At 36.5% G+C, this 72089-nt stretch overlaps 1 protein-coding gene and 1 long non-coding RNA gene across 2 annotated transcripts; one reads left to right on the top strand and one right to left on the bottom strand.

The window, feature by feature from the left end:
* Positions 1 to 2808: 2808 nt before the first annotated feature.
* LOC113293827 lies at positions 2809 to 5801 on the bottom strand. Its single transcript, XR_003332597.1, has 2 exons — positions 5357 to 5801; positions 2809 to 3493 (listed from the first exon to the last, which is right to left on the bottom strand). It is a non-coding gene; the product is annotated as an uncharacterized LOC113293827 (long non-coding RNA).
* A 31016-nt stretch (positions 5802 to 36817) lies between these two features.
* Positions 36818 to 37804, top strand: LOC113347247. Its single transcript, XM_026590859.1, has one exon. The coding sequence runs from the start codon at positions 36818 to 36820 to the stop codon at positions 37802 to 37804; it is 987 nt and encodes a 328-aa protein (XP_026446644.1).
* Positions 37805 to 72089: the final 34285 nt, after the last annotated feature.

The raw sequence follows: 72089 nt of genomic DNA on the forward strand, positions 1-72089 counted from the left end.
TTCTTTTGTCCAAACTTATTACAAAAATGAGAATTCTCATGTGTGTTCGTTTTGGGGAGAAAAAGAGGATGACCGACCGGGATGGACTATGAATCGGAGAGTGAAGACAAAAAATGAGAGAGCGATTTAACAAGGACCCCAAAAATATTACAGACAACGACTTTTAGACTATTATTTATATTCCAAACGGGACGTGGCTTCACTATCTTCTTGATTCACCACCATTGAACAGTGATCGAGCACCAAACCAGTCAATCATCAGCTTTTAATAAGCTGATCATAATCATCATCCTTGACTAATATTTCCATGTTTTATCGTTTTCAATATCCCTTCTTTCAACAATCGTCTCCATTAACTTGTGTGTACGTGGTTTTTTTTCTTTCATACCATGTGGAGTGCATGATAAAACCAGAGACTGCGGCTAGACTAGGATAGGTTTCAAGTCTCAATAATGTGCGCCCTACGGCTACTGATCAATAAAGGTCCGAGATTTCAACTTTTCTGAGTGAATATATTCTGTAAGAACAATATTGTCAGAACACAAGGAGAAGGAGAATATTTCATAGAACACAATCCATGAGCATTTCAGCACAAAGCTGGCTCTTATCAGTTAGACCTTTCATTTCATATACACCTCTATAACCAAAGGCCAGGAGGCCCAGGACTATAACCGAAGGATATCAGCAGATGCAACCTAATGTAATTGTGTCTTCTTTATTTGAAAACCCATATCAAGAAATATTCCTTGGAACAATATCATGTAAAGTGAATCTAGTACTCAGGTGTCTCCTTACGTTCGTGTACTCGGGAGAAAAGTAGATTTCTGAGACTTTTTGAGTGCGTACATGGATTACACATGAGAGCACAATCAAAAGTTGATTTCAAATTTACCTTTTAGTTTCTATAATTTTGGCTAACACCTTGAAAATATGATATCTTAAGGTGGCGCCACATTGAGAAGAGTTCAATAAAATTCATTATTGGAACAAAAACCGCAGGCCTACACAGAGAAACAAGTAGATGGAAGTGGAAATAATGAAGGAATGGGCCATAATATCTTAGAAAATTGGTAGTGTGTCTTCTCACGTCCATGAAGAGTAGTAACAGATCATAGATTCCAATCCCTTCTTCTTTGGCTTTTCTGTAAAGTTCTCTCAATGTGATCAGTGAGTGAGTGGGCATGAAGTACCTAATCCTTTTAAGCATAAAAGAGAGATTAGGGAATAACACCACTTTAAGTCTCTACAATCTTTACTTGAGTTTTATGTAAGCTAGCTACAAGTTGTTTCAGTGATCATCTGGATGTGAGATATTCCTAAGATTTTACAACTTCTTTTCTTATGACATGACATTAAAAAGAAAACCCTATGTTGTATCTGATAAAAATAACCATGAAACCTCCAGAATGATACCTAGTGCAACAACACAGATCCAAGTTAGTAGATATCAGTCGACGAATATTATTACACCCTGCATTTCTCATATTCGGATGTTGTGCGAATTTTGGCACATCAACTGGTGTTATTAGTACGCCATGCATTACAGGTTTATGATACAGCAAACCTGTAACTTTTTTGATAGAAATGAAAAACAAGTGTAAAGTTGTGGTCTCCAATCTCCATCTATAGTCGCACGCACAAAATTTTCGAAAAAAGATTGTTCCCTTTGAAACCTGCAAACCCACTTTCTTTTTCTTTATCTTTTCATTTGAAGATTTAAGGACATATTGATGATTTTGATCGACTAATTGGACTTGAAAACTTTCTTTCACATCAGTGGAATCGTGGGGAGAAGCACTAATAAATCAGAATGATGATTAGGTTTTTCTTACCTCACCTCTCATAATTAAGAAGCAAATTTTGATTATACAACTATCAAAGACATCTTAACTCCATCTTTATGGTTTCATTCATGATCTGACACCCTAGATCCCAGTCCATATTGGAGGTGTGAGTAATGCCAAGAAGAGGACCCATTTTGATTGCATCCAAACTCCAATCATTAACATAAATGCATATTAAACAACACAAGTTCTTGCGGAATTTCTAACTTTTGGGTTTTGCCAACCCAGCTATTTTCAGACTCATTTGAAAAGAAAAGAAGATAACAACAGTTTGAATTGTCCTAGAACACCCACCACAAAAGACAACCCTAGAGAACAGAATTGGACCTAACTAATTATCCGTCTACAGCTTTCAGTTTCGAGTGTGAAATCAAAAGCAGAAGCCAAGGTGATCCAGCAATAATTATGGGAGCCCCTAATTAAAGGGCCAGACCCTGCACTTCTCGAGGGCACCAACTTGGCGTGGCCCAGAGTCATTCACTAGATATACAAGAAAAAAAATAGTTTATGTCTGCCACCATGACCATGAAATTTAGGTAATCCATCACTTCGTTGGTTCTTATACATTGTGAGTTGGTTAGGGTTAATGTAACCGAAAAGGAGATGGTCATGCCAGCACAAGTTTTAGGACAATCCAAAATGTCAAAGGTGTCTAGACACAATAAAATACAATAAGTTATAGATAAGATCATATCCACTGGGTTCAATCAGAGAGGTAGAGATAATACTCTCCATGCCTTATTCTCTCTAATATCTGTTATTATTGGAATGCATAATCGAGTCCCTGGACCCTGATAGGTTTTGATTCCAAAATAGTAAGTCAGTTGGAGTGTTGCAGAAACTTTTATGCTGGATGAAACAAGTCCTATATAGTGATGCAAAGAACGCGGGACAAAAAACCAACCACATAAGAAATTCATATTTTGCCATGATCAGTTGGTACTTAAAACAACAGTTTAAACTGAAATGAACCAAGTTGAATTCTGCCATGTTCCATATAATAAATTGTCTATATAATTCTCAGCTCAATAACTACGTTTTCTGTCTCAATCTTGGAAAAAGTATTACATTTAATAACCCATCCAAGTGTAGTATACCCATTTTTGGGTAAAATTCTACAACTAAGAAACAAGAAAGAATATGCCTATAACAGATTGAGATTAAGCTCGAAATGTAAGATGTTTACATGACAATAGTGTTTGGTATGCAGGTTTTCATGGGTTTCAGATGTTGCCTATAAAGTTGGGAGGGGAGACAGGAAAAAAAACCATACCATCTTTTCTGGAAGGACGCCGAGTGTCACTGCTACCCGAGAACGGATGGTGATGCATCTAGCCAGCTAACAAACATATATGGTTCAAGGGAAAATAGTGATTCCCGGTTGACCAACACAAATAGGATTGGACAACTTTGAAAATCTCCTTCAAAACCTGGCTGATCTTTACATGGACAATGGTAACAGCAACCGTCTCTCCCTTTTCCTCGCTAATTTTCTCTGCCTAGAAATTTTCAGACATACTGGAAGCAGGATTCCAAGACATATGATGAAAACTGAGATCTTGAAGTTTCTGAAGTAAAATGCTACGTATGTTGATACTAGAAGTACTGTAAAAAGTAAAGCCCACAAGAGGGCTACTGCAACATCAGCCCTGCAAGTATCAATAGAAGTTTTGAGTTTTATATAATACAAGTACTAATCAGATGAACAGATGTATGGTGTGATACAAAGGAAGTTGTAGAAAGAACAGAACATTTACAAAACTATAGAGGTTTAGAAAGAGAGAAAACAAGTCAGACAAAGAATAGGTAAATTCAGTTTCTATAAGGTACAACGCAATCAACCTGGAACGCAACTCCAGAGAGACAACTAGGTGCATTTTCAGGCTGCTTTCATGTAGCATTTACCAAGATGTACTTTGAATAAGCCACTAAACGAGATCTATAATGTAATATTGTCACTTAGCCTCACATAATGCAAAGAAACTTTCCCAAGTATCCCAAGGTCAAAGGACCACCTTGTGTGCTGCACCGTTGAGCCAGATATTAAAGGTCCCCTGACCAACAAAGAATGCTGGAAAACACCATAAGAAAGCCACTGGCCTTTACATCTTTTTTATGAGATTCACTTCCTAATCCTTCAACCAAGAAAGATATTTTATGAATCTCAGAGAAACTTTACTATCAAATGAGCTACTTTATGTACATTTTTCAGATGCTACTTAGGCACAATTTCACGTGTAAGAGACCTAAAATGTGCAATACCTACTGTCAAGTGTTGGAAGCCCAGCCTATTTACCTGCAAAAGGTGCATAATATAAAATAATTAAAAAAAAGTCTCCATGTACAGATGTACTCATGAGGGAATACCCTAGAGATTCTCATACGCCTTCGTTTAGGATCCTTATTGCCATTCAGGCCAGAACAAGCTTCTATAACTTGTAAATGAAAAGGTTCAATACACAGGTGATCACAGCAGTATACGTGCTTGTAAAGCATGAATGTATTTTAAAGCTGGGTAAATCTAAGCCTGAGATTACTGAACCACATTTATCCATCGAGCTTTTCTTTTGGCGGTAACAGATACTTGGATTCTTAAAGCCATACATGCTTTGATGATCAGATGAAATTTAAAAAGGACAGATCACTAAGACAACATAGCGTATCATCTTTGATTTCGTTTGACATTTAATCCCGGACAGTCTGAACTGTTAACAACATGACAATATACCCTAATGTTGGATTTAAAGAACAGTAAGAGACAATTATATATACATCTCTGATAGCAGCTGGAGTTGGACATCTGGTAACATTGATAATTATACCTACAGCTCTGGTAACTGTCTAACAAATTAACCCCATGACGTATATGTACAAAAGCCAGCTCCTTTGGCAACAACAACAGAGTACTTACAAACCAAATACTTAGTCTTCTCACACGTCATTGAGGTATGCTACCATTATTTCATTACGAACTCAGATACTTCTTATTAACCTATCCCCTTGTTTGTTAATAAACGTCTTCATAACAAACTTTGTAAGGTCACATCTGAATGTGAACATTAAATTGTCTACCATTACAGTGAACAGAATACAGATCGGTGTAAATCACAGATTCCTCTAAGCCAAAATTCACATTGCACACTGCAACTTCAGTTTTCTAAACATCTAAAAGAATTGCCAGACCACGTGTACACCAATACTCGAAGAAGCATACATAATCAAGATCAGATTGGGAGGAATCTACTTATGATCTTCCCAGACCTACAACACATAATCAAACACTTGAAGATAATCTAGAAATCCCACAGTTGTAGTCGTTGTTTTAGTCGTCTAACTAGTAACTACTGTTATAACTTAATTTCTAAATTTCTAACATCAACTAGGGTTTTATCTTCGTCATAATTCAACTATCAGAAAACAAACGCAACAAAGAATTCAACTTGTAATCAACAGAATAATATCAAAAGGGAAATCCCCTCATAATACAATAATTAAAAGAAAGAGATTTGTACCTGGTGATAATTTGGGGTTTGGGAGAGAAGAAAGTAAGCTTTGCCCATTTATGTTGAGATCGAAGCTGATAATCTCTGAGTTGCTCAACAAGTTTAGAACGCGTTATCATTTCTCAGATCGGAGATTTTACTCCGACCTTTATCTCAATCGAAATTCAAACAAAATATTCCAAAGCACAGCTGCGCAGAATTCAGATTGATTGATTGATTACTATGAAAAAAAAGAATCAGAATTTTTCTGCAATTTGATCGGTCTAAATTATAATTCTGCAATAAATAATCAGATTTTTTAACACGAGGTTAGATTTCTGAAAACAGATGAATCGAACCCCAATTTGTCTGAAAAGTACATCCTGTCGCGCAAATTACAGCAGTAGTGACACCGAGTTGAAACTGTTGGGTTGATTCTATTCTCTCTCTAGTCTATACTGGCATAGACCTTCTTCTAACTTACGCCCTGCTCGCGTGTGTGAATATGTTGTAGTTACTACGGGCACCCGCGTAGGAGATGGGAGCTTCTACGGACTTTTCTCGCAAGCGAAATTCTGCACCAACATTTGATATGTTGGGAAAGATAAAGAAATAGAAAACTACAAGGCTGCTAAGAGCTAAGAGCGTCCACAATGGAACCACCATGTTAAAACCAAAAACTAAAAAATAATTGGGTTTGGAAGTGTTTCAACCAGGGACGACGGGCCTAGCAAGGGGCTGATCCGGGCTATAACCTGTCCCTACATTAGGCAAACAAAAAATTTGTTATGTAGATTTTTCCAAAATTAGTGGTTAGCCCTCCTTAATTATATTTTGGCTAACGTATTTTCTTTGCCTAATCAGCTTTAGCTTATGTTATGAGAGAATTAAGACAAATACCTTCTTTAAAACATATTTTTTTCTTCCATTTGCCTTTCCTAAATTATGAATCTCTTTATCCAATCGCCTTTGTTATAGAGTTTATTTATTTTCGTCTTTCATTTGTCTATCTATCTAGAAATTTATGGATAAATCTCAATTATTACCTGGTTCGTTATGGAAAAAGTTGCGGCCTTCGGTCGCATTGGCAATCGTGAATGTTCCAGCCCTACCCAGAGAAGATTTCTGGGTTCGTCCCTGGTTTCAACACAACGGTGTGGAGCAAAATTATAGTCAGGCGCAGTTTTAATGTCCGCCAGAAATGAAGAATACATTTTATTTCCGTCCCATAGACAGACAGACGTACACTTAAACGCCTGATTGGGGCGTAAATAAAATCTGCGTCTGATATCCGACGGATATAGAAGTTACGTCGCACATGGAGCGTACCACCTGGTGACCGCCTGTATGAAGAGCGAAGTTTAAAAGTCCGCCCCATGAGGCATAGCTTCAACATACGCCTGAATCAGGCGTAACTTAAATGTTCGCCCCTCTAAATTTTAGAGCGTGTCAGTCCTACGTGTGTGTGGCTTTGTCAGTTGTAAAGAAAAAAAAAAGAGTCAGTGTTAGGAAATAATAAGAGTGTGGGTTTTTCCCTTCTCTAGATTCTTCTTAGTGTTTTTATCTCTTCACTTGTAAACCTTATTCTCAGCTCTTTTCCACTGTGATGAAGGTATGAACAATTCAAGCACTGTAATTTTACCCGACACATCGATTTTATTAGAATTATTTCTGACGGGTGGGGCGTTGATAATATATGCGCCCCATACAGGCGTTCAACAACTCATGCGCCCCATGTGGGGCGAAGATGCAAACTGCGCCCCATCGGGCGGACCTTCAAATTACGTTTGATTCAAGCGTACATTTCTTTTACGCCTGACTGCGGCACGGAGTTAGAAGTTACGCCCCGTTTCAAACGTAGATATTATTTATGCCTGTCAACAGACGCATTTTTAATATCCGCCCCACTATATTTGGTTTTACTCCAGCTTCCAGACCAAATATACTCCGAAACTCAGAAAAATCCGACTAAATTTAGTTTTACTCCAGCCCGCTATGATGGAATTTTCGACCAAATATGCGTTTACTCCACTTTATGGGGGTACCATTTTGCTTGGGAATGCGTACCAACCCAAAGGAAATTGTGTTTTTTGTCTTATATGTATATTGGTACACCCCCAAGCAAAATGGTAACCCAATTAGCGGCCTTGGAAAGCTAGAGTGAAAAAAGAGGCCCATCCTATTCAACGAGTAAAATAAATAATAGCCTCTATTTTTTAAGGCCAGACACAAAGGTATCCCTGTAACAATGAGAATGAGATTATTTATAGATATTCTTAATAAAAATGTATGTTTATAACAGTCATGTGATGATCATTGTGTTTGAGTCACTAAAATATGTCAAGAAAACTCAAGAGAGTAAAACCTGAACAATGAGACTTAGAATAATTTTGGATGTGCATATGTTGCCCCGTTAAGACCTTGACAAGGAAAATTCAGTGGGACGAAACCTTGACGAAGCAAAAAAGTGTCAACGCAATAAGTCCTATAAATTACCTTTTACAAAGATGCTTCCCCTGATGGATACTTCAGCGAATCTTGGCTTACACGTTTTTAAGTCGATGGATTCTAATCTTGTGAACCAATTTCTTGAGTATTGAAGTTGGTAATGCTTTGGTGAAGAGGTCTGCTAGGTTATTACTTGAACGTACTTATTGAACATCAATCTCACCATTCTTTTTTAGATGTGTTAAGAAAAAATTCGGAGAGATGTGCTTCGTCCGACTACCTTTAGTGAAGCCTTACTTTAGTTGTTCAATGCAAACGGTGTTTTCTTCGTACAGTACTATTGGTGGCTCTTTGATTGACCAAAGCCCACATGATTCTTGAATATGATGCATTAATGAACCTAACCAAAGACATCCACGACTTGCTTCATGGATTACTAGTTACTCATAATGGTTCATAGAGGCAGCTGCAATTGTTTGCTTTACTGACCGCCAAGATAGAGTTGTATCTCCATAAAAGAAAATTCCAAGTTTGTGATCATCCTTTGTATGAATCAAAAAGATAACCTACATTTCTATATCTATTTAGCTTTGATTCAGAGCCACAAGGATGAAATAAACCTAAATCAACAGTACCACTAAGATGCAGAAATAACTGTTTGACTCCATTCCAGTGCCTTTAAGTTGGAGCAGAACTGTATCTGACCAACATATTGACTGAAAATGTTATATCCGGCCTTGTAAAGTTTGCAAGATACATAAGAGCACCAATTACACTTAAATATGGTATTTGGACCAAAGAGTTTTTTAGCATCTTCTTTAGGGCGAAATGGGTCTTCATATCACGACCCTTGGTGAACTCAACGGATGTGCTTTGTCCACATAAAAGCGTTTTAAGGATTTTTCCATATAAGTAGATTGAGGGAAAAATATCTTGTTAGAGCACTACTCGGTCGAACTCGCAGGTTTTGTTATCTCAATCGTATTTTCAATGCTAATTGCACAAACTATATTTTGTTTTTTAGTTTACTAAAGTCAAGTCTCGGACTAGGATTAAAGTATGGTAGTTGAGTTATAAATCATTGAATACCCTTGAAGTTTGAAGGTTGAACGACAACAGAGATATCAACAAGGATCTCATCAACAATGGTGTGTGAAAACTAATTTCATTTGTAAATCTTGTTTAATTCCACCTTTCTAATCTATCAAAACAAGTACTCACTATATGGAACATATGACGGTAAATATACATTTATGTATACTATCGAGGATATTTGAGCCCAAGTATTTAGTGATAATGGCCCTAGAAAGGTCCTCATGTTGCATCGATGAGAATATGAATTCAGGGAGCCAAGAATCACTCAATTCTGAATTACAACGAAGCAGTTATGAGTGATTTATTAAAGCAACACTTATTATATGTTGCTAAGGCAGTTCGTGAATAGGAAACAATCCACGAATCTTTAGTCAAATTTTTGAAGTGTCCTCTTCTAGGAAAGATGGCTATTCTTCTACATAAAATTGACTGCCATATTAAAGTGTGTGTGATGTTTTAAACTCCTTCCTTATTAAAAGACAATCACAAAAAGTCGGATTATGATGAGTAATTATTTATTTAATTATTTGCGCTAGAATTGTAACTTAGGAAAGGCTTTGAAAATAAGGAGAGTCTTGAAAAGGGAAAATAACTCATGAACTTTCTTAGGATTCAAACAACCATCCACCATAGATAGAGGGAACATGTCATCTACACAAACCATCCCTTGGAAAATTTATGTGCTTCATAGGGATGTTTTCTGATACTTCCGTTCTTTAAGAACAAGAGCGAGAAAATAAGACTTTGTTTGAGGATCGCAAAGCACAAGTTAGTAATAATCTTCTAAGGTGGTTACGCAATTCAATAATTCTTGTATATTGTAGGGTCCTTCTCTTACGATATAAAGTTATTCAAGGATTGTTAATCATAAACCCTAGATTTGATAGATTTCAATCTAAGATCATATACCAACATTAGTTGGTCGAAATCTGGATAAACTTCATATATTACAAGATATCTCTAGATATATTCTAATTGTTCTTGTTGTAGAATAAATTAGGTATCCTTACAAGTTTAGTAGAGTATATAAACCCTAATCTACAAGTTTGTTTTGATATCTACTTTTTACATAGTGGTTGTTCGATACAAGTACAAGATTTCCAAAACCTTGATTCATATTTAAAGGGAAATCGAATAGGTGTTTTGTGAAAAAGATATATAAAAAAATCCTTCACCGAGGTTGAAGCAATTCTTAGGCTGTAAAGGACGTCAGCTAAGGAAATCAATTGCGTAGAACCTTGCGAGGTTCAAGAGACATAAAGAACACGACTGCAGCTAAATTACTTGGAGGGTTAATTTAGTCTCAACTACATTCCAATCCGAAGTGTGATAGTAGGCTAGTGTCTGTAGCGGCCTAATACAGATTGGTGTTCAAAGTTGGACGGGGTCCTTGGATTTTTCTGCGAGTGCAATTTCCTCGTTAAAATTTTTTCTCTGTGCGTTGCTGAAAATGCGGGGGTCTAACAACCATACACAACATTTCGTTTGGAAATCTGAGAGGACTTACTCCAATACACTTTCTAGATAATCAACTAGACAGTCAGACTCAATCTAGAATAAAGTATATCAAAGAGTTTAATATCTCTAACTCTTAATTCAATCAACAATCAGTAAATAGAAATCTGCGAGCTCGATTGAATATAAGAGGAATTACTTGAACGGTACCAAAGACCAATATTGAAGTGTCAATCAATGTAAATAAACAACCAAAGGTTAGATATTCTAATTGATTGATATTAACGCAGTCCTGTGATATTTCAATTATATAACAAAATATAATGCGGAAAAGAAATAACACAGACACCATAATTTTGTTAACGAGGAAACCGAAAATGCAGAAAAACCCCGGGACCTAGTTCATATTGAAAACCACACTGTATTAAGCTGCTACGGACACTAGCCTACTACCAATTAACTTTGTACTGGACTGTAGTTGAACCCCAATCAATCTCACACTGATTCAAGGTACAGTTGCGCTCCTTACGTCTCTGATCCCAGCAGGATACTACGCACTTGATTCCCTTAGCTGATCTCACCCACAACTAAGAGTTTCTACAACCCAAAGTCGAAGACTTGATAAAAAATCTGTCCCACCCAGAAAAGTCTATAGGATTGAATAAATCTGTCTCCCAAATAAATACCCAAGAGTTTTTTGCTTCTTCTTTTGATAAATCAAGGTGAACAGGAACCAATTGTTAGAGCATAGCTCGGTCGACCTCGCATGTGTTTCTATATCAAGCATGTTTGTCAATGTTAGTGATCAAAACTATGAGTCTTGATTTCTAGTCTATTATAGCTAAGTCTCGGACTAGGATAGAAAAGTGTAGTTGAGCTTAAGGACTTCATGGCGATTCATCATACAATGACGAAGATCTACTCAAGGAACCGTGGAACTTCATCAACAAAAAAGTATGTGGAGACTTGAACTTATATATCACTCAAAAGTCTATCTATTCTATCTCCTACTTCTTATGATACAAAAAGTCGTATGTTATATAGACTGGGTCATACACATTTGACATTTCGAGCTGAGTATTCACTACTTATCTTTTTCTCGAATTCGTGTGTTGGTAAAGCGTTTCATTTTGATCAAGTTTATCTTCACCTAGTGACGAAAGTCATGAAAAGTTTCAATTACTTTGAGAATTGCTCTGACGTGAAATGGTCTGTGAATAACGGCTATATAACGTCCTCTAAGAATGTCTCAATGATTGGAATGAGAGTTTAGATTACATAACCATGTATTCCTTAATCCGAAGTTTTAGAACTTTGTTGATTGAGAGAAACCAGAGGAATTGGCTTTACCAAGTCCGCGAACTGACGGAAGTTCTCTTACCGAGAATTTCTGCTGGGATTTTCCAAAAACTCGTTTGCATGTTTAGTCCGCGAACCTAGTTCGCGAACTGGCGGAAGTCTCTCTGCCGAGATTTTCTGCTAAGTTTGGAAAACTCTGCTGGTTGCCTTAAGTCCGCGAACTTGTTTGTGAGCTTAAGTGGTTATGATCTAAAGATGTGCTCTGAACAAGAAACTTAAATTACTAAGGAATGCTTTATGCAAACCGTGGCTATAAAGTTCATGAGCCGATTCATCGAATCGAATCATCTTTGTTTCAATTGTGTGTTGTGTAGTTACATAAGATCTCATAGCAATTGAACAACTCTCTAAATAGTTCATTTGAGTTAATTGAACTAGTTATGGTGAAGAACACTAGGTTAATATGAAATGCTCATATGGTTAACCTTTTGGGTTACTATGTTGAACCAACATACACGTACACGTTTGGGCATGGTTTTCACAAACCCAGTAAACGTCTACCCAAGTGTGTGTGTGACAAGCTAAGTTTTCGATCTAACGGTTGAGAAATATTAGCTTGAATCTAAATCAGGTTTTCATCTAACGGTGAATATGGATTGCTTTGTAACTAAGGCAAAACCCTGATTTGAAGGCTATATATAGGAGACATCTAACATTGGGTAAAACTAATCCCCACACGTCTGTGTGATACTAGTGCGCTCGCTAGAGTCGATTCTCCTTTAACCTTTGGTTTTCTTCTCTAAAACCAGGTTAACGACTTAAAGACTTCATTGGGATTGTGAAGCCAGGCTGATACTACTTTTATCGTAGTTGTGTGATCTGATCTTGCATCTTCTATCATACGAGTACAATCTTTGAATGGGTTGAGATCGTGAGAGTTCTCCGATAGACAAGATAAAGAAGTCACAAACATCTTCGTCTCACTATTTGTGATTCCTCGACAAACCGCTTGTGTAATCAAGAAGGATGGTTGAGAGGTGATTGATTAATCTAGGTTGTTCTTCGGGAATATAAGACCAGATTATCAATTGGTTCATGTTCACCTTGATTTTATATCTTAAGACGGAACAAAACCTAGGGTTTTTCTGTGGGAGACAAAAGTATCTTTTGATAGACTTTTCTGTGTGAGACAGATTTGTTTATTATCAAGTCTGCGATTTTGGGTTGCAACAACTCTTAGTTGTGGGTGAGATCAGCTAAGGGAATCAAGTGCGCAGTATCCTGCTGGGATCAGAGGCGTAGGAGTACAACTGTACCTTGAATTAGTGGGAGACTGATTGGGGTTCAACTATAGTCCAGTCCGAAGTTAGCTTGTAGTAGGCTAGTGTCTGTAGCGGCTTAATACAATGTGTATTCAATCTGGACTAGGTCCCGGGGTTTTTCTGCATTTGCGGTTTCCTCGTTAGCAAAATTTCTTGTGTCTGTGTTATTTCATTTTCCGCATTATATTTTTTATCTTTATAATTGAAATAATACAGGTTGTGCGTTTGTGATCATTAATTGGAAATCCTTTGGTTGTTGATTAATATTGATTGATCCTTGGATATTGGTCTTTGGTACCGTCCAAGTATTCCTTGTGTTTTATTAGGACTCGTTGATTTCTATTAGCTTGAGTAATATCAAAAACAAGAGAGAAATATTAACTCCTTGAGATACTTTTATCTAGATTGAGTCTGATTGTCTAGTTGATTCTCTAGCAAAGTATTTCGGAGTTAGTCCATACAGATTGCTAAGCGAAATATTGATTGGTGTTATTAGACCCCCGTTTTTCAATTGGTATCAGAGCAGGCAAACACGTTAAAGACCTTATAAGTCTGTGTTTGTAGCGATCTGATTATGGACGAGTCTATCTCTAATAACGTACCAGTTCAGAAATTACCATATGATTCTAAAAGCTTGGATTCACCTGAGAGAACTGTCACATCTAAGTCAATATCCAAACATTCTCTTGATGTAAAAACTGTTGATTGAGAAACTCTCCTAGAAGAACAGTTGGATAAACTTTCTGATGAAGGTGATTCAAATATTGATAGAGATGTTGATGAGGAAGTCTCGGAGTATGTTAAGTTTTTGGATTCGTGGAATTTGAAGAAGATTACAAATTCTCATGTCACACCTCTTCTGACTCCTTTCTGTCGAGAAAACAAGAAATTGAGAAGATGTTACGTAGGTGTTTATTTTTCGAATCCTTCTACTGAATCGATCCTCAAGGATTCCGAGGAAAACCTACGTATGAAGTCACTTGAATATGATAATGTTTATCAAAAATACTTTTTATTGTAAGAGAAACTTGCAGAATCTGAAGCAAGGTTTAACTCCCAGCAAACAAGTTTTGACGACAGAGAAAGCGCCTATCTCACTCGAGAAAAACGCCTTGAGGCTGATTTAGCTGCTGCTCTTGATAAAATCAAGATGTTGGAAGATGACTTGAAAAAGTTCAATACTAGTTCAAGCAAATTAACCACTATGCTAAGAGCAAGTAAAAATCATCGTGATACACGAGGATTGGGCTATAATGGAATAAATGCTCCAAGTACTAGCAAAGAGGTAAAATTTGTCAAGGCTAGTGATTCTTCCCCACAAAAGGTTTTCACTGATGGCAAAAGTGAAATACCTTCTCCGGCAGTTAAGGTTCAAAATAGCAAAGTTTATCAACCTCCAAAGTTAGCACACACGGATCGAGGTAAGAACATTCCTTATGTTTGCCACTATTGCAGAAATAAAGGTCACCTGGAAAGGAGATGTCGTTTCCGTATACGGAATGAGAAACTTCATGATGTTCTTGTTTGGGCATCACAAGAAGTTGTGAAACCAAGATCATACGTTAAGACTGATCCTCTTAACGTTACAGGTTGTAATTGTCCAACCTTTAGGCAAAGGAATCAGTGCTATTATAGACCTAGATTTGCCTATAAACGTCGTATGAATCCTTTTCATAATCGTAATGGTTATCAAAAGGATAACTTCGTAAAGACGAAGACAGGATCCGATGCTCCCAATTGGATAAAGACTAACTTGTAAAAGAATAGTCAATCCAATTCTCTTCCAAGAATTCTAGAAGAGAGTGATGGGAAGAAGGTTCCAACTATTCCTAGGCGCACTCAGAAGTGGATACCGAAGAAAGACAATGATGTTTTGAGTGTGAAAAGGAATGATCTTCCAGAAAACTCCATGACTATGGAAAAGACAGTATCCATGTTGTTGGAACTTAACAAGTTTTTTGGAAAAATGGAATTGGATGTGAGAGATTCTAAAAGTGATCTCTTTCATGATAATCCAAAGGTCACTTGTGGTGAGCAAGACTTTGTTCACCCCAACGCAACTTTATTGTGTTGGAAGTGCATCCTCACCAAGGAATGACCTGCTTTGTATACGGTGAGGGAAGCACAAGAATTGGGGCACACAGATTATGTTCGGTAAGGCGGTAGAATTCGATTGGATTCATCTAAAAAGGTATGTCTATAAACTTGAGCAAGATTTGTACTTTTATTTGCTTAGAATACTTATAATAATCTTGCTTATCGTTCATTTCTACCTAACTTGATCTGTGTTTAAGGTTCTTAAATGTTAAGGTTTGAAATAATAGTTCGGGATGTTTGGACTACATGGTACACATACCAAGTATGCATAACAACATTTAAAATCAAAATCCAGGGGTTTAAGTTCGCAAACCTATATGCATACTTGACGTCGATATTCGATAAATTTGTTTTGGTCGTAACTTCTTCGTCCGAACTCGGATTTACCTCATTCTTTTTGAATTCTCTTCCTTATTGAATTTCCTTAAAAATGGAGATGAGAATTGTTGAATTTGGATGAGTTAATATTGGTCTTTGTCCTGTCTCTTGTTTTTTAGTGTTTGCTCCGTTTCGTTGCACTTGTTCTATTCTCTTGGACTTGGGCACTGGGATTCTTGGAGAAATCCTATTATAAGCTATTTTGTGGATGTTACAAGAGTGATGTTGGTGAATCACAAAGAAGGAAGTTCGAGAATGGGTAGTAGTTCACATTGCTATATATTTTTGAGTGTTCACAATCATCTCATGTGAACTATGGTGCATAGTCGTCAATGATTTTGTATGTTCTTCCTTGTTAAGGAAATCTTTTTGTACGCTTTTGGTAACCACTCTTGGTATAAATCCGTGCGAAAAAGATTGATTCTACCTTCTAAGGGCAAAGACTGTTATTACAGTATTAATCTGTTTGATTTTGAAGTATTGCAATATTTTTATGGGATATGTATTGTTTGCATCCGTGAACTTGAAGGCATCCATATTGTGTCAAAAGTAAAGTCGTTCATAAATTGATATTCATATTGATGAAAGGACGAATGGACTTTTGACAAATACAAATGTTATGCCTATGCAGTCATTTATTTGATGGAAAATAGGATGAAATCTTTGTTTGACAAGGATAAAGTCTATTATGTCGTTATGCAAATGGTGATGGAAATAGAATAGGTCCTTGTATGTTATCCACGGTATTGATCTTCATTGATCCATTTTGTTATGTTTTACCGTGAAGTCTCCATTGTGTATCTTATGTTGAGCACCTTACAACTATGTCGATTAATATTGGCCTTGTTGGTTGTTCCATGAGATGCTATATGTTGAGCATTCTTGAACTAAATTAATCATCTTGGTTGGTTATTTAGTTATTTGCTCCGAAAGTCTTCTTTTGTCGAGCAAAATCTCTTGACAATTAAATTGATTACTTCGGTGATTAGTATGGTTGTGTATTCCAATTAGATTAATTATAGGTTCTATTGTAATTAATCTAGTTGAGTTTTTCACATATTCCACAAGTTCTTGTGTTGAGTATATGAACGGCTATACTTATCATGTTCTATTGGTTGATGTAGTCGTATATTCCGTAAGGTTTTCCTTATGTTGAGTATTTGAACGATTAAGGTAGTCATCTCCGTGTGGTTATCTTAGTCGTAGCTCCGTGAGTTTTCTTATGTTGATCACAATCAATTAAATTGATCACTTTTGTGGTTTGATTTAGTTGCGTATTCCGATTAAATTAATCATGGGTTTACTTGTGATTAATTTGGTTGAGTTTTGGATATAGAAAATCATTTCCATGGTTTTTGGTGTCCAATTAAAAATTCCTCTTTTCTTTCGAAATTAAGGTCGCTCTTGTTGTTCTTTCGGGATTGACATCAAATGGGGGAGAGTTCTTTTGAACTTGTGCTTAATGGTAATATCTTGCGGGGTGTGCGGCTGTGGAATTTTATAAGGGTATCTTGTATCTTAAAAATCCTTGATGAATGCATTTAGCTTCGGCTTTATGATTGCATCTAAATTAAGTTGATATGTATTTTTTCTTTTAGTCTATGAAATGTCTCTTGTGAAAATTTCATTGTGATCCCGTTCTTTTACCTTTGCCAATTTTATTGACAAAAATGGGGAGAAATAATGTAGTTCACACTACAAATACATATGGTATTTGGATCATTGTGTAAGGGGGAGTGGTTTCCATGATCGAGATGGAGTATTGACTAAGGGGGAGTGATAGATATCACCATAGTATTGTTGTTAAAGTCGTGATGCAATTGGACTTTGATGTTACATAATGATATTATGACACCGTATAATAATGATCGAGAATCTCGATTTCTCTCATTGTTATAGCTACGGATCTTCAACAACGGTGGTACTGAACTTACAACCTTTGGGATCATTGGAGTACATGGAAGGACGAAGCTTTCAAGGAACGTTGAAGATTAGACTACGGAATAGGAGCCACTAAAGTTTATCTTTTTTGTATTCCTTATGTATTAATAGTTTTGTCAGTAAAATTGACAAAGGGGGAGATTGTTAGAGTATAGCTCGGTCGACCTCGCATGCGTTGCTATATCAAACATGTTTGTCAATGTTAGTGATCAAAACTATGAGTCTTGATTTCTAGTCTATTATAGCTAAGTCTCGGACTAGGATAGAAAACTGTAGTTGAGCTCAAGGACTTCATGGCGATTCATCATACAACGACGAAGATCTACTCAAGGAACCGTGGAACTTCATCAACAAAAAGGTATGTGGAGACTTGAACTTATCTATCACTCAAAAGTCTATCTATTCTATCTCCTACTTCTTATGAGATAAAAAGTTGAATGCTATATAGACTGGATCATACACATTTAACATTTCGAGCTGAGTATTTACTACTTATATTTTTCTCGAAATCGTGTGTTGGTAAAGCATTATGCTTTGATCAAGTTTATCTTCACCTAGTGACGAAAGTCATGAAAAGTTTCAATTACTTTGAGAATTCCTCTAACGTGAAACGTTCTGTGAATAACGGCTATATAACGCCCTCTAAGAATGTCTCAATGATTGGAATGAGAGTTTAGATCACATAACCATGTATTCCTTAATCTGAAGTTTTCGAACTTTGTTGATTGAGAGAAACCGGAGGAATTGGCTTTTCCAAGTTCGCGAACCCAGTCCGCGAACTGACGGAAGTTCTCTTGCCGATAATTTCTTCTAGGATTTTCCAAAAACTCGTTTGCGTGTTTAGTCCGCGAACTGGCGGAAGTCTCTTTCCCGAGATTTTCTGCTGAGTTTGAAAAACTCTGTCGGTTGCCTAAAGTCCGCGAACTTGTTTGTGAGCTTAAGTGGTTATGATCTAAAGATGTGCTCCTAACATGAAACTTAAATTACTAAGGAATGATTTATGCAAACCGTGGCTATAAAGTTCATGAGCCGATTCACCGAATCGAATCATCTTTGTTTCAATTGTGTCTTGTGTAGTTACATAAGATCTCATATCAATTGAACAACTCTCTAAAGTTCATTTGAGTCAATTGAACTAGTTATGGTGAAGAAGAACTAGGTTAATATGAAATTCTCATATGGTTAACCTTTTGGGTTACTATGTTGAACCAACATACACGTACACGTTTGGGCATGGTTTTCACAAACCCAGTAAACGTCTACCCAAGTGTGTGTGACAAGCTAAGTTTTCGATCTAATGGTTGAGAAATATTAGCTTGAATCTAAATCAGGTTTTCATCTAACGGTGAACATGGATTGCTTTGTAACTAAGGCAAAACCCTGATTTGAAGGCTATATATAGGAGACATCTAGCATTGGGAAAAACTAATCCCCAAACGTATGTGTGATACTAGTGCGCTCGCTAGAGTCGATTCTCCTTTAACCTTTGGTTTTCTTCTCTAAAACCAGGTTAACGACTTAAAGACTTCATTGGGATTGTGAAGCCAGACCGATACTACTTTTATCGTAGTTGTGTGATCTGATCTTGCATCTCATATCGTACGAGTACAATTTTTGATTAGCTTGAGATCGTGAGAGTTCTCCGATAAGCAAGATAAAGAAGTCCCAAACATCTTCGTCTCACTGTTTGTGATTCCTCGACAAAACGCTTGTGTAGTCAAGAAGGATTGTTGAGAAGTGATTGATTAATCTAGGTTGTTCTTCGGGAATATAAGACCGGATTATCAATTGGTTCCTGTTCACCTTGATTTTATATCTTAAGACGGAACAAAACCTACGGTTTTTCTGTGGGAGACAGATTTATCCTTTGATAGACTTTTCTGTGTGAGACAGATTTGTTTATTATCAAGTCTGCGATTTTGGGTTGCAGCAAGTCTTAGTTGTGGGTGAGATCAGCTAAGGGAATCAAGTGCCCAGTATCATGCTGAGATCAGAGGCGTAGGAGTACAACTGTACCTTGAATTAGTGGGAGACTAATTGAGGTTCAACTATAGCCCAGTCCGAAGTTAGCTTGTAGTAGGATAGTGTTTGTAGCGGCTTAATACAATGTGTATTCAATCTGGACTAGGTCCCGGGGTTTTTCTGCAGTTGCGGTTTCCTCGTTAACAAAATTTCTGGTGTCTGTGTTACTTCATTTTCCGCATTATACTGTTTATCTTTATAATTGAAATAATACAGGTTGTGCGTTTGTGATCATTAATTGGAAATCCGACCTTTGGTTGTTGATTAATATTGCTTGATCCTTGGACATTGGTCTTTGGTACCGTCCAAGTATTCCTTGTGTTTGATAAGGACTCCATGATTTCTATTAGCTTGAGTAATATCAAAAAAAAGAGAGAGATATTAACTCCTTGAGATACTTTTATCTAGATTGAGTCTGACTGTCTAGTTGATTCTCTAGCAAAGTATTTCGGAGTTAGTCCATACAGATTGCTAAGTGAAATATTGGGTGGTGTTGTTAGACCCCCGCTTTTTCACCAATTGATAAACCAAACTTATATTCCCGAAGAACAACCTAGTATTATCAGTCACCTCACAATAAACTTAATCGACTAGCGAAATAAGTTATTGTGGAATCACAAACGATGAGACGAAGGTGTTTGTTATTACTTTTCTATCTTGGCTATCAGAAATATAAATCTCAAACCAATTTTACAATTGCACTCAATCACGATAGAAACAACAAGATCAGATCACGCAACTACAAAGAGAATAGTTGGGTCTGGCTTCACAATCCCAATGAAGTCTTCAAGTCGTTAACCTACAGGGTCTCGAGAAGAAACCTAAGGTTAAAGGAGAATCGACTCTAATTATGCAACTAGTAACACACAGGAGGTGTGGGGATTAGGTTTCCCAGTTGCTAGAGTTCTCCTTTATATAGTTTTTAAATCAGGGTTTGCAATCCAAGTTACCTTGGTAACAAAGCATCCAATAATCACCGTTAGATGAAAAACCTGATTCGACCAAGCTAATATTTTTCAACCGTTAGATCGAACTTAGCTTGTTACACACAAATGAAATGTACCCTCATTTGGGTTTATGTAACCATACCTAAACGTGTACACCATGTTGGTTCACAAATAGTTAACCGAGGTTAGACATATGATTACACTCATATCAACCTTATTCATCTTAACCAAAACTAGTTCAAATGACTCAAATGAAACTAGTTAAAGAGTTGTTCAATTGCTATATTCTCATAGATTTATACAAGAACAAAACTGAAGCAAAATCGTTTTGATTCACTCGAATCAATACATGAACATTATAGCCACGGTTTGCAAATATTGCATTCCTTATTGATAAATGTTTTAGGTTCATGTACAACCGATCTTAGAAAGTAACCACTTAAGTATGCATACGGGTATGCGTACTTAAGTAACCGGATTTGAGTTTGTTTTAGTTTTCAAACTTAGCAGAAATTCACGGACGTGAACTTTCCGCCAGTATGCGTACGGGTACGCGTACTTTAGGTACCGGATGAGTTTGGTTTTGGTTTTCAAACTCAGCAGAAATTCACGGACGTGAACTTCCGCTAGTATGAGTACGGGTACGCATAGTTACCCAGTCTCCTACAACCTTTTTGTATACACACAAGTATTCATACTTTAGGCTCCCGATTTTGGACTTATACACTAATGTGCGAACACACTATGCTTATATCCAAAGATGGTTAAAAGATTCTAAACTCTTTATTTCAATCATTGAAACATTCTTCTATAATGACAATAGTCGTTTTCACACACTATTAACGTCAAAGCAATTTTTAAGATATTAAAATAATCATTATCGAAACATTCCAAGTCTTACACCAAATGATTGTATCACACAAACCATGTAAGATATTACTCGACACTTTTCTCATGATATATCAAAGATGAACTTGGTCGAAGCGAAAGCTTACCAACACATATTTCGAGAAATATGTAAGCGAGATATACTCAACTCGAAATCTCTAATGTGTATAGAGAAAACTATATCGTAACACGACTTATGTCTCAATATAGGAGATAGAGTATAAATAGGCTTTCCAAGTGATAGATGAGTTTAAGTCTCACATAACTTTTATTGATGAAGTTCCACAAGCTCTCCTTAGTAGTTCTTCATCTTAAAGTGATAAGCGCCGTGAAGTCTAAGCTCAACTACACAAACTATGTCCTACTCCGAGACATCTATAAATAGGCTAGAAATCAATACTTATAGTTTTGATCACTAACATTGAAAAACATGCTTGAGATAGCAACCCATGCGAGTTCGACCGAGCAGTGCTCTAACAATCTCCCCCTTTGTCAATTTTAGTGACAAAACTAGCAACATATGGATTACAAAATAAATAAAAATTGTAGCTTCTCATCCAAATGCTTTGATCTCCTTGGCATCTTCAATGCGACTCGAAATCTTCGTCACTTCCAAGTACTCCATGATCTTAAAGGTTGTAAGTTCACCATCATAGTTATTGAAGATCTGTAGCGATAACTGATCGAATTTTAATATAGGGGTGAATAAGTTTATCGTTCACTCGGACTTTGTTGAAATTGATTTAGGCTTAAATATAAAAAATAAGAAAATATATACAAAATATGTCACGAGATGAAGAGTTTACAGGGACTCAGGATTTCACTGACTTTCATATTCAAGTGGTTCAAAAATTAATCCTGCGCAATTATAGCTCAAAATAAAAGAAACACTAACTTTATTCTTTGCCAAAGTAGATTTCATAAAACATTAGTTGTATATTGTAAGCATGAAGCATCAAAATTACCTAGAACTAAGCATGTGTCATCAAACAAAGTCAAAAATAATTAATAGAAATCATAAATCATTAAAAATCGGTGCAAAAAGTAATTAAGGAATTAATTTAATTTACCACATGATGAAATTCAGCTTCGTCTGTCGTCCCAGTGTTGGGGTTTAGCTCATCACGTCGAAAACACACTTAAAATATTTATTCATGGCTCAAAAAGTGTTTACAAGAAGATGAAATGGGAGAAAAAAAATGATAAAACCGGGTTTGTAACACTTATATTTGGTACAAACTCAATTGTTACATGGAACGATAAAAGAAAACTGTCGCTATCACTGTTCAAGAACGACTGTCTTTATGTGTCTTATGTTCTTCATGTGTGATGGGGTACTGATAGTGTCCCTTTTCAAACAGGAGATTAACTACTTTCTCGCCAAAATCTGCTTTTCAAACGAAGAAGGTGGAGTGCCCCTTTTCCTGTGATGGGGTACTGATAGTAGGTGGTTGTGGATAGTAAATTAAGAGGGTGCCCCTTAGCAACTGGGTGCCCTTTATCCAAACCGAGAGTCCGGATAGCAAAACTCCTCCCCAGGTAATTATTCGAGCCGAATTCTCCAAAAATGTTTATTTCCCAAAAATACCTACAAACAAATAAAACACCATAATAAGTACAAAATCAAGTACCAACGATACAAAAAATTGAGGACAACTTAGACACAAAAATGTTTCTATCAAATACCCCCTAACTTATTATTTGCTAGTCCTCGAGCAAATCTAATCTAGAAAAATAAAAATCCTAACTCATTAGGTGGCCCTAGTTACCGAGTTATAATCCCGGGAGGGTTTACCAGAGGTGTAACCACAAAACCTTTTACTCCAAACCCTAGCTATCTAAGCAGAACCTTGGAAGGCACTAAAGAATCTCCCTGGTTGGTATACTCTCATTGACTACAGGAGGAAGTACCCTGATGCAAAATTCCAATTACTGTACACGAGTTTGCACTCAAGCATACTAAAATTCATATATAAGTGACAAAGCTCTACTCAAATAGTTTCTGGACATCATAACCGGAGTCAACCAATCGCATGGAAAGATTAAGAAGATGGATGTAGAGAAAAACGTAGATGGTTTTGATGTTAACTAAGGTGAACAGTGTTTCCCATATCTGTCTGAAGGCCACTACTAGAATGAGATACATGTCTGACTAATATCAACGCAGCTGGCATATACAAGGGGACCAGCGGGTGATAATCCTAACTCTAGGTCAACACAACTGGCATATACAAGGGCACCAGTGGTCGACTTTATTGAATTTATTCCGGTTGGTCTGATGGTCTGGTCTCAAAATTTTTTTTTTCTATTTTTTTGTATCTCAATCACTCTATTTCACCTTAGCAATGGTAACAACTTGAATCGAGTGCCCCACCAAATCACTTAGAAACATATTTAAAATAAAAGAAAATAAAAACAGAAGTGAAAATGATTCAACGAGATATGGCGAAACTACCATGTTTTTTTTTTCTAACACCTGAGCTCTGTGCTTTTATGAATAAACTCTATAGATGTTTCCATTTAATCAGATTGGTTCCTCAACTTCTACAACCAAGATGCTTCCATCCACTTAGATTGGTTAGTGTCATCCTTAATAAACATAAATTTCTAGGCTTTGGAGTTTATTTATTTCAACTAAAAAGTTTCTCCCATACCCCCAAACTTAAGTCTAACATTGTCCTCAATGTTCTAAAGATAAAATTAAAAGAATGAACAAGGAGAAATTGTTACCACTTGAAGCAAAAGAGTTAAGGAAAGATATTACCGTGTTGCATGAGCATGGGTTACCTCCCAAGAAGTGCTAAGTTTAAAGTCTTCAGCCAAACATCGGAAGGAATCAGTCACCTCATAGAATCATAAAGAAGTAACCTGAACAACTGCGGGTCATCTGAATCAAAAAGTATTACCCAAAGGAAAAAGAAATTACAACAGACCATGAAGATACCGAACATACCCTTATCTAATTTTTTAATTAAGAAAACTATATCTAGTTGTGGTTCATATTCAGGTTCTATAAAAGGGTCTAGATAAAATGTTTTCAAGGGATGAATTTCCTCAAAGGTAAGATCCTGAAGATCAGGTTGAAGAGTATGTAAATACTTAACTAAGAACTTAAAAGCACATAACAACAACCTGAATAACTGAGGATCCTCTAAGTCAATCAGATTTGACTCACACAGTTGACCACAGTAGCGGTCATTCTTAAGCAAATGTGTCGACCCTAATCTCTTAAAGTAATTAGGCTTAGTCTCAAAACTTAATAATTGACACATCTGAAACTTATGCATTCCCACAATTGGTTGAAAAATATTTGGTGGGAAAACAAAGTCAATTTGGGTACTATCGCCTGGGTAAACCACATCAACCAGAGGATGGGTTTCTAACAACTGAACTTCTTCCTGGACATTATTAGGTTCGGGATATCTAGTATGAAGGTAATCTGGTACAAAGGTTGAGGCACATATATCAAGTCCCAAGTGAGGGACCTTTCGAAGAGTTAAAGCACATGGAGAATGATAATCACCCCCAAACTTAGAGTTTTCAGTGTCTCCAGAAAGACTAGTCACAATTCTGGGTCATCAGATTCCTGGAAATGGTCAATTGATTCTTCTAAGTCAGGTTCATCCTCACTCATCTCTACGAGTTCACTTTCTTTGTCTAAGACTATTGTTTCTAAATCGCTAGACTCAAAATAAACTCGTTCCTCTAAACCTTCGCTGGCTTCGTGAAAAGGAAATACTACATCGTCTAAAACGGGGATATTTCAAGTCAAATCCCCGTCCTTTTGAATAGGTGAATAATTATTACAATTATTTGGATTTGTAATATAATTAACATTATCATTATAAAACTCATTGGGAGTAACAGATTCCTCATCATTATTCCTATATATTTCAGATTCTTCATCAATAAAATCATCATCATAATCATCATTATAATAACATGAAAATGATCGAACCTCATCTAAACAAGTAGTGTTACCAATTCTAACCTCATTATCTTGATTATGTGAATAATTATCCTTATTTTCAAGGGTACTATTGGAAACACTATATCAAGCATTTTGCGCCTCTAATAAACGCTTCTCAATTGAGTCACAAGACTTCATGATGGTATCATGTATAGAAGGACCACTATTGGTTGTGATTCTTTCGTCCATAACTAAGTCATTTGTCTCAGTTGACTCATATGTCGACTCAAGTAACTTACGACGTGTTGACTCAATTATCCTACGTGCCTCATCTAGAGGAGAGGAATTATAATAATTTTTCTCGTATGACCGGCGGGCATGTGGATAGTAATTGGGCTCACCATAACCTTCAAAAGTTTGGCGTTCCCAACCACTATTCACATTATGGTCGTAAAAAGATTGATGTCCATATTGTTCAGTTGGATATTCGTTGTACTGGCTATTGTGATAATACCAGTTCGACATTAAAAATAAACCCACTGACAGGGGATTCGTGGGTGGATAGAGTCTTACCTCCTGTACCAGACGGGTGATGAACCTTTGAAGTCGACTCAGGACACCGACTTCGATGTCAGTGTACGAACCCGAGGGGCCGAGACGGTATCGTAACCGTCGTCCTTTCCTGCAGAAGTTATATTTAAATTAACCCTTCCTTTGGGTGTCTTATCGTTTTCTACTCTTGGGGAACTTGATGAAGATACTTTGTGTTTTTTCAAGCGCCTGAAGAATTGTATTGTTAATAACGATGTTAGTAGTGGTTTTGGTAATTTTATTTTTCATAGATTAGGCATTGCTATTCAAAGAGGTGTTGGAGCCCAACTTGTTACTAGGTTACCAACTAAAGGCTTTGTATAAGTTTTTACTTTTTCAAAATGAAGTAATTTATTTTTTTTAAAAGTCCAAAAATAAAAATAAAAAATTACAAAAACAAAATCCTATTTACAGTTTCTAAAAATAAAATAAAAGAAAAAAATAAAAATAAATTAACTATATACAAAATCTTCTTCTTTACTCCTTTTAGATTCCTTCTTTGTTTCCTTTTTTAGCTTCGCTTTTCCTTTCAGCACTTTCTCTCTTTTTCTTTATCTCAGCTCCAAATCTGAAAGCAAACAAGAAATACCAAAACGCATAAAAAAGAACAAAAATAACAAAAATAAAAATAAAGCCTAAAAACAAATCTATACACAAGTTCGCGTCGGCGTCGCCAAAAATTGATCGAGTTTTAATATAGTGGTAAATAAGGTTGTCATTCACTCGGACTTTGTTGAAATTGATTCTAGGCTTAAATATAAAAAATAAGAAAATATATACAAAATATGTCACGGGATGAAGAGTTTACTGGGATTCAGGATTTCACTGACTTTCGTATTCAAGTGGTTCAAAAATTAATCCTAGGCAATTATAGCTCAAAATAAAAGAAACACTAACTCTATTCTTTTCCAAAGTAGATTTCATAAAACATTAGTTGTATGTTGTAATCATGAAGCATCAAAATTACCTAGAACTAAGCATGCGTCATCAAACAAAGTCACAAATAATTAATAGAAATCATAAATCATTAAAAATCGGTGCAAAAAGTAATTAAGGAATTAATTTAATTTACCATATGATGAAATTCAACTTCGTCCGTCGTCCTAGTGTTGGGGTTTAGCTCATCACGTCGAAAACACACTTAAAATATTTATTCATGGCTCAAAAAGTGTTTACAAGATGATGAAATGGGAGGAAAAAAAAAGATAAAACCGGGTTTGTAACACTTATATTTGTTACAAACTCAATTTTTACAGGGAACGATAAAATAAAATTGTCGCTACCACTGTTCAAGAACGACTGTCTTTATGTGTCTTATGTTCTTCATATGTTCTTCACCAGCAGCAGAAATATTATTCCTGCAACTCCGATTTCCGACTCTCTAATGTTCTAAACTGCTCTGAATTCTCCCCTAACACTCCATAACCCCTTGTTTGATCCACAAACACCTATTTATATCCTCCAGGACCAAATCTCTCCACTTTAATTCCATATATTCTCGTAGTCAAGAACAATAACTCGAGAATATTTTCCATGCATTTTTACGTGTCTGCGGCTGTAAAGCACGAGATTCGTTTCCCTTTTTATCTTCTTCAGACGTCAAATGGCGGTTCAAAATCTCCATACACGTATAACACACATCTCAGACTGAGTTAAACTCATGCAATCATCCACAGAACGTGCCGGGTTTATCTCATTCTCTGTGTAACCAAGAATCAACAAATATCTTCCCTTCTTCACGTCGATAAATCTCTTACCAAATCTGTTTTGGTGCAATAACTCGATATCTATCCAAATCAATGAGAATCAGACAGTGTCTCTTCAAACTTTTGAACCAAAAATCACGCAGGAGATTAACTACTTTCCCGCCAAAATCTGCTTTTCAAACGAAGAAGGTGGAGTGCCCCTTTTCCTGTAATGGGGTGCTGATAGTTGGTGGTTGTGGATAGTAAATTAAGTGGGTGCCCCTTAGCAACTGGGTACCCCTTATCCAAACCGAGAGTCCGGATAGCAAAACTCCTCCCCGAGTAATTATTCGAGCCGAATTCTCTAAAAATGTTTATTTCCCAAAAATACCTACGAACAAATAAAACACCATAATAAGTACAAAATCAAGTACCAACGATACGAAAAATTGAGGCCAACTTAGACACAAAAATGTGTCTATCAATAACAATGAGAAAACACATGTTGATATGTATCACTCCCCCTTAGTCAATACTTCATCTCGACATGAAAACCACTCCCCCTTACATAATGATCCGTAAACCATATGTATTTGTAGCATCACACTACACATTAATTCTCCCCCTTTTTGTCAATATAAATTGGCAAAGGTACGAAAACTAGTGGGATCCTCGTGAAATTTTCATAGAGATACTTCATGACCAAAAGAGAATGCCATATCAACTTATTTAGATGACATCATAAAGCCGAAGCTAAATGCATTCATCAAGGAGTTTATAAAGATACAAGATAACCCCAATAATATTCCACAGCCGCACTCCCCAAAAAGATTTGGCAATTAAGCACAATTTCAAAAAGAACTCTCCCCCACAAAATGTCATTCCCGAAAGAACAACAAAAGCGACCTTACTTTCACAAGAAAATAAGGATTTCTTTGGACATAATCAAATCACATGAAAACATGAATTTGTATCCAAAGTATTCAATTGAATTAACCACAAAAGAATCCATGATTAATCCAATCGAAATGCACAATTAAATTAACCACAAGAAAACTCATAATTAATTCAATTGGAATTACACAACTAAATTAACCACAAAAGTGATCAATTCAATTGGTCATGCTCGTCATAAGAGAACTTACGGAGCAACAACTAAACTGACCACAAGAGAATGATCAATTCAATTGGTCATGCTCAAACATAAGAAAAATTATGGAGCAACACAGTATATGCACAAAAATATGGATCGGAGATCGACCAATAATGTGGAATAGACAAGGATTCATTTTATTTTCCATCACTATTTGCACAATGACATACAATAGACTTAATCCTTGTAAACAAAAGTTTTATCCTTTCTTCCATCGAAACAATGACATAAAAGGCTTTAACTTTTGTAATGTCAAAAATTCATTTTATCTTCTATCAATACTTTCATACCGACATGATAGAGATAACTTTTGAACAAGTATGGGACAGTCACAGGTTCACGGACGTAAACAACATATCCCATAACAACTTGCAATATATAAAATCATAAAGATTAAAATTACAAAAATCATCTTCCAAATAACTTAGAATTTAAATAAATAAATCTAAAAACATTGAAGATGAAAATCGTTGGACATAGCTATGTGTACTCACAATAATGGCTATTCCAAACCCTAGTTATTCTTCTAAAAAACATAAAAAAGAAGATTTACTAGACAAAAATAACAAATCTAAAAATAAAAAACACTTCTCAGGCAGAGATCGGAGTTCAGGTACGGAGGCTTCACTGGTACCTAGACCTTCAAGTTTTTGACTGACAGAGTTGACAACATCTTCAGACACGGCATTGAGGCGATCCTTAAGTCGTGTCCTCATGAGAGCAATTTCAGAGTTGACATTTATCAACTAGGTTCTTAACACATTAAGATCTTTGAGAGTGTTAACAGGTACTCCCTCCGTTTCAAAAAGACAGTCCGCTTTGACTTTGTCAAAATATTAAGGAGATCATAATACTTTACTTGATTACCCTTAATTATTTACCTATTTTATGTTAATAAAAATGCAAGTGTTCAAACTGCATAAAATTGTTAAGAGGATTGTAAATAGGAAATAAAAAAGGAAAATTAAAAGATATCGAATTTATGGAGTATAAAGTCTTTAGGGAATTTAATTCTTGGAGCCAAATATATTGTCTTTTAAAAGGAATGAAGGATATATTTGTTTCCTTAATTGTACAAATTTCTTTAATATTTTAAATTAGGTCCCATTAATATGCATTTATAAATATAAAAAATTAAAGGTTATAATAGAGAGTTCATTGAAAAAATATGCCTATAAACAGAAGTTGGACACAATTTTGAAACTGACGGAAATGGAATAGAGGACGGTCTTTTTGAAACCGAGGGAATAACTTTTTTGCATCATTAGACTGATCAATAAAGTTTCGAACAAATTCATTAGAAATCTCTTCATCATCCTCAAAATCTGAGAAGTTATCAGGAGATTGAGAGGATGTGTCATCAACTTCCACTAGAGAATTTTCCTCCTTCTCTTCGAGACAAAAACCCTTATCAAGAAATCCTCTTGGAAAATTACAAGTTCCCGACGGAGAAGACATTCTTGACAAAAACGTAGCCTGAGTATGCATACTTTTTAAACAGGGTTTGGTATTTAAAAGGTTTCACAGGAACCAGGAGATTAGGGTTTCTAAAGTCGGTATGTAGTATGTAACAAGGATACCCGTACGAACACAAACTTGGCCTGTTATCCATAAACAACTCAAGAAGAGGAAGGCTTAATTAAAAAAAACTTTTCAATAAAGAATGTTTGCCTATGTGAGAAGTTTCACAGATCTTAGCTCAATAAATTTTGTATACTCATGTGAGAGAAAATTTAGAGCATAAGAGTAGCAATTTTTGATACACAAAATTTCAAGAAGAAATTAAGAAATTAAAAGCTTGACAAGACAAACACAAATACTTATGCAAAAATGTTTGTGATTGATAATCCATCTAAGAGCGATAAGAAAATAGCTAGAGAGTCACAAAACACTTTGCCATCAAGTATACCTGACTATGTCTCACTCAACCAGGATTCTTCGTGAGTGAGATTTCAACCTTGTGATTAATTAGCACACGTATGAGCCTTGATCTCATCAAATGACCGTTGTATACGGTTAAATCTCTTTCTCCTGATCTCTGAGGAAAAATCGTTATGATGTGAAAAGTTATCATAAAATTTTCTATCATCAAAATATGACGCATAGTGCTGATTCTTACCTGAAGAATTTTGCCCAGAGGGAATAGACAGCTTGTTGATAATTTCTTTACATCCTTCAATTATCCTTTTTAAGTTGTCTTCCATACCTCCATTTTTGCTTCCTTCTTCTGATACCTTTTTCACATCATGTACAACATTATATCCCCTTTTGAAAGAAGAAAAACCATGAGTCCTTCTTGATCGAACAACATTGGAAAGTCTGTTAAATTCTTGAACATTTGAAGAACACTTCAAACTGACTTTCCTGGTAGAATACACAGGGTAAGTACTAAAGCCATTTGGTTTAGACATACGAATGTCATTTACACCTTTGAGAATTAAATCTAAGGTATGTTGAAGACGACTGAAAGAATTTTCATTCAACCTAGATTTCTTCTTTTGTCCACCGTGACCTTTTGAATCATAAAAGAGACATACTTTCTGATCACTTGAGTGATTAGAAGGAACAGACTCAACACTATTGTTGGGAGACTTCTTCCTTCCAAGAGATTTGGATATTCCTTGATTAGAGGAAGATACGACCACATTATTTCCAACAGGACGAGAAATCTGTTTTGCTTCTGAGACAGAAACTTTTACAGTTTTATCAGAGGCAGTTGGTATTGTGGACTCTTTGGAGCATTCTTGAACATAGAGTTTGCTCAAGAGATGTTCAATTTCCAAAGCATCCTTTTTGAGGTTTTTCTCAATGAGTGAGGTGTTTTCCTCTCGAAGGGCCTTTAGAAGAGAGTCATGCTTATTAGCCATACCAATAAGGACATTGACTTTTATGTTTCAACATTATCAGCATGGATCCTAAAAAGTTTTAGAATCGTTGAACTCTCTTTGGCTGCATTCCTTTCAACTTCTGAGTCAGACTCGTCAGTAAGGTAGTTGATGAGTGCCAAATATTGCATATTTCTACATCTTTTTATTGAACTCATCTTTTCCGCTTTAAAATCATATATTAACCCAAATTCTATATTTTCATTGTTTTCAAGAATAAATACTTTTACTAATTAATTTTATGTTTTTAGGTACTAAATAAAGCTTGGGTGAATTGAGATGCCAAAAGAGCAAGAATTTGGTGGCCAGAGGCGTAAAGGCAATGAGAAACGTAGAAGAATATCACGCAAGAAGCCGCTTGCAAGAGATACGCTAGCAGTGGGCTTGATATATCAGCTTTGAAGAAGACATGGGCTTGGTAGAGAACCCAATAACCAAACCCGTTCCCAAACCCGTTTCCATACCCGAAATATCAACCCCAACAACTGTTCAAGATCCAACGGCATCTACACACGGTGCATCGACATCTGAAGCATCCGCTCAACACCCTAGTCCACTCTATTTCCTCCCCTACTCGAACAGAAACCAAACCTATCTCCATTTCCTCTTCCATTTCACATAACCAGCACCACCGACCCTCCTTCATCAAATTCATCTCCCCGACAATCTCTGCTCACAGCCACCAACATAGTTAAACTCTTGATCTCTATCTCTCTCAATCTTATCTTTTTCTTTATCAAGAACAGTAACCCTAGGAGCTAGGATTGAGAGAGATAAGACTAGGGTTTTGTTCAACAACTGGAAATTCAGTCCTGCAGAGTTGAATTGAAGATAAGAACTGTCAGAAAACGCGTTTTGGTGATTTGGGTCCCTCTTAATTGTCGAATTAAAGAAGGATAAGGAGAATTTTGTGTATAAATAGGGGTTAATGCTTTGTAATTGAACATCCAGTTTTAGCTGAATCAACTCTTTAGTTAATATCATTGTTTTTTAATCATCTTCATCATGTTCTAATTTCATTTGCTGGGGTTTAGATGAAACCCTGAATTATATGCTAGGTTAGTCAATTTCCTGTTTTTGGTCTTGTTGTGCTTCATTGCTTTAGGAATGATAGTTAGCTAATAAATCAAATTAGCCTGTGATTAGTTGTACTGTAAGAAGACAGCTAATACTAGCGGTGAGTTAGTGAAATTAGTTGATAAATTATCCATTTGAGACCTTCAAGGAAGGGACAAGAACATAACTTGAGTTTGTATTGCCTTAGTATAGGATTAGGAGGTGGATTCAATCACCCTAGTACTCCTCAGTCAATTGTTTACAATCTTTCCACTGCATCTTTACTTTATAATCTGTTTACTATTTGTTCACCACTCAAATCTTGTCGTATCGACACACAAAAAACACCCCCTCTGTGTTATTGTTACTTGAATCAGTTGTAATAAGACTTTAGGATCAACTTTACACCCACCTTGTCCCTGAGGATCGACTCGTACTTCCCCTGTTTACAGACTCGACGTTGTATACTTGCAGTTAGTACAATTGTAGGTACTGTTTAAGACCTACCAAGTTTTTGGCGCCGCTGCTGGGGACTCGGTAGCGGTGTACTTGTTTCTTTGGTTAACTTTACTGATTTCTTATAACCCTGTGTATATTTGTGGTCAGATTTTCTGTTGTTGTTAGTAGAATATAGCTAATTAAACCCATCTGTATACACTGCATCTTGCATTCTGTAACTTTCAGGTTGTTAATCTGTAGGTTGTTAAACTGCATTCCTGCCATCTTTAGTGTAACTTGCATCTAGGACTCTTAGCTGCATCTTTGTTATTTTAGTTAGTTTACTTTGCATCATTGATTTCCAGTTGTTATAGTATAACTTAGTAGTTAGTTCATCCGTTATATACTCGGAATTTTGTTCTTAGTATTGGTTGTAGCTTTTGAACTTTAAGGGTGTACTAATAATAGTGTTGTTTTTATTTTATTTTTGTGATAGCTAGCTGTAGTTAAATATGTTGGAAAAAATTGGGTTTCACAAAGGATGAATGAATCAGAGAAGAAAGTGTTGCACTCCAAAACTTTCAAGGCTTGTATAAATTTCTTTTAGACAAATATTTCTACCCTCCCAATAACAATTGGCGATTACAACAGGTATGCGAAATATTGCCTTCAGGATACAATGAAAGCCCTGCAACGAAAACTGAATTCAAGGTTTGTACCCCTTGATTCAATCAAGAACACACAAAGAGATTTCTGATTTCTGATGATGCTTTTTGAAACAGAGAAAATAGATTGATTTTTCTTATATGTTAAACGAAACTGGGAGAAGCTATTTATAAAGGGTTTTGCACCTGTTGGGAATAGGTTTTTATTCGCCAACAGGTTTCTATTCACGAAACGTCAGGTTCCTTCATCAACAGACATCAATGGTGTCTTTTGGATTCGAAATTTTCGAACAGGCTTTTATCGGCCAAAATATATATGTACTAGTTGAAAATATTCCAACAAAATATATATGTACTAGTTGTTCTCTAAGTTAACAAGTTTTTTTTTTATTTAAATTCATACATTTTTAAGTGCCCATTATTTTAATCTTTTGCCTTTTAAGTTTTAGGAATCGTTCATGTAATCATTTTGTAAGTATGCATAGTAAGCAATAGCCACTAGGTTCGTAAGATTTTGTTTTAGTATAGATTTCATTTTTCTGCAGTGTTTTGATTTTCGCATCTCATTTAGGAATTTGGTCTTGTAGTTTTTTTTTTTGACTGTGCATTTCATTTTTTTTTTGTAGCCTGTGTATATTGATCTTGCAAAATTTGGATTTAGGGTGTACTTTATATTTAGTCCGAAATATGTAGCTTAGTTATAGCACTAGTGCAATCTGTACATTTCAGTCTTTGTTAATCTGTAGCTTTTGTTTTGTAACACATCTCTTCATGTTGATAAGTTAAGTTATTTGCTTCTTTTGTTTCTAGCGTAACATAGATATAGACTGTAAACCATTTCCCTTAGATAGTTTTTCTTTTTGTTGCTGTCCACTTTTCTTATTTCATCAAGTAGATTGCATATTAGTTGAAAGTGTCTTTGTCCTGTAGCTTGTGTTTTTTTTATTTCTTATAGTTTAGTAGTGCATGAACTTGTTAAGTGTAGTAATATGCATTTGCATTTCATTTTGTTTACTGTCAGTGGAATTAGATTTCGGTTTCTGTCCTTTACCAATTATTTTTATACTTGTTGTTGCTAGTTTTTAGTGTAGGGGTTTAATAGGTGGTGTTTTAATGGTAAACTGTAGCCTTGCTAAATCTTTTTCGATCTCACCGTTTTAGTTAGGAAATTTTAGACTTCCACATTCTGTAGCATTCACATTTCTGTAAATTTTTTTTTCCTAGCTAGTTACATTTTATTAATTTTTAGGCATTAAAATTGTGTCTGTAGTTAAATTTTTCTTTAAGTAAGTCGTAGTACAGACTCTATAGAGTCTCATTTAGATTGCATTCATATAGTCCTGTTTGTAAAGTAACAGTAGTTCACTTAAAAATATATATAAAAAAATAAAAAATAAAAAAATTATCATTTCATTTTCTATACAAGTTTAACTGATTTGTCTCTTTGCTTTGGTTGCATATCTCTGGTTACTGAAATTCTCTTCTGAGATCAACAGGTACCTGCGACATCTCTCTGCGAAACAAGGAAAGGAACGAAACAAATTTGTGTCGTGCGTAAACCCGGTTCTGTACCAGCAGTATCGTTTTCAAAACTTGTCTATTGTCATGACTATGTGAATGATATAACATATTTGCTTGCTAAAACTGGTTGCTTCACATAGCCCTGTCAAAATCCCTGCAACACATTTTTTATGCATGATCCTATGATACTTGAGCAGCGGATACACTAGCTGAAATTGTTATTTCTACGAGCATATCTCAGTCGCTGAAAATCTTTGTATCTGTCTGCACGTATGTGTGAAAATGTTACCGCTTCCATAAGCATTGCCTCCCTGATTTGCACATTGCTGCTTGCCTGATTTGTACAGACATATCAGATCTGTGTGCGTAGTTCCAGGTATTAGCTTTTGATTCTCTTGAACTTTGTTTCCCTGAATTGTGATTCTCTTGGTTGTCCAAGTGCTATAACATGATTGACTGATATATGCTAGGCTATGATTGTCGCTTTCCGTGACCAAACAAACCGACTAGTAAGAATTAGCCAAGAGGACGTAGTCGACATACCCATTGCAGCAGTAGACAGACCAGCCCAACCTGAGACAATGGGTGATGAAGTAAACCAACTCCGTAGTCTCAAGGACTATACGTACCCAAGAAGGGCAAGCCAGCCCTCTTGTATTGTCTTTCCAGCTGCTGCTGGCCAGTTTGAACTTAAGGAAAGTACCATTCACATGCTCCCCGTGTTTAGAGGGGTTAATGCTGAAAACCCCTACCACCATGTTAGAGAGTTTGAAGAAATTTGTGGGACTCTGCGTTTTGACCAAATGTCGGAGGAGTCCCTGAAATTGAGACTATTTCCTTTCTCTTTAAAGGAAAAGGCCAAGTCTTGGCTGTATGCCCTGCAGCCACAGTCCATTAGAACATGGGATGATCTTAGGAAAGAATTTTTCAAAAAGTTCTTCCCTAACCATAAGACTGCGACCATTCGTCAAAGTCTGAATAGTTTTGTGCAAGTAGATGGAGAGACTCTAGCCAAATATTTAGAAAGGTTCAATGAATTATTGCTCCAATGTCCTCATAATGGTTTTGAAAAATGGATAATTGTGCAAATTTTGTATGAAGGTCTAGATGTTGGTACACGAACCACAGTTGAGTCAATGTGCAATGGTGCATTTGTTGACAAAAGTGTTGATGAGTCTTGGACTTTCTTAATTGAAGTCGCTGAAAAGACTCAGCAGTGGGAGTCCATTCGTGAACCTAGAAAGACTGCCCCAATATCAAATGCCCATAGAGTTGAATCTGACTTTGAGGGAAATGCAAAGATTGCATCTTTGGCTAGAAGAGTAGAAGTGTTAGAGCTGCAGAAGAATGTGAAACCTACTGCCCCTACTCTTCGTGACCAAATTGAAATGGCCACTTGTGCTGCATGCCATAGTTTATACCACCTAATGGATAGTTGTCCAGACCTACAAGCATTTCATGAGTCTAGACTTGAACAAGCCAATGCTTTGTACCATAAGCAAGAGAACAATCCTTATTCTCAGACCTACAACCCAGGGTGGAGAAATCACCCAAACTTTTCATGGTCTAAAGGGCCAGTACAAGGGGGTACAATAGTAATAACCAAGGATATTCATATCCTAGAAACCCCAAGTACAGTCACACACACAGTACCCTGTAGAGAAAAGGCCAAACTTTGATGATGGTATAAACCAAATGAATCAAAATCTTTTGCAATATCAGAAGTTAAATGACCAAAGGCTTGCGAGTTTAGAACTCAAACTGGGCCAAATTTGTGATGCACTTAATGAGAGGGAAAAGGGTAAACTCCCTAGTCAGCCTCAACAAAATCCTAAAAGTGCATTTCAGGCGAGTACGTCTACTTGCAATGAGTCCTCACATGATCAGTTGAATGCAGTCACCACTCTCCGTAGTGGTAAAGTTATTAAAACTAATGTAGGCATGCCACACACAAATGGGTCTGAGTCAGACTCACCTTTGTACACTACTGCACAAAAAACACCTGCTGTAGAAAATGAATCTGAGCATGTTGAAAAATCTAAAAATTCTACTAATGTAAATGTTTCTTTGCCATGTCAAGTGCCTGTTGCTCCATTCCCGCAAAGGTTGGTGCAGCAAAAAGGGGGTAACCAGTACAACGAGATATTGGATATGTTTAAACGAGTTAACATAAACATTCCATTTCTTGAAGCAATCAGGCAGATACCCACCTATGCTAAGTTTTTGAAAGATCTTTGCACACAAAAGAGAAAGCTCCATGTGCACAAACGTGCATTTCTCACTGAGCAGGTAAGTTTCATAATTCAAAACAAGATCCCAATTAAGTTTAGGGACCCAGGTTGTCCAACAATCACGTGCACCATAGGAGACCATGTGGTCGAAAAAGCTTTACTAGACTTAGGAGCAAGTGTCAATCTATTGCCATACTCTGTGTATGTGCATTTAGGACTTGGGGAGATGAAACCCACTCCTGTTACGCTACAATTAGCGGACAGATCTGTGAGAATCCTTCGTGGTATTGTCGAAGATGTGTTGATCAAGGTTAATAAATTTTTCTTTCCTATGGACTTCATTGTGTTAGATTCTCAACCTGTGCAAAACCCAGATAGTCACATTCCTGTCATTTTAGGACGTCCTTACCTGGCGACGTCCAATGCCATCATAAATTGTCGTAATTGTTAGAGCATGGTTCGGTTGCATCCACCAAGCATTGGTATGTCAAGTTTGGTTGTCATATTTTAGTGAATCAAAACTCATGTTAAGAGTCACTTGATTATGTACTAGAGTTAAACTTCGTATAGGTTAGCTTGAAAGTATTAGGATATGAGACATTATAAGTATTGCGAAGACTTGAATATGTGAAGAAGCAAGGGGCTACAATGACAACAATCATCCTTCCACTTGAGGTTAGTGATATTTGACTTGAACTGTTTCATTCCCTAAAGTATCTTTCAAGTCGTGCATATTGAAAACATAAATGCGAAGCATATTTGAACTCTAAATAGACATAGTATTAAGGAATACAATACGAGGTTTATTGCTTAACCATTAAACTTTGTAGATAAGACATCGCCATAATCATTTGAATGCTATTGTGATTATGTATGGGTATGAGGTGAGGATTTCATCCTAGGGAACAATGTTTACATGTGTTCTAAGGAAGTAAGTTCATAAAATTGTTTTGTGAACCGAAAAGGAAATTTCCAGGTGTTATTGGTTTTGTTATTCATTGTTGATAAGCACGTATGTGCTACATTTTATACCCATATTTATATGAGATAGGACTCAATATTCTTACTAATAACACTATTTTAGTGCTTTTGTAGAAAGTACAAGTGAATTCGATCATCCAGAGAATAAACGCCTAAATTGCAGCTTAAATGGCGTTTGCCACGGAAATCACCAAAGTGGCTCACGGATGGAGCTTGCTTCCGAGTTAATATGTCACGAACACCTGCTTGATTACCTCATTTCCGGGCCAATAAATTATCAAGTGCATTTGTACAGTAAAGCACCAATATTGCAGGTCTCGGCGCCAAATACACTGAGAGTTGATAATGAACAGCCATGTCAACTATTTGTCTTGTCAAAGCATTGAACCATTCCAAGGCCACGTCTTTGTTTTGCTCCAGCACATAAGTGTGAGGTGTCATTGCTATATCACTTCATTTAATTGAGAAAAGAGTACCGAGCAACATTTTCCAGGATCTGAGCTGAAACTTCAATGGGGTGTTTAGTATATTACCGAGCAGTTACAGTATAACCATTCTTCATGGTGCGAGATTTAAATATTACAGAGGAGTGAAAATGCTAGAAAAACTTTGAGAAGAAGGTGTTGTAGATGGAGAAACTATGTTGTGACCTGCTGGTGCCGACGATGGTTGCATGGAGAGCTTGAACAGAGATGAACTGGTGTTTACTTCCATGATTCATATGGGTTACTTAGGAGACGATTCTATGGATGAATAAACGAGCAGTGGTGATGTGAATGGATGACTGCTGGTGTCAGGGAGGAAGATGAGCAGTTGGAGTTCAGTGTATGTGATTGGAGAATGGCAGTGATAGTCGTGATGGCTAGGTGGCGTCGTATTGGTGTTTGCTTCATGATATGTACAAGGAAATTGAGGCGAGATGTTGGGTTGGTTTTACAGCTACAAGGAGGCAAAAAAATGGGTTGAACGGCTGTGCATGAGGTGTACTTGGCAGTCGTGTAAGCTCAGTTGAGGTGCTATGACGATGAAGTAACTGGTAGAAACGGTGGTGGCTCTTCTCAGATTGCTTCTCGACTAAGATGTTACAATGCTTTGTTGTTGAAGGTTGGTGAACTGCAGTTGCCGGTGATGACTTGGAGTTGGGTGTGGTGGCTATGAATCCTCTAATGGCTGAGATAACTATGTTTGGCGAAACTGGAATCTAAATGGGACTCTGGTTCATACCGCGAAGAGGTTGGCTGAACTGGTGCCGAGTGGGGTTGTACGTAGCTGATGAACTGAAGCCGAGATGGTCAGGGATTAGACTGGTTTTGCTCGGTGGTGGTTTTTCTCAGGGATTGTACTCTTTGAAGCTCAAAACTAGTATTGTGATGTTGTTGCTGGTGAAACGATTGCAATAGCTGATGTTTGTGTCTGGAAAGGTTATCTCGGTTGATGTTTGTGGTCGAGATTTGTATGGATAGAAGATTGGAGTTGTTGTGTGTGATCACTAGAAGTGAGTTCTTAGTCAGAGAATATGAAATGCGGTTGGGTCGTGGCAGCTGTATGTGAAGCTGTAGATATGAAGAAAAATGTCCACAACGAGTTTTGGAAGGAGCTGAAATGGATAGACAATGAGAAGTGAAAGTGCAGAGAAGTTAAAAACATTGACGATGGCTACATGTGTTCGACAACAAGCAAAGCAGGGACCTGATCTCGGTTTTTGAGTTTATTTTGTGGTTAACTGGTCGGGCTGTTGGACTAGTGGTGGGAGTGATGATTCGTGTTTTGTTTAGGGGTATTGTTGTTGCATCCTGTGGTTCACGAGCGTCTGAGAAGGAGTCTGTGGAGTGGAGTTCAAATGTTTATGACTTGTGTCAACATCATATCTTAACTTTCCCATATTGTGCTAAGATTCTTTCATAACATTTATGGAAACAAAATGAGCACGAGACATCTAGAAGATCAGATGGCAGACAAGTGTTGGAAATGAAGACGCGGCGAAACTTCATTGGGTGATTTTGTTTATCCCTCAATATGTGTCATAGGTTAATTGTATGATGACGTGGTGTAGAGAATTAATAAGGAAATTAGATTTCTTTGGTGAGGCTATGTATACGATCACATATTGAGCCAAAGAGGAGGCCCCCGTCCATAGTGCCGCAAGGAGAGAAGGGTTTTGAAGTTTTGTTTTCGATTCTTCATTTTTCATTAGCTAGAGCTTGATTTTAATATGTTTATGGCTTTTGAGAAAGCCATGGCTAGCTAGAGTCATGTTAGGGTTTAGGTAGAAATCAATTAATTGTGAAAACTCTACATTGATATATGCTTAATAATGATTTGATTGATTGATAGTTTTTCTTCACAAAGCTTGGTGTTTAATCGTTTATGTGATTTTCTTGATTATTTATGCTTTTGAATTGGTATTTCGTGCTTCGGTTAAATCCCTAGATGTGGTATGCAAGGATTGATAGGTAATGCTTTAGAATCACTACCCATGAAGCGAAGAAAACTATACCGGAGAAACAGTATTTGAAAATAAAAGCATGGAATATATTTTTAAAGATTAGTAGAGTTTGCATAGTTATTTGGTGGAAACCGAAAATCCTAATAACCCGCTCTCATTTCGTTTATTGTTAACAATTATTTATTATTTCATTTTGTCCCGAATTCCTGAAAAATCGTTAAACATCACCTTATTGATTTGTTGATTCTTGGTATTAGTTAGTAGAAGTATTTCACACTCCTCGTGGGAACGGCCTGTACTTGCCATTGTCTACTAGTTAAACGTTGTGTACTTGCAGTATTTATTATAGGTTTCTGAGCCTACCAAGTTTTTGGCGCCGCTGCCGGGGAGTGATTGTAAAATACTCTCTGATTGATATCTTTTTGTACATAATTTTATTTTATTTTTCTTTAAGATTTATTTTGGTTTTTTTTACGTATTTTATTTGATTTTTTTTAGGTACCTTAGCCTAAAGTGTTGTGGGCGAAAAGAAAGTATGCACTCGCAAGGCTTTTGCAAGAGCGACTTGGAAGATCCATTAGAGGTTTGCTTAGCTCATTTTGGGTATGATTTTGATGATGATAGTGTTATTTGTGAAGCCAATGCTTTGTTAGATTCCACACCGCTGCTAGACACTAATAAATGGAAACCCAAACTAGAACCTCTACTTTTTACTGAGTCTCGACTAGTTCCATTAGTGGTGAAGAAGAAGAAGATTTCACTGAAAAGAAAAGAAAAGCCCAAATAGGAAAGAAAAGAGAAATCCAAAAAGAGTGAAGAAGAAGATTTTGTATATTATATTATTTTATTTTATTTTTTTAGAAACTGTAATTAAGGTTTTTATTTTTGGACATTTTTTTTCTTTTCTTTCGGACATTGAACATTGGATTTTATTTTTAAAACCCTAAGGAAGGGTTGGTTTAAATATAAACTGCACAGGGAAGGATGACAGTTACGAGACTGTCTCGGCCCCTCGGGTTCGTACACTGACATTGGAGTCGGTGGCCCGAGTCGACCTCAACGGTTTATCCCTGTATGGAACGGGAGGTAAGAATTATAAACACCCGCGAATCCCCTGTCAGCGGGTTTACTGGATGATTTTGTATGCATATATGTTGAGGACCTTAAATCGAATTTAATTTTCTAGTAAAGGGCAAAGCCTGGCCAAATCAAGATAAGGACTCGGATTTCATCATCGTTTCCTTCTTTCCCGCCTTAGGAACACGTAACCTACGCGAACCTAAGCCTTAAAATTTGGACTAGAACGAGACCGATAGGGTAACGAGCTTAATTGGAAAGTCGTTCGAAAAATATTGGTTACTCTTTTGAGCATACTTTGAAGTTCATGATGGTTTCTGTGAGTTGAATACGCCGCCTTGTAATGCCGGTGAGGCCTTGGGTATCAAAGCTCCACACAGCTTCCCTCGTCTCTATTCAACTTACTTTAACTCAGATTGTAACGAATTCCTTTTCGAAAGAATAGAAGCTGGTCTAGAAACAATGTAAGTGGATCCATCATGCTTTTTGTTTGCTAGATAAAATAAGCTTGTTGTGGTCGAGTCAGCCTTCTTTGTGCTTGTTTAGAATTCCCTTGCAGTTAGGATGTCAAACTGGTATTATAGTAGCCAATACAATGAGTATCCGACTGAGCAGCTTGGACATTATCTTTTTTATGACCATAGTGTGAATAGTGATTGGGAACGCAAATTTTTTGAAGGTTATGGTACATACCATTGTGAGCCCAATTACTATCCACATACCCACAGGTCATACGAGCAAAACAATCCTTCTATTTCTCTAGAAGAGTCTCTTAAGAGTTTCAATCACTATTCACAGAAATTTCAATTATTTATGAAAGAGACTTATAATATTCCGTTCCCAGAAGAGTCCGTAGAGCAGTCAACTAAGATGTCTCTAGAAGAGTCCCTCAAGCAATTTACTGAGAGTACAAATAGGATTGTAGAAAAATTTGCTCAAGATAGTCGTAAATACCAATATAGTGTTCCCAATACCACCCTTGAAAATAAGGATAGTTTTTATTCACATAATCAAGATGAAGAGGTTAAAATTGGTAATACTAATTATTTAGATGGGGTTAAATCATTTTCATGTTATTATAATGATGATTATGATGAGGATAGTATTGATGAAGAACATAAAATATGTAGGCATAGTGATCAGGAATTTGTTACTCCGATTGAGCTTTATAATGATAGTGATCTAGTACAAATCCAAATAATTTTAATAATTATTCACCTATTCAAAAGGATGAGGATTTGACTAGAAATACCCCATTTTAGACGACGTAGTATTTCCTTTTCACGAAGCCAACAAAGGTTTAGAGGAACGAGTTTATTTTGAGTCTAGCGATTTAGAAACAATAGTTTTAGACAAAGAAAGTGAACTCGTAGAGATGAGTGAGGATGAACCTGACTTAGAAAAATCAATTGACCATTTCCAGGAATCTGATGACCTAGAAATTAGGAAAATTGTGACTAGTCTTTCTACAGACACTGAAAACTCTAAGTTTGGGGGTGATTATCATTCTCCATGTGCTTTAACTCTTAGAAAGGTCCCTCACTTGGGACTTGATATATGTGCCTCAACCTTTGTGCAAGATTACCTTCATACTAGATCTCCCGAACCTAATAATGTCCAGGAAGAAGTTCAGTTGTTAGAAACCCATCATCTGGTTGATGTGGTTTACCCAGGCGATAGTACCCAAATTGACTTTGTTTTCCCACCAAATATTTTTCAACCAATTGTGGGAATGCATAAGTTTCAGATGTGTAAATTATTAAGTTTTAAGACTAAACCTAATTACTTTAGGAGATTAGGGTCGACACATTTTTTTAAGGAAGACCACTACTTTCATCGTGGTCAATTGTGTGAGTCAAAACTGATTGACTTAAAGGATCCGCAATTATTTAGGTTATTATTATGTGCTTCCAAGTTTTTACTTGAGTTTTTACAGACTCTAATACCTGAATCGGACCTTAGCTACGAGGAAATGCAGTCCATGAAAATATTTTATCTAGACCCAGTTATAGAACCTGAACCTGAACCACAGCTAGATGTAGTTGTCTTAAACAGGAAACTAGACAAGGGCGTGCTTTATCCGTTAATTTTCTTGGCATGTTGCAGATTCCTTTTACTTGTGATAGCCATATTTGGTTTTGGTGATCCGCAGTTATTCCGGCTATTACTTTATGATTCTATAAGGTGACTAATTCTTTTCTAGTCTGGCTGAAGACTTTAAACTTAGCACTTCTTGGGAGGTAACCCAATATTCATGCGACACGGTAATATCTTTCCTTATCTCTTTTTCTTCAATTGGTAACAGTTTCTCCTTGTTCATGCTTTTAATTTCATCTTTAGAACATTGAGGATAATGTTAGATTTAAGTTTGGGGGTATGGGAGAAACTTTTTAGTCGCATTTTTGAAACTTCTAGCGTCACATAGTATCCGGTTAGCTAAGTTTACATACTGTTTCTCACCAAAAAGATAGAAATTGGAATGCTAGGGATAACAACCTATTGAGACATTAGAGAAAAAGACATTGAGATCCTTGAAATTCAGGAGAGAACTTATTCCTTTTAGAGGGTAACCTTGATGGACCTAACCATCCATGATGGAAAGGCAAGTAGGTCAGGAAATTCCAGAAAGACAAAGCAACCTCACAATGTAGTCTTAGTTACTGGATTACGACTCACTCTCAGTAGAAACTTATCATCATCAACAAGCGAAGCGACATCAAAATCTATGAAGAAAGTTGAAGACGTTTAAGGTTTAGAAGCAACAATAGAAAAGAATAATTCAAAAATCAAAGTTGAAGACTTAGTTACAAGAAGTTATAAGAGCAAATGATATAAGTTGTTGGAATTCATGATACCAAGACATCACAAGTTGCGAAGATCCAAGTTTTTAAAGTCATTCTCTCATGGCCATGTAAATTTTTGTCTTGTAATTTTTGTTTCAAAAAAAAATAAAATGAAAAAACAAAAAAATCATCATTACGTTCTATAATTAGTTTTTTTTTTGTTCAATAAGGCCATAGGGAAGTAGAATTTTTTAAGTCAAGCAAGAAATCAAAGAGAAGAGTTAATTGTCAAGGTTCTATGAGGTTCGATAGTTTATCACCAACAGTTGAAGACCGAAGAAGACGTTGTTTCTACTGAGCACTATGAGAGAGTTGAAGAAAGATACATTTGGTTGCTTTGTTAGTCCGCTTTCCATCTGGCACAAGATCTTTCCAGCACTGGTTCAACTCATCACATGTAATTAGTCCAGCTGTGTAGCAGATGTCCCTCTCATCTTTATCTCTCTCCTAATCTTATCCAGCTGTAAATCAGTGGACGCATCTTACAATGTTTATCTAGCTGTGTAGCAGATATCTCTTTATCTAGCAGCGTTGCGGATGTGTCTCCCCTTTTCTTTAGTCAGCTTTAGAGATGACACCTTTAATTTCTCTAGCATTCTAGTTACTTGGAGATAGGTTGAGAATTTGTATGTCCTCATAGGTCTTTGGATACTTGTGACCAATTAGAAGTCATGGTTTTGTGGGTATACCTCTGGTAAACCCTCCCGAGATTAACTCGGTTTTATTTTTTATTAGTTTTGCTCGAGGACTAGCAAATAATAAGTTTGAGGGTATTTGATAGACGCATTTATGTGTCTAATTTGTCCTCAATGTTTCATATTGTTAGTACTCGTTTTCGTCCTTATTATGGTATTTTGTGTGTTTGTGGGTATTTTTTGGAAATAAATATTGTTGGAAAATTCGGCTCGAAAAGTTGCTCGGAGCACCCCCGAAGGACAGTTGATATATGGACCCCCACTTTTGTTATGCGTCACCCGCGGCTATCTGTAGCCCATTTGTCCACAACACCCATTTCTTATTCGGCACCCAGGACGTTGGATAAGGGATAACCATCTTCTTCATTTCAAAAATTATGTTTTGGCGGGAAATATTTGGTTTCAATGGCAGAACTAGGGTTGCGAATTTGAGCTTGTTTCAGCGAGACTAAAGAGCTGGAATTGTTTGGGTATCTTCCTTTGAGCCTAACAGGATTGTTTTGGGTCTTTGGTTCGATGGATTTTGGCTAGAAATCGAGTTAGAAGAAATCAGGGAGTAAAGCTGGCTAAATTAGGGTTGGAGTTTTTACGCAACTCAGTGAGACTCAACGGCTCAGATTGATTGGGTTTGTTCCTCTGGTGTTAACATGCATGGTATGGTTGATTTCGTCAGCCAAAATTGGCTAGCTACTAGGTGAGAAGAAAACAGAGGTCGGGAGATATTCATGGGATTTCCTGTGCGTATTAGAGGATAGCGTGTGTCTTAACAGAATTTTACTCCAACTGGGACTGTGTTGGGAGTGTGTCAACACTATTCAGACGCGTGATGAGCTAAAACAGGGAACAAATATATTCGTATCACTCTCTGTTGGTGCTATTGCGGGAAAGATGCGTACAATGAAGGAAAGGTATTGATTGGGGATTATATACAATTGATTGGGAGATATTTCACAGCTCATTCCAGCGTAAAGAAGAGAAGAAAAATGGAATTATTCCCGTGTACTGGCAGGGAGTAAATGAAGATTTTTGAGAGTTATTACGCGTGATTTATTTGTCCTGTGGAGTATAAAAACGTTGCTAGGGTCGAATTAAAGAGGACGGGGGTGATTAGGGAGAGTTCAGAGCATTACAGAGTGAGAAAATCAAGCTGTAGAGAATCGCCATTTTCTGCTGCTGTGAAGAACATAAGACGCACACAGGGCAGTCGTATTTTCTACGGTGACAACGGCAGTTCCTTTATATCGTACTTTGTAACAGTTCGGTTTGTAACAAATATAATTGTTACAAACCCGGTTTTTCATTATTTCTCCCTTATTCATCATTTGTAAACCATTTTTGAGCATAAATGAATTTCGAGCGTGTTTCCAACATGATGATGTGCTAATTCTCTCACAACCAAGGAAATGAGGAAGCTATTTACACATGAATAATTGGTAATTATTTATTTTCTCTAATTTATAATTTATAATTCACTCAATCACTGGTTTTGTAGAGTTTTTAATTGTTTGCATAATTTCTTCATTAGTTGTGATTCAATTAGATAGGTTATACTTTGTTTAGATAATCTATGCTTAGGGGATACAATTAATATTTGAGAATTTACCTGATTATCTGTGAATTAAGAAATAAGGGACTTAAAAGATAATTAGAGTTTTGGATTATTTATCATAATTTATTCATGTGTAATAGTGGAATCAGTGTCTTGGTTATTCCTAATATCTTAAAATCAAATTTTGAGTTAAGTTTTCTTTATTTTTAAGTTTCTATTAAGTCTAAAATCTTTTGCTTTCATAAGCCTCAACGAACTTTTTACTACAACATTATTGAGATCACACCAAGTTTTTGGCGCCGCTGCCGGGGAGTGGTAGTAAAATACTCTCTGATTGATATATTTTTGTACATAATTTTATTTTATTTTTCTTTAAGATTTTTTTTGGTTCTTTTTACGTATTTTATTTGATTTTTTTTTAGGTACCTTAGCCTGAAGTGTTGTGGGCGAAAAGAAAGTATGCATTCGCAAGGCTTTTGCAAGAGCGACTTGAAAGATCCATTAGAGGTTTTCTTAGCTCATTTTGGGTATGATTTTGATGATGATAGTGTTATTTGTGAAGTCAATGCTTTGTTAGACTCCACACCGCTGCTAGACACTAATAAATGGAAACCCAAACTAGAACCTCTAGTTTTTACTGAGTCTCGACTAGTTCCATTAGTTGAGAAAGCTCCGACCTTGACCCTTAATAATGAAACCGTTGTGAATGATAATGGTCCAATTAGTCACGATATCATTGTTCCTTTGAGCCCTTGTTTCTCGGATCGTGATTTTCTAAAAGCTTATGTGAATGTTCCGAATAAGACTGGGTTCAGTTTTTGCTATTTGGGTACTAATCATCATTACTGCAGGATCATACTTTCATCAAAACGAATTAGTTGGGTTGATCCCCAAATTTTCAGACTGTATATATATGATTTGCAGCGTACTCTGGGTTCCATCCTCACCTTATTTGAGACTACATGCTACTGGAAAGCAGGGAAACAAATACCTTTCGCTTCATGGGAGTCAACCCATCATATTTGTTTCCTGGACTCTATCTTTTATTTTTATTGTATTTTAAAATTTCACACCTTAATTTCTATGTTGGATGACTCAATCACATTGAGGACAATGTAATGTTCAAGTGTGTGGGAGTGGTCTTCTCGTTAGGAATTATGATTTGAAAAAAAATGAATTTTTTTTTTTGCATCAATAAAAGAAAAATGCATCATATGACCAGCTGTGTAGCGGGTCTACAAAAAAAAGATGATCAGTTGTGTAGTCTTGAAATTTTTTTTATCATTACGATTTTATGATTATGACCAGCTGTGTAGCGGGTCTTATGTATGGCATTTGTCATGACCAGCTGTGTAGCGGGTCTAACTCTCTCTTATTATATGAACAGCTGTGTAGCGGGTCAATTTTCTGTTTTGCTCGAGGACTAGCAAAATATAAGTGTGGGGGTGTTGATAAGCACGTATTTGCTACATTTTATACTCATATTTATATGAGCTATGTTTCAATATTCTTACTAATAACACTATTTTAGTGCTTTTGTAGAAAGTACAAGTGAATTCGATCATCCGGAGAATAAACGCCTAAATTGCAGCTTAAATGGCGTTTGCCACGGAAATCACCAAAGTGTCTCACGGATGGAGTTTGCTTCCGTGTTAATATGTCACGAACACCTTCTTGATTAACTCATTTCAGGGCCAATAAATTATAAAGTGCATTTGTACAGTAAAGCACCAATATTGCAGGTCTCGGCGCCAAACACACTGAGAGTTGATAATGAACAGCCATGTCAACTATTTGTCTTGTCAAAGCATTGAACCATTCCAAGGCCACGTCTTTGTTTTGATCCAGCACATAAGTGTGAGGTGTCATTGCTATCTCACTTCATTTAATTGAGAAAAGAGTACCGAGCAACATTTTCCAGGATCTAAGATGAAACTTCAATGGGGTGTTTAGTATATTACCGAGCAGCTACAATATAACCATTCTTCATGGTACAAGATTTAAATATTACATAGGAGTGAAAATGCTAGACAAACTTTGAGAAGAAGGTGTTGTAGATGGAGAAACTATGTTGTGACCTGCTGGTGCCGACGATGGTTGCATGGAGAGCTTGAACGGAGATGAACTGGTGTTTACTTCCATGATTCATATGGGTTACTTTGAATACGATTCTATGGCTGAATAAACGAGCAATGGTGATGTGAATAGATGACTGCCGGTGTCAGGGAGGAAGATGAGCAGTTGGAGTTCAGTGTATGTGATTGGAGAATGGCAGTGATAGTCGTGATGACTAGGTGGCGTCGTATTGGTGTTTGCTTCATGAGCTGGACAAGGAAATTGAGGAGAGATGTTGGGTTGGTTTTACAGCTACAAGGAGGCAAAAAGATGGGTTGAACGTCTGTGCATGGGGTGTACTTGGCAGTCGTGTAAGCTCAGTTGAGGTGTTATGACGATGAAGTAACTGGTAGAAACGATGGTGGCTCTTCTCAGATTGCTTCTCGACTAAGATGTTACAATGCTTTGTTGTTGAAGGTGGGTGAACTGCAGTTGCCGGTAATGACTTGGAGTTGGGTGTGGTGGATATGAATCCTCTAATGGCTGAGATAACTATGTTTGGCGAAACTGGAATCGAAATGGGACTCTGGTTCATACCGCGAATAGGTTGGCTGAACTGGTGCCGAGTGGGGTTGTACGTAGCTGGTGAACTGAAGCCGAGATGGGCAAGGATTAGACTGGTTTTGCTCGGTGGTGGTTTTGCTTGGAGCTTAAAACTAGTATTATGATGTTGTTGCTGGTGAAACGATTGCAGTAGATGATGTTTGTGTCTGGAAAGGTTATCTCGGTTGATGTTTGTGGTCGAGATTTGTATGGATAGAAGATTGGAGTTGTTGTGTGTGATCACTGGAGGTGAGTTCTCAGTCAGAGAATATGAATGCGGTTGGGTTGTGGCAGTTGTATGTGAAGCTGTAGATATGAAGAAAAATGGCCACAATGAGTTTTGGAAGAAGCTGGAATGGATAGACAATGAGAAGTGGAAGTGCAGAGAAGTTAAAGACGTTGACGATGGCTACATGTGTTCGACAACAAGTTTATTTTGTTTATTTTGTGCAGAGAAGGAAAGCAGGGAACTGATCTCGGCTTTTGAGTTTATTTTGTGGTTAACTGGTCAGGCAATTGGACCAGTGGTGGGAGTGATGATTCGTGTTTTGTTTAGGGGTACTGTTGTTGCAGCCTGTGGTTCACGAGCGTCTGAGAAGGAGTCTGTGGAGTTGAGTTCAAATGTTTATGACTTGTGTCAACATCATATCTTAACTGTCCCATATTGTGCTAAGATTCTTTCACAACGTTTATGAAAACAAAATGAGCACGAGACATCTAGAAGATCAGATGGCAGACAAGTGTTGGAAATGAAGACGTGGCGAAACTTCATTGGGTGATTTTGTTTATCCCTCAACATGTATCATAGGTTAATTGGCTGATGACGTAGTGTAGAGAATTAATAAGGAAATTAGATTTCTTTGGTGAGGCTATGTATACGATCACATATTGAGCCAAAGAGGAGGCCCCCGGCCATAGTGCCGCAAGGAGAGAAGGGTTTTGAAGTTTTGTTTTCGATTTTTCATTTTTCATTAGCTAGAGAGTTTGATTTTAATATGTTTATGGGTTTTGAGAAAGCCATGTCTAGCTAGAGTCATGTTAGGGTTTAGGTAGAAATCAATTAATTGTGAAAACTCTACATTGATATATGCTTAATAATGATTTGATTGATTAATAGTTTTTCTTCACAAAGCTTGGTGTTTAATCGTTTATGTGATTTTCTTGATTATTTATGCTTTTGAATTGATATTTCGTGCTTCGGTTAAATCCCCTAGACGTGGTATGCAAGGATTGATAGGTAATGCTTTAGAATCACTACCCATGATGCGAAGAAAACTATAGCGGAGAAACAGTATTTGAAAATAAAAGCATGAAATATATTTTTAAAGATTAGTAGAGTTTGATAAACCCATATTTATATGAGCTACATTTTTGGCGTCGCCGACGCGAGAAACCCATATTATGAACATATCTTATGTAAATATGGTTTCTGAACATATCTTATGAACAACCAATATGTGTGATAAAGTAGAACTGCTCACAACTTGTTGTGTTTTTGGTAGAACTATTCACAAAGGCCTGAATTTTTTATTGGTATAACTTTTATTAGTAAAACCAATCTTAAGTAATCACCTTGGTATGATCGGATTATGTCTGCCTTGGGGAAAGGGAACCGATCCCTGTAAGGGAAAGGGAACCAATCCTTGTAAGGGAAAGGGGAACCGATCCTGGTATGGGAAAGGGGGAACCGATCCTTGTAAGGGGTGCAATACATCAAGGGGAACCGATCCTTGTATGGGGTACATCAAGGTTTACAGCAGAAAGGGGAACCGATCCCGTGAACATGTGCAACACATATAAGTTAGATACCATATATATGTGGGGAACCGATCCTAGTACCTAGCCAACCGAATCTTTTGGGAAGCTAGTGTGACTATGCGTAGTACTCACATGGAGGTAGAACCAAAACTTGTTTTGGTAGAACCGTAAACCCATGATTGTGATTGAATGTTGGCTTGATCAATCACATAGTTCTTGAAAGTCAGATGAACCAATTCTAAACTTGTTTGGAAGTGTGGCAAATCGGTTTCAAGATTGTAAGTGTTAAAGAGAACTTACAAAGTTAAGATGTCGACAAACTTTGAACACGTGCTGAGATGTTTATTTATGTAATTGTTTAAAGATATTCCTTAACGGATAAGGGAAGAGAATCCCAGGATCGAAACACAAATAAGTTAAGAATCTTTTAATTAAGGTTATTAATTTCATTTGTATGGAAATTACAGAATTAGTAATGTGCATTTACTAATTATATTTTCCAAGAGATTTCGATTGTTATTTTTGGACAGAGCCTTTCTAGGAATTATGAAAACCGAATCGGTGCATTTATGAATATCTTGAGAATATTTTTGGTTTTGGAAATTCCTTGGTGTCCAAACTTCCTTGTCTATAAATACACGAAGTTTTCCTTTCTAGCAAACTAATCCTTCGTAACAACAAACTTCCTCTTTTGTCCTTGTTACTAGTATAGCCGCCTATTGGAGAGGAGGGTAATCTAATTAGGTGAAATCTCTTACGACCGCTCGTTTTAAAGTCTTCTTTGGGATTGAGAAGCTCTAGTGCGACCCGTTGGTGGGAAACTAGATAATTGCGGTTTATCTTTTTTTTTCGATTGATTTGATTGACTAACGGTGGTTGAAATCTGATTGCACCTAGTTTGTTTATTCTTGAGAATCTTCTCTTCTGATATAAGATTCACTCAAACTAGTTCAGAGTTTCGACAGGGATCTTTAGACTGTTGTTAGTTCTAAAGACGATCTTGTGATAATCCATTTTTAACAGACTCCGTTCTGTGCATGATTGATCACAAGAGATTCAAGTGATTGTGTGCAGGTTTTTATTGAAGATTTAAGAAGATTTGAAGAAAAAGAAGATATTGAAGATCTGACTTGGGTTTTATAATCTTTGGTGTGCACAATACTTGTTTCGGTAAAAGAGGATCCAATTAATAATCAGTTTATCCTTGTGGTAGATTGGATTGATTAATTGAGTAGATCAGCATCAACACAGTTCTTCGGATTAAAGGTATTGTTGGATTAATCTTAAACGATTACCTTAGGGTGATTGAACATAAGATAGATCTAGACCCGACGAAGGAGTTTATGTTAAGATAAACGGAAGAGCCTTTGTCCGACTCATATCACTTGGTTGAATAGAGTTGATACCAAACAGATTTCTTGTTCCTTTACTGTTTGGAATACGAACCAAAGGGATTGTTCCAAGTACGTGACTTATTCATAGGTCGGAGGCGTGGGAATACAGACGAAACTAAGTGAACTATAAGGTTAGATACTTGGTCTCAACTATACGAAGTTAGGTGTAATTTTGTGTAGCGGCTTAATCCTGAGAGTATTCAATTCTGGACTAGGTCCCGGGGTTTTTCTGCATTTTCGGTTTCCTCGTTAACAAAATCTTGATGTGTCATTTACTTTTATTTTCCGAATTATAATTGTTTTATTATAATTAAAGTAAATTACACAAACATTAATTCTTATTTACTTGATAAGCAATCCTATTGTGTTTGGTTAAGTCCGAACCTTTGTATCAAGTAAACATACTTCGTTGTTGTATTGTCTCGATCTCTTATCCATAGACAATCACACGAAGTGTGAACCGATTAGTTGTATTGTCTCGACTCAGTCCATAGACAATCACTTTCGGAGAAAGGACTTATAAGTAGGAAAAGTTTTATCTTGAGGTATATTTGGGTGCCCTCGCCTTTTCAATTGGTATTAGAGAGGAAAACACGAAAAGATCTAAAAATTTGTGTTTGATGCGATCCAACCTATAAGATATGGGACAAGGAAAAGTTAAGAGAGAGCGAAGACTTAAGAAAGGATCATTTAACGTATCACAAGACGTTGAAAGTTTTGACTTTTAGAAATGCTTTAAAGGAGTTTATTCATCAAGTTCCACTTACTCGTCTGAGAATAAGTCTGAATGTTCTCTAGACGAGACTAAGTTAAGCCATGTATTTGAAATCAATGATTCAGACTTTGAAAAATGTCTTTTTGATAACAAGATATCTTTGAGTTATATACTGGAGATTTCTGATGAAAGATCAAGTGTAAAAACATCTGAACTAAAGGAATTGAGCAAACAATTACTTATTTGTTCTTATGATCTTCTTTCAACACTTGAAATAGAACGAGAGTTAACTTTAAAGTTTGAAAATCTCAATGAGGAGCATAACTTGCTGAAAGAAGAATACTCACAACAAATGCTTATTTATAAGAAGGTATTTGAGAAAAATCAGGATGTTTTTAAAGCATTTAAAATTGAAAGTGAAAGGGTGAATCAAAATCACAAGAAGTTTAGGGAGGATACTTCTCAACAAATACAGGGTCTTGAAGAAAAACTTGATGAATCTGATGCAATGATTAACTCTCAGTAAAAGAGTTTCGATGAGAAAGAAGGTGTATATCTCTCACGAGAAAAATGCCTTGAGGATGATCTAGCTAGTACTCTTGATAAAGTCAAGATGTTGGAAGAAGAAAATTTGGACCTTAAAAAGTTCAATGCTAGCTCAAACAATTTAACCTCAATGTTAGAAGCAAGTAGAAATCATCGTGATACACGAGGATTGGGATATAAGGGAATAGATGCTTCAAATATTAACAAAGAGGTAAAATTTGTTAAAGTTACTAATTCTTCTCAACCAGAGGCTTCCATTGATGACAAAGATGCTCATATTTCGTGTAAAGAAGAAAAGTCTGTCAAGCCTAAGAATAGTGTTCAACCAGCAGCAATCAAAGAGAGCACTTCTGCTAATGTCAAGAAAGCAACAACGTTGAACAAGGATAAGAAGAAGAAGAAGAAGAAGAAGAAAACTCTTCGAGCTCCAATGCAAGAGTATCCACAAAAGGGTAACATTAAAACTTATACTTCATATATTTATACTAAGCATTGTTATTATTGTGGTAATAAAGGACACTTGCAATGGGGATGCAAAGTTCGTAAGATGCAAAATGCACTTTCTATTGTGTCAAACGGATTGGATAAGTTTTCTTCTCATAAGAAATCAGATCGGTATTTTCCTAAGTTTTTAGGCAAAAGAATTATTATAATGATAGTTCAAATTTTACATATCACTCGACAAGGTCATTTCATAAAGGACCCAATTATAGAAAGAGAGATGACTTTTTAAATGCAAAAACAAGATCTAATGTTCCAAATTGGAGAAAGGGTATTTCACAAAGTATTCAAAAGGACAATGATCCTAATGGTATTATGAAGGAGAAAGCTGCTTCTGCGAAACCCAACTCTAAATGGATCCCTAAGTCCTCCATAGCCAAGAAGGGACCAAAATCTAGTCACAAGAATGATTCTCAGTTGTTAATTGTTGGTGATAATAATTACAAGAGTCTTCTTGAAAGGCTAAAGAAATACATTATGTCTGACATCTCTTGTACTAGTAAAGATTGTGATAATGACACTCTACATCACAAGTCAAATAATAAAAACAAGAGATGGAACAAGAGAAAACAAACCAAGCAAGAGGTCAAGAATGATGATTTTGTGTTAGTCACTCGTGACGAACAAGATAAGGATCAACTTAACACAACCTAGTTGTGTTAGAATGTGCATGCGCACCTTAGTGCTCAATATTTTTAAAGGTGAGGAAGCACATGAAAAACTGAGCACATGATCTCTCAATTATTATATGACTAATTAACATCTTTAGGGAGATTTATCTTCTATGCTCATACCTTATCTATCTATATTTGAGGTTTTTGATAGAAATGGTAATTTTGAGTTGATGATGTCGATATCTACTGATCATATATGTGTATCTCTTGTTTTTACGATTAAAATGAGCCAAAAATCACTGAATTCGGACATCATATGCAAAAGTTATGTCGAAAACAGTTTAGTATTGTGATCTGTCACAAGTAACACATGGAAATCGATCCTAGTACCCCCTAGGTAACCGATCCTAGTACCATGTCATGGTAAGGGAACCGATCCTAGTGAGAGGTCCCCTTACGAAGAAGTGTAAAAATTGTTTTGCACATAATTTCTTCGTCCGAACTCGGAATGGCCTCATTCTTGTTGCGTTGTTTTGATAATTCAATTTCCTACAAGATTGAGGTAATTGCAATACTTGATTTTATGTTGAACATTTATGGTGTATTGCAAATTGATTTATGATATGGTTGATTTCGGTTTTACTACCTTAATATTCGATCTCATATATTATGAACCCTCATGGTTTGAGTGACTTTTTGATTTAGCGGGATTAAGTACTAGCCCTAGTAGGTAGGATTTATCAAAGGATTATGAGGGGTTATAATAGAAACAGTATGTGAAAAAGCCACAATATGTTGAATCGGTTTGGTTTAGCATAAAAGCATATGTGTTTCGACGGTTTTCAACTTTTGCTTGCAATAGTTAAAACCGGTTTTCAACCTTTCTCTGGTAAAGGTTGAGATATGTTGTTATTCTTTTGTTCACGCATAAGGATGACAACGTGGTGATATTTCGATATCAATTCTCCCTGGATGAAGATGCAATCATATTGGAGAAGTGGATGCGAAATTTGAGGTAACAATCTTGCTAGTTAATTGTTTTCCTGTTTAAGAAAAGCCTGAGTTTATATTATATATATTGTTGCTTTTGCTTAACAAAATTTAGGTTCAATTGATATTTATTCCATGATGTGTGTGTGGATGTGTGTTTCAATTGATTCATGTTAAGAAAAACTATTGTTATCTCGCTTTATTGTGTGATATCAATCGTTTAGGCTTACAAAATTTCGGTACAATTGATGTGTGTGTGATTCAATTGGTTCCGGTTAAGAAAAACTATTGTTATCTTGCTTTTGTATGGTATCAATCGTTTAGGCTTACAAAATTACGGTGCAATTGCGGTGCTTATAATGTCTATTATTGTTTCAATTGCTTCCGGTTGAGGTGAATAATTATGCAAGTTGATTTATTTTGGTTTGAAATGAATTATTTATGGCTTAAACAAATAATATGTGTACGGGATGAGTTGTTTAGTCCAATTAGATTCTGGATAAGAAACTAAGTTAATTTTGATCTTAGTTTGTCTTATCAAAGTGAGGTTTCGGTTATTCAAGTCTAATTGAATGCCTAAACAAATAAATACTAGTTAACTAACCTAGTATTTGGTTTGTTTAAAATCGAAAGGTCTAAGTTTATGGATAATTAGAACCTGATGAGAAAAATGGAGTTTATTCTTTATTTTGGTCTTATCGAATTAAGCGGTTGTTTTTGAACAATCAGTTTAGCAAAGGAACTAATGTGATTAGTCGTTTTTGGTTTGCTAAACTAAATGGGAAAAATTGTTTTGGGCAATTGTTTCCTTGGTAACATATAAAAATAATACTACTTGTAGTTTCGGTTTTGATATTGGTTGAAAAAGTGAGGGTCTAACAACACCACCCAATATTTCGCTTAGCAATCTGTATGGACTAACTCCGAAATACTTTGCTAGAGAATCAACTTGACAGTCAGACTCAATCTAGATAAAAGTATCTCAAGGAGTTAATATCTCTCCCTTGATTTGATTTTTCCTCAAGCTATAATCAATAGAGAGGCTTTATCAAATACAAGGAATAACTTGGACGGTACCAAAGACCAATGTCCAAGGATCAATCAATATCAATCAACAACCAAAGGTTGGATTTCCAATTGATGATCACGAACGCACAACCTGTATTATTTCAATTATATAAAATATAATGCGGAAAATAAATAACACAAACACCAGAAATTTTGTTAACGAGGAAACTGCAAATGCAGAAAAACCCCGGGACCTAGTCCAGATTGAATACACACTGTATTAAGCCACTACAGACACTAGCCTACTCCAATCTAACTTCGGACTGGACTATAGTTGAACCCCAATCAGTCTCCCACCGATCCAAGGTACAGTTGTACTCCTACACCTCTGATCCCAGCAGGATACTGCGCACTTGATTCCCTTAGCTGATCTCACCCACAACCAAGAGTTGCTGCAACTCAAAATCGCAGACTTGATAGTAAACAAATCTGTCTCACACAGAAAAGTCTATCAAAGGATAAATCTGTCTCCCACAGATAAACCCTAGGTTTTGTTCCGTCTTAAGATATGAAATCAAGGTGAACATGAACCAATTGATAATCCGGTCTTATATTCCCGAAGAACAGCGTAGATTAATCAATCACCTCTCTACAATCCTTCCTGACTATACAGGCGGTTTCTCGAGGAATCACAAACAGTGAGACGAAGATGTTTGTGACTTCTTTATCTTTCCCATCGGAGAACTCTCACGATCTCAAGCCAATCAAAGATTGTACTCGTACGATAGAAGATGCAAGATCAGATCACACAATTACGATAAAAGTAGTATCGGTCTGGATTCACAATCCCAATGAAGTCTTTAAATCGTTAACCTGGTTTTATAGAAGAAAACCAAAGGTTAAAGGAGAATCGACTCTATCAAGCGCACTAGTATCACATAGACGTGTGGGGATTAGTTTTGCACAATGCTAGATGTCTCCTTTATGTAGTCTTCAAATCAGGGTTTTTCCTTAGTTACAAAGCAATCCATATTCACCGTTAGATGAAAACCTGATTTAGATTCAAGCTAATATTTCTCAACCGTTAGATCGAAAACTTATCTTGTCACACACACTTGGGTAGACATTTACTGGGTTTGTGAAAACCATGCCCAAACATGTACGTGTATGTTGGTTCAACATAGTAACCCAAAAGGTTAACCATATGAGAATTTCATATTAACCTTGTTCTTCTTCACCATAACTAGTTCAATTGACTCAAATGAACTAGTTAGAGAGATGTTCAATTGCTATGAGATCTTATGTAACTACACAAGACACAATTGAAACAAAGATGATTCGATTCGATTGAATCGGCTCATGAACTTTATAACCATGGTTTGCATAAAGCATTCCTTAGTAATTTAAGTTTCATGTTCAGAGCACATCTTTAGATCATAACCTCTTAAGCTCACAAACAAGTTCGCGAACTTAAGACAACCGGTGGAGTTTTCCAAACTCAGCAGAAAATCTCAGCAAAGAGACTTTCGCCAGTTCGCGGACTTACACGCAAACGAGTTTTTGGAAAATCCCAGCAGCAATTCTCGGTACAAGAAATTCTGTCAGTTCGCAGACTGGGTTCGCGGACTTGGCAAAGCCAATTCCTCCGGTTTCTCTCAATCAATAAAGTTCTAAAACTTCGGATTAAGGAATACATGGTTATGTAATCTAAACTCTCATTCCAATCATTGAGACATTCTCAGAGGACGTTATATAGCCGTTATTCACAGACCGTTTCGCGTCAGAGCAATTCTCAAAGTAATTGAAACTTTTCATGACTTTCGTCACTAGGTGAAGATAAACTTGATCAAAGCGAAATGCTTTACCAACACATGATTTCGAGATATAGATAGGCGAGATATACTCGGCTCCAAATATCAAATGTGTATGATCTAGTCTATATAGCATACGACTTTTGTCTCATACGAAGTAGGAGATAGAAGAGATAGACTTTTGAGTGATAGATGAGTTCAAGTCTCCACATACCTTTTTGTTGATGAAGTTCCACGGTTCCTTGAGTAGATCTTCGTCGTTGTATGATGAATCGCCATGAAGTCCTTGAGCTCAACTACACTTTTCTATCCTAGTCCGAGACTTAGCTATGTAGGCTAGAAATCGAGACTCATAGTTCTGATCACTAACATTGACAAACATGCTTGAGATAGCAACGCATGCGAGGTCGACCGAGCTATGCTCTAACATTAGTTATCAGAACATGATGTGTGGAACCCTCATGCCTAAGTCTATATGTTTGCAAGTCTATTATGAGATTTGTAAGATTCTTTTCGTATCCCTAAAGAAAAGAACATTGGTACTTGAATGTTTTGGTGACAAAAAGGGGGAGAAATATATGGAGAAAACAAGTGATACTGGCATTGATTTTATATTAATTGGTATCACTAAAGAAAAGAACATTGGTACTTGAATGTTTTATCTAACGAAAGAATGAAAGCACAGACTAAGGGGGAGTAACATGTCATATATATTGGTATAACAAAGACGTGCGGATTGAATATCTACCCATCTTCCTTAGGGGGAGTATTTTCTTTGTTATTATAATGTCAACAACGACATTTTCAAGGATTGAATGTAAGCAGTTTCACTGTGCTGTTGAATCGGGAATCAAGCGGATTGTAATGAATTATTGTAATTTGTTTATCCATATGATGTAAGAGTTTTGTCACTAAAATTGACAAAGGGGGAGATTGTTAGATCATGGCTCGGTTGAACCCACCAAGCGTTGATATGTCAAGTTTGGTTGTCATATTTTAGTGAATCAAAACTCATGTTAAGAGTCGCTTGATTATGTACTAGAGTTAAACTTCGTATAGGTTAGACTGAAAGTATAAGGATATGAGACATTACAAGTATTGCGAAGACTTTAAGATGTGAAGAAGAAAGGAGCTACAACGACAACAATCATCCTTCCACTTGAGGTTGGTGATATTTGACTTGAACTGTTTCATTCCCTAACGTATCTTTCAAGTCGTGCATATTGAAAACATAACTGCGAAGCATATTTGAACTCTAGATAGACATAGTATTAAGGAATACAATACGAGGTTTATTGCTTAACCATTAAACTTTGTAGATAAGACATCGCCATAATCATTTGAATGCTATTGTGATTATGTATGGGTATGAGGTGAGGATTTCATCCTAGGGAACAATGTTTACATGTGTTCTAAGGAAGTAAGTTCATAAACTTGTTTTGTGAACCGAAAAGGAAATTGTCAGGTGTTATAGGTTTTGTTATTCATTGCATTTCTTATGAACAACCAATATGTGTGATAAAGTAGAACCGCTCACAACTTGTTGTGTTTTTGGTAGAACAATTCACAAAGGCCTGACTTTTGTATTGGTATAACTTTTATTAGTAAAACCAATCTTAAGTAATCACCTTGGTATGATCGGATTATGTCTGCCTTGGGGAAAGGGAATTGATCCTTGTAAGGGAAAGGGAACCGATCCTTGTAAGGGAAAGGGGAACCGATCCTAGTATGGTAAAGGGGGAACCGATCTTTGTAAGGGGTGCAGTACATCAAGGGGAACCGATCCTTGTATGGGGTGCAGCAAGGTTTACAGCAAAAAGGGGAACCGATCCTGTGAACATGTGCAACACATATAAGTTAGATACCATATATATGTGGGGAACCGATCCTAGTACCTAGTCAACCGAATCTTTTGGGAAGCTAGTGTGACTATGCGTAGTACTCACATGGAGGTAGAACCGAAACTTGTTTTGGTAGAACCGTAAACCCATGATTGTGATTGAATGTTGGTTTGATCAATCACATAGTTCTTGAAAGTCAGATGAACCAATTTTAAACTTGTTTGGAAGTGTGGCAAATCGGTTTCAAGATTGTAAGTGTGAAAGAGAACTTACAAAGTTAAGATGTCGACAAGCTTTGAACACGTGCTGAGAATGTTTATTTCTATAATTGTTCAAAGATATTCCTTAACGGCTAAGGGAAGATAATCCCAGGATCGAAACACAAATAAGTTAAAAATCATTTAAGTAACGTTATTAATTTCATTTGTATGGAAATTACATAATCAGTAATATGCAGTTACTAATTATATTTTCCAAGAGATTTCGATTGTTATTTTTGGACAGTGGAATTATGAAAACCGAATATGTGCATTTATGAATATCTTGAGAATATTTTCGGTTTTGGAAATTCCTTGGTGTCCAAACTTCCTTTTCTATAAATACACGAAGTTTGCCTTTCTAGCAAACTAATCTTTCGTAACAACAGACTTCCCCTTTTGTCTTTGTTACTGGTGTAGCCGCATATCGATAAGGAGAGTAATCTAATTAGGTGAAATCTCTTACGACCGCTCGTTTTAAAGTCTTCTTTGGGATTGAGAAGCTCTAGTGCGACCCGTTGGTGGGAAACTAGATAATTGCGGTTTATCTTTTTTTTCGATTGATTTGGTTGACTAACGGTGGTTGAAATCTGATTGCACCTAGTTTGTTTATTCTTGAGAACCTTCTCTTCTGATATAAGATTCACTCAAACTAGTTCAGAGTTTCGACAGGGATCTTTGGACTGTTGTTAGTTCTAAAGACGATCTTGTGATAATCCATTGTTAACAGACTCCGTTCTGTGCGTGATTAATCACAAGAGATTCAAGTGATTGTGTGCAGGTTTTTATTGAAGATTTAAGAAGATTTGAAGAAAAGAAGATATTGAAGATCTGACTTGGGTTTTATAATCTTTGGTGAGCACAATACTTGTTTCGGTGAAAGAGGATCCAATTAATAATCGTTTTATCCTTGTGGTAGATTGGATTGATTAATTGAGTAGATCGGCATCAACACGGTTCTTCGGATTAAAGGTATTGTTGGCTTAATCTTAAACGATTACCTTAGGGTGATTGAACATAAGATAGATCTAGACCTGACGAAAGAGTTTATGTTAAGATAAACGGAAGAACCTTTGTACGACTCATATCACTTGGTTGAATAGAGTTGATACCAAACAGATTTCTTGTTCCTTTTCTGTTTGGAATACGAACCAAAAGGATTGTTCCAAGTACATGACTTATTCATAGGTCGGAGGCGTGGGAATACAGACGGAACTAAGTGAACTATAGGGTTAGTTACTTGGTCTCAATTATACGAAGTTAGGTGTAATTTTGTGTAGCGGCTTAATCCTGAGAGTATTCAATTCTGGACTAGGTCCCGAGGTTTTTCTGCATTTGCGGTTTCCTCGTTAACAAAATCTTGCTGTGTCATTTACTTTTATTTTCCGCATTATAATTGTTTTATTATAATTAAAGTAAATTACACAAATGTTAATTCCTATTTACTTGATAAGCAATCCTATTGTGTTTGATTAAGTCCGAACCTTTGTATCAAGTAAACATACTTCATTGTTGTATTCTCTCGATATCGCATCCATAGACAATCACACGAAGTGTGAACCGATTAGTTGTATTGTCTCGACTGAGTCCATAGACAATCACTTTCGGAGAAAAGACTTATAGGTAGGAAAAGTTTTAGCTTGAGGTATATTTGGGTACCCTCGCCTTTTCAGTAATGGAGTGTTGAAATTGTCTTTTGGTAACATGACCGTAGAACTGAATGTTTTCAATATTAGTCAACAACCCAATGATTGTGATGATACTGAAATGCATGAAATTAACATGATTGAGAGTCTGATTCAAGACTCATTGCCTGACATCTTATTTGTGGACCCTTTGCAAGCATGTTTATATAAATTTGACTTAGATCTTTTCGATTCTGAGTACATTAGTGAAGTACACTCTTTGCTTGAATCTGTACCACCCATGGATATTTCTAAATGGTAGAATTTAGTAGAACCACTTCCACTCTCTGATTCCAAAACTGTCCCATCTCTTGTCGAACGACCTAAGCTTGATTTGAAATCATTGCCCGACACTTTGAAATATGCTTTCTTAGGTTCTTCTGATACTTTACCTGTTATTATTGCATCATGTTTAGACACTGAACAGGAAATTAAACTTTTAGAAGTACTTAAAGAGCATAAGGAGGCCTAAGGTTGGAACATCTTAGACCTTAAGGGTATAAGTCCCACAATTTGCATGCATCATATAAATCTTGAAGAAAATACTAAACCATCTAGGGAAATGCAAAGGAGACTTAACCCCAACATGAGAGATGTTGTTAAAAGTGAGATTCTGAAATTGCTTGATGCGGGTATCATATACCCAATTCCAGATAGCCAATGGGTCAGTCCCATCCAAGTTGTACCCAAAAAGTCTAGCATTACTGTAGTTCAAAATGAAATGAATGAGCTAGTAACCACTCGTGTAACCACAGGGTGGCGAGTTTGCATTGACTATAGGAAGTTGAACACGACAACAAAGAAATACCACTTTCCCCTTCCCTTCATTAACCAAATGCTAGAAAGGTTGTCGAGGCATAGTCACTATTGTTTCTTAGATGGCTATTCGGGTTATAACCAGATTCATATAGCACCTGAAGATCAACCAAAGACCACATTACCTGTCCTTATGGTACATTTTCTTATCGTCGTATGCCTTTTGGGTTGTGTAATGCACCTGCTACTTTTCAACGTTGCATGATGAGCATTTTCTCTGACATGGTAGATTAATTTCTTGAAATTTTCATGGATGATTTTTCTATCTTTGGGTCTTGTTTTGATGAATGTTTACATTATCTTACTCTTGTGCTGATTCGATGTAAAGAAAAGAATTTGGTTTTGAATTGGGAAAAATGTCACTGTATGGTTAACTCAGGCATAGTTTCAGGACATATCATTTCTGAAAAAAGGCATAAAAGTAGATAAATCTAAAGTTGATCTCATACAACACTTGCCTCAACCTCGCTCTGTGAGGGAGATAAGATCATTCTTAGGCCACACCGGTTTTTACTGGCGATTCATCAAAAACTTTAGTAAAATTTCAAGACCCTTGTGTAGCCTTCTTGCAAAAGATGTTGCATTTGTCTTTGATGATGCTTGTAAGGAAGCATGGGACCAATTGAAAGATCTTCTCACATCCGCCCCTATAGTCAGACCACCTGATTGGACCTTACCATTTGAAATTATGTGTGACGCGTCTGACTATGTTGTAGGAGCTTTTTTAGGTCAGGGAGTAGACAAACTCCCTTATGTGATCTACTATGCTAGTAAAACACTTAATGATGCTCAACTGCATTATTCAACTGTTGAGAAAGAATTTCTAGCTGTTGTGTTTGCATTGGATAAGTTTAGATCTTATTTGATAGGATCTAAAGTGATCATATACTCTGACCATGCTGCATTGAAATATCTTATGTCTAAGAAAGATGCTAAGGCTCGTCTAATTCGATGGATACTCTTGTTACAAGAGTTCAATCTCGAAATTCGAGATAAGAAAGGGTCTGAAAATGTCGTTGTTGATCACTTGTCTAGGTTGAATGTTGAGTCTGTCTATGAATCTTTGTTTAATAAAGAATCATTCCCTGATGAACAATTGATGCTTGTGTCTGAAATGCCCTGGTTTGCTGATATTGTTAACTACCTTGCTACTGGTAGAATGCCCTTGCATTGGTCTAAACAAGACCGTTCTAAATTCTTGGCTGAGGTGAAATATTTCTTTTGGGATGACCCATACTTGTTTAAATACTGCCCAGACCAACTCATTAAGGATATGTGTCCCCAATTCGGAGAAAAGAGATGTCATCTCTTTCTGTCATGACCATGCATGTAGAGGCCATTTTAGTGCCAAGAAAACTGCTGCAAAGACTTGCAAAGTGGTTTCTATTGGCCATCATTGTTCAAAGATAGTCATGCCTTTTGTGTTGCTTGTGAACGATGTCAGAAATTAAGAAGTATCTCAAAAAGAAACATGACTCCCTTACAACCTATTTTGGTTGTTGAATTATTTGATGTATGGGGTATTGATTTCATGGGTCCCTTTCCTAATTCTGAAGGTAAGTTGTACATTCTTGTTGCTGTTGATTATGTTTCTAAGTGGGTAGAAGCCATTGCCTCCAAAAAAAATGACCATAAAGTAGTTCTTTCTTTTCTTAAAAAAATATTTTTTCTCGTTCTGGAACGCCTAGAGCCATAATCAGTGATGGTGGTATGCATTTTTGCAATAGACCTTTCAAATCACTTATGCGCAACTATGGAATCACTCATGAGGTAGCAACACCATACCATCCTCAGACCAGTGGCCAAGTAGAAGTTTCTAATAGGGAAATTAAGCATATTCTTGAAAAGACTGTTAATCCAACTAGGAAAGATTGGTCTTTACGTTTAAATGATGCTTTGTGGGTCTATAGAACTGCTTACAAAACTCCCATTGGCATGTCCCCTTACAGACTTGTGTATGGTAAAATTTGTCATCTACCTATAGAGTTAGAACATCGTGCATATTGGGCTGTTAAGAAATTGAACTTTGATCTTGATAAGGCTGGTACCCAAAGGAAACTTCAACTCAATGAGTTAGAAGAATTGAGAAATGACGCATATGATAGTGCCAAAATGTACAAAAATAGAATGAAAGTGTTTCATGACAAGCGCATTTTGCGCAAGTCTTTCACACCTGGTCAAAAAGTTTTATTGTACACCACTCGTTTGCATATTTTTCCAGGCAAGTTACGTTCTCGATGGTCAGGTCCATTCTTGGTACATACTGTTTTCCCCCATGGAGCTGTTGAACTCGAAAATCCAGCAACCAAGAACATTTTCAAGGTCAATGGTCAGAGATTGAAACCATTTTTGGAGGAACTTCCAACAGAGGTTGAGACCACTGACTTGGAAGACCCCGTCTATGTGGACTGAACTGGTTCACATGTGTACATACATATGGATTAAAAGTCCATTCTCTTTCCCTTTTATTTTTCTTTTTGAATAATTTTTATGTGTGTTAACCAAACTTTTTGTCTTATCGTTCTATATCTTGTTGTTTTCTTTCAAATCATTCATCCACTTCTGGTCTAGCACTTTCCTTTTTGCATATGGTAATTTCTTTCCTTTAAATATACTCTGCATTGTTCTCCTGGTATGTTGTTGTAATTTTGCTCATATATTGAAACATTGAGGACAATGCTAGATTTAGGTTTGGGGGAGTATTTTGCATATAGAGTTTTTAGTCTTTTGCATTGAAAAAAAAAAATCAAAAATTTCAAAATCTTTGTAAATATTTGCAAAAAACCTCCAACTTTTAGAGATTTTAGAGTCACTAGCATGCTTCTATCTATGTTTACATAGATAATATGACCGAAATAACTGAACTTGGAAGTACTGGAGAACACAATCGGGTTTCTTGGTTGTTAGAGCATTAAAGTTGGATTTAACCATACCGGTGGGAGAATTAGGTGTCGCAAAGATATTTGGTAGTAGAGTTGTGATCACCCTTATTGGAGACTACCTATTTTTACATCAAGCGAGGCACCGACCTTCAATTTTTGTGACTATCTAAAAAGTCCTTTTAGAGTGTGTGTCACCGTACGTAAATTCCGGGTAGGAATGGTGAGCTACCCAACTTCGCACCACTTTCAGCACTATTTTTGATCTCTTGAGTGCTAATTTTGTCAATCACAAGGATGATGTCTAAAGATGAAAACTCCTTCTTGTAGTTTGATTTGCAGCTGGCACCACTCTCTCTCTCGACAACATCAACAGATCCATAGAAACATATCATCATCAATGAGCAAAGCAACGTCGGATTCTATAAAGAAAGTTGAAATAGTCCGAGGTTTACAAGCAACAATTCAAGGAAAAGTAAAAAGTTCCTATTCAAAGTAAAGATACAGTACAAAGAGCAGAATTCTATACACATTTGAAGACGTATTTTACAAAGAGCAAAGAAAACGAAAAAAGATGAGAAATAGTGAAGTTCAGTAAATCAAGACAATACAGGTTGTGAAAAATTAAGTGATAAAGTCCTTCATCCATGGCTTTCAATAGTTTCATTACTTATTTTGTTATTTTCAGTTTGTCATCTTGTGTTATTAAAAAAATTTATATAAAAAAAATTAAAAAAAAATGAAAAAGACAGTTTGTTTTTAGTTTTGTTTAATAAACAACATGGTAAAGAAGAATTTAAGAGGAAATTTCAAGCAACAAGGAAATTGAAGAGAAAAATCAGAAATTGTCAAGGTTCTACGAAGTTCAGAAGTTCATCATCAATAGTTGAAGACTGAAGACGAAGACGTTTCTATGGATGTTGTGAGAGTGGTGTTGATTGCCGATCGGATGTGAAAGTAAGTGAGTACTCCCATCCTTGCTAATGATTGATTTCCTTTCTTAGAGATCATCAGAAAAAGATTCTTATTCCCACAATTTTGTGGAGTCTCCAAAAATTATTTCGGAAGGTTTTCCTTCCCACCATTCAACTTGTGCAGGATTTCTCTCTTTATTCCCTTCTGCACACATGAGAGACTAAAAAAGAGGTCTTTTTGAGTGCAGTTATCATAAAACCCTATTGGTGAGGCAGAAGTCGAGGCTTTTGATCACTCTCGAACCCGAATTCTTTCATATGGTGTGGTTATTTCTCGCTCAACTCTTAAGGATGAGAATGCGTTCTTTGGTATTTCTAACTTATTGTTACTAGCATGCAGAAACTCTATGTCCTCATAGCTCTTTGGATGCTTAGGACTCTGATAAGATCTGAAGTTGGAGAAGGTTTTGTGGGTGCACCTCTAGTAAACCCTCACGAGACTACAACTCGTCCACTAGGGACACCTAGGGGTTTAAAGGTTTAGTGCATACGCTAAATGCATTCGAGAGACCAACGACAGTGGTATAGTTAGGATTTGTTAATTTCTGTTTCACTTGAGGACAAGTAAAATTCAGGTTTGGGGGTATTTGATGAGTGCCAAATATTGCATACTTCTACATCTTTTTATTGGAAATTAACTCATCTTTTGCGCTTTAAAATCATATATTAACCCAAATTCTGTATTTTCAAGAATAAATACTTTTACTAATTAATTTTATGTTTTTAGGTACTAAATAAAGCTTGGATGAATTGAGATGCCAAAAGAGAAGGAATTTGGTGGCCAGAGGCGTAAAGGCAATGAGAAACGTAGAAGAATATCAAGCAAGAAGCCGCTTGCAAGAGATACGCTAGCAGTGGGCTTGATATATCAGCTTTGAAGAAGACATGGGCTTGGTAGAGAACCCAAGAAACAAACCTGTTCCCAAACCCGTTTCCATACCCGAGACATCAAACCCAACAATTGTTCAAGATCCAACGGTATCTACACACGGTGCATCGACATCTGAAGCATCCGCTCAACACCCTAGTCCCCTCTATTTCCTCCCCTACTCGAACAGAAACCAAACCTATCTCCATTTCCTCTTCCATTTCACAGAACCAGCACCACCGTCCCTCCTTCATCAAATTCATCTCCCCGACAATCTCTGCTCACAACCACCAACATAGTTAAACTCTTGATCTCTATCTCTCTCAATCTTATCTTTTTCTTTATCAAGAACAGTAACCCTAGGAGCTAAGATTGAGAGAGATAAGACTAGGGTTTTGTTCAACAACTGGAAATTCAGTCCTACAGAGTTGAATTGAAGATAAGAACTGTCAGAAAACGCGTTTTGGTGAGTTGGGTCCCTCTTAATTGTCGAACTGAAGAAGAATAAGGAGAATTTTTGTGTATAAATAGTGGTTAATGCTTTGTAATTGAACATCCAGTTTTAGCTGAATCAACTCTTTAGTTAATATCATTGTTTTTTAATCATCTTCATCATGTTCTAATTCCATTTGCTGGGGTTTAGATGAAACCCTTAATTATATGCTAGGTTAGTCAATTTCCTGTTTTTGGTCTTGTTGTGCTTCATTGCTTTAGGAATGATAGTTAGCTAATAAATCAAATTAGCCTGTGATTAGTTGTACTGTAAGAAGACAGCTAATACTAGGGGTGAGTTAGTGAAATTAGTTGATAAATTATCCATTTGAGACCTTCAAGGAAGGGACAAGAACATAACTTGAGCTTGTATTGCCTTAATATAGGATTAGGAGGTGGATTCAATCACCCTAGTACTCCTCAGTCAATTGTTTACAATTCCACCGCATCTTTACTTTATAATATGTTTACTACTTGTTCACCACTCAAATCTTGTCGTATCAACACACAACAAACACCCCCTTTGTGTTATTGTTACTTGAATCAGTTGTAGTAAGACTTTAAGATCAAATTTATACCCACCATGTCCCTGAGGATCGACTCGTACTTGCCCTATTTACAGACTCGACGTTGTATACTTGCAGTTAGTACAATTGTAGGTACTGTTTAAGACCTACAAGTAGTCATGGAAACACTTGTCAACGTATGTCTGTTTCACTGGAACACTAGGTTTATCTATGTTCGAGATTGACAAATCTTTCTCTTTAATAGACTTCATAGAAACATAATTTTAATTTCTGGCGATGCGTTTATCAGAGACAATATCGTCCATCCTCAGATCGCTACAAACACAGACTTATAAGGTCTTTAACGTGTTTTCCTGCTCTGATACCAATTGAAAATGCGGGGGTCTAACAACCACACCCAACAATTCGTTTGGCAATCTGAGAGGACTTACTCCAATACACTTTCTAGAGAATCAATTAGACAGTCGGACTCAATCTAAAATGAAGTATATCAAAGAGTTTAATATCTCTAACTCTTAATTCAATATGCAATCAACAAATAGAAATCTGCGAGCTCGATTGAATATGAGAGGAATTACTTGAACGGTACCAAAGACCAATGTTCAAGTGTCAATCAATGTAAATCAACAACCAAAGGTTGGATATTCTAATTGATTGGTCTAAACGTACAACCTGTGATATTTCAATTATATAACAAAATATAATGCGAAAAAGAAATAACACAGACACCAGAATTTTGTTAATGAGGAAACCGCAAATGCAGAAAAACCCGGGACCTAGTACAAATTGAACATCACACTGTATTAAGCCGCTATAGATACTAGCCTACTACCAATTAACTTCGTACTGGACTGTAGTTGAACCCTAATCAATCTCACACTGATTCAAGGTACAGTTGTGCTCCTTATGTCTCTGATCCCAGCAGGATACTACGCACTTGATTCCCTTAGCTGATCTCACCCACAACTAAGAGTTGCTTAGACCCAAAGTCAAAAACTTTAAACAAATCTGTCTCACACAGAAAAGTCTATAAGATTAAATAAATCTTCCTCCCACAGAAATACCCAAGAGTTTTTTTGTTTCTTCTTTTGATAAATCAAGTTGAACAAGAACCAATTGATAAACCAGACTTATATTCCTGAAGAACAGCTTAGTATTATCAATCACCTCACAATAAAATTAATCGACTAGCGAAACAAGTTATTGTGGGATCACAAACGATGAGACTAAGGTGTTTGTGATTATTTTTCTATCTTGCCTATCGGAGATATAAATCTCAATCTAATTTTACAATTGCAGTCAATCACGATAGAAACAATAATATCAGATTACGCAACTACAAAGAGAATAGTTGGGTCTGGCTTCACAATCCCAATGAATTCTTCAAGTCGTTAACCTACAGGGTCTCGAGAAGAAACCTAAGGTTAAAGGAGAATCGACTCTAGTTATGCAACTAGTAACACACATGAGGTGTGGGGATTAGGTTTCCCAGTTGCTAGAGTTCTCCTTTGTATAATTTTCAAATCAGGGTTTGCAATCCAAGTTACCTTGGTAACAAAGCATTCAATAATCACCGTTAGATGAAAAACCTGATTCAACCAAGCTAATATCTTTCAACCGTTAGATCGAACTTATATTGTTACACACAAATGAAATGTACCCTCATTTAGGTTTATGTAACCGTACCTAAACGTGTATACCATGTTGGTTCACAAATAGTTAACCTAGGTTAGCCATATGATTACTCTCATATCAACCTTATTCATCTTAACTGAAAAAGTGGGGGTATAACAACCACACCCAATATTTCGATTAGCAATCTGTATGGACTAACTCCAATACACTTTCTAGAGAATCAAATATACAGTCAGACTCAATCTAGAGAAAAGTATATCGAGGAGTTAATATCTCTCTCACTTGATTTGATCTTTACTCAAGCAAATAGAAATCTACGAGTCTTTATCACATACAAGGATAATAACTTGAATGGTACCAAAGACCAATATCCAAGTGTCAATCAATTAAAATCAACAACCAAAGGTTGGATATTCTAATTGATTGATCTTAACGCACAACCTGTGATATTTCAATTATACAACGAAATATAATGCGGAATAGAAATAACACAGACACCAGAAATTTTGTTAACGAGGAAACCGCAAATACAGAAAAACCCCGGGACCTAGTCCAGATTGAACACCACATTGTATTAAGCCGCTACAGACACTAGCCTACTACAAACTAACTTCGGTTTGGACTGTAGTTGAACCCTAATCAATCTCACACTGATCCAAGGTACAGTTGCGCTCCTTACGTCTCTGATCCCAGCAGGATACTATGCATTGATTCCCTTAGCTGATCTCACACACAACCAAGAGTTGCTACAACCCAAAGTCGAATACTTTAATAAACAAATATGTATCACACATAAAAATCTATGATAGGTAAATCTGTCTCCCACTGATAGACCTAAGAGTTTTTGTTCCATCTTTTGATAAATCAAGGTGAACAGGAACTAATTGATAATCCGAAATTATATTCCCGAAGAACAACCTAATATTATCAATCACCTCACAACAATCTTAATCGTATGGTAGCGAAATAAGTTGTTGCGGAATCACAAACGATGAGACGAAGATGTTTGTGATTTCTTTTTATCTTGCCCTATTAGAGATATAATATCAAGTCAATTATTCAATTGAAATCGTACAATAGAAAATGTCAAGATCAGATCGCTCAACTACAAGAGAAGTAGTTTCGTCTGGCTTCACAATCCCAATGAAGTCTTTCAGTCGTTAACCTACATGGTCT

The sequence above is a fragment of the Papaver somniferum genome, chromosome 1, assembly GCF_003573695.1.
Source record: "Papaver somniferum cultivar HN1 chromosome 1, ASM357369v1, whole genome shotgun sequence".
Classification (NCBI taxonomy): Eukaryota; Viridiplantae; Streptophyta; class Magnoliopsida; order Ranunculales; family Papaveraceae; genus Papaver; species Papaver somniferum.

Bases quoted from the DNA above. Each gene is read 5' to 3' on its own strand.
- LOC113347247 (XM_026590859.1), top strand. From the start codon at position 36,818: ATGAATCAAAATCTTTTGCAATATCAGAAGTTAAATGACCAAAGGCTT.